The 56,730-nt window shown below is 45.4% G+C and overlaps 2 protein-coding genes across 3 annotated transcripts; one reads left to right on the top strand and one right to left on the bottom strand.

The window, feature by feature from the left end:
• Positions 1-439: 439 nt before the first annotated feature.
• Positions 440-25,482, top strand: LOC308316299 (putative cytochrome P450 120). 2 transcript variants are annotated; one of them, XM_080764826.1, is made up of 11 exons: positions 440-845; positions 5,378-5,455; positions 5,592-5,676; positions 7,322-7,357; positions 7,572-7,711; positions 12,011-12,137; positions 13,227-13,371; positions 15,183-15,293; positions 16,710-16,837; positions 21,828-21,903; positions 25,002-25,482. In XM_080764826.1, the coding sequence occupies exons 1-11, from the start codon at positions 599-601 to the stop codon at positions 25,137-25,139; spliced, it is 1,311 nt and encodes a 436-aa protein (XP_080620952.1). In that variant the 5' UTR covers positions 440-598; the 3' UTR covers positions 25,140-25,482. The 2 variants fall into 2 exon arrangements, with proteins under 2 accessions (XP_080620952.1, XP_080620951.1); XM_080764825.1 differs by having other exon boundaries at positions 21,828-21,915.
• A 13,985-nt stretch (positions 25,483-39,467) lies between these two features.
• Positions 39,468-40,763, bottom strand: LOC308315926 (equilibrative nucleoside transporter 1-like; the record flags this gene model as incomplete). The annotated part of the gene is made up of 1 exon (XM_080764199.1): positions 39,468-40,763. The coding sequence occupies one exon, from the start codon at positions 40,761-40,763 to the stop codon at positions 39,468-39,470; it is 1,296 nt and encodes a 431-aa protein (XP_080620325.1).
• Positions 40,764-56,730: the final 15,967 nt, after the last annotated feature.

Here is a 56,730-nt window from a genome sequence, read left to right as displayed (position 1 = left end):
AACATCAAAAGTGTTCCTTCCTTGTTGATAACTTCCTCGGTCGTAAAACTGACTCACCTTGTGAAGTGGTGTCTTTGTGTCTGCTTCTAACCTGGCCTGCTGAGTTTTGATAACAAGCAGGTGTTGTCACTTAATTTGCCTATATAATGAGGATGACGTCATCTGACAGTCAGCACTGACTTTATGTTTAGAAAGTTAATAATACAGCACTGAAACTGACAATAGCAATAGTCTGTGGCAAACTACATTAACAACAATAAAGAAAGAAAGAAATTATTTCGGCTAAAATCATAATTTGTTTTTATTTTGGCCGAATTCCCTCCCAGCTATTATTACTTTGCAGCACAGTTCAGTTCACCTTTGAAAGGAGGCGGTGTTTGTCAGTTTGTGCGCAACAGTGCGCAGCAGTACGGAAAGAGAAGAAGTTAATGTAGTTACGTACGACCTCCTCGGCTCCCTGCAGGAACAATGAACATCATGGATTATTTACAACGCCAGCCTCTAACTAAACCGTTTACAAACAATTACAAGGACTGTCTTTAATGCCAGTCGAGTGAGTCATTATTAGATCGCTTTGATCTTTTTGACCATCGTCCTCATGTCCAGCAGCAGATCGCCGGCGGTGGTCCCCGACCCCGGCGGTCCAGTGGTCCGCCTCCCGGTGGTCCCGGGCAGCGTGGGTGCCCCCTGGCTCGGGGACAGGTCGGTGGAGTTCTACAGAGACCCGGTGCGGTTCGTTGAGAGCCGGATCCAGAGCCACCGCGGCAGGGTGTTCTCCTCCAGGGTCCTCAACGCGCCCACCGTGTTCGTCTGCTCGGTGGAGGCGATGAAGGAGTTGCTGTGTGGTAAAGATATAATCAATGGAACAGTTATTGTATTATTATCATATGGTCCGGTTGATAGTGTACGACACGTTATTTATCAATGGAATAATTAGTGCATTAATAGCCATGAAGGACGTTAGATTGAAGTATTTTTTTTTTTACACAGTAAAGAATCTAACAGAGCTAGGCTATAGCCAGAGTAATCTAGTAAGAGAGTGGTGACACGCTTTGATCTCGCCGCAAAGCGGGTGCCTATGGGCGATATAGTTCCAAACATTGCTCCTATGGCTGGAAGTAACTATTCCATTGAGATAGAATGAGCACTTCCGCATTCCATTGTTACAATGAGAGTCAACGGGAGTGTCATTACTACTCTTACTATATTTCTCTGATATTAGCCTACTACTTGAGTGAGTCTTGTCTGACGCGTGTGTGCGTGTCGTGTGTGCAAATGTACGCGCGTGCCAGAGAGAAAAACAATTGCAAGCCTGACCTCAGGTGAACCCTCACTCACTGTGTGGGGAGTGGGGTCATTGGAACAAATAAATAATACATCTCCATCATCACTCCCTTTTATTATGACGCTGATTGGTGTAGCAGCAATAAAACTAGTTGGAAAAATGGTGAGTTGTCTTGTTACCGTTGGTACTTAGTCCCCATTTATGTGGCATGACAACAGTAGAAGAACAAATTCAACCCCATGCTTGTGTTAAAGTTGTTAATTTGTAATATCTATTTCATTTTCAGCATATTGTATTCCATTTGCAGTAGGCCTATTGGGTGTCTAGTCTTCCTTACTGACTGTTATGACTGGTCTGTCTGGTAGCTGTGAGGGGTGGCTTGAAGGTTTAATTGACTGTTATTCACAGTACAGTGAATTCAAACAAAACAAAATAGTACAGGTCAATAGGGGGAGAGGTAAGGGAGACTTTAACCTTTTTTACAGGGGCCAGTTACGAATTGCAGCCTGTAAGTGCTCTTTGAGAGCGGTTTTGAAGGAGTCTAGGGATTCAAATTTCTTAATGGCTGTTGGTATGGCGTGCCACATTTTTGTGGCGTAGGAGCCAAATTAATTTAACCTCTTTTTTTTGAGCCGAACATGAGTTGCTGTAACCTGACGCTGCCAGATGAGGGCGGTATTGCGGAAACATATTCCCCAACACAACACTCATCTGGGATCTCTGACAGAGTTGAGCCCTGAGTCAGATCTGCTTCGCACCGAACCAATCAGCGTGAGCTAAAGGCGGGATGCGGATGTGACGGTATATAGACACGTCGATATGATTGGTTGTGTTTGCACGCCCACACGGTGATAGACAGACGCTCCCATCCAATCATCTACCATGTATCTTGAAAAAAAGGAACAGCCCCGTCATCGAATTTGCTTCCGCGATCCCAGATCCAAATAAGCTGTGAAACAAATTTGTGTAGCAAGCTTTTTGGATCTGGCAGCGTCAGGTTAGAGTTGCTGTGCACTGATCTAGCAATAAATAAATTCAGACTTTACGGGGGCCAGTTTCGAATTGCAGCCGTCCGTAGGTGCCTTTTGAGAGCGGTTTTGAAGGAGTCAAGTCACACACACACACACACACACACACACACTAGGTAGGGCTTTCACTTCTAGTGATTTTTACAATTGCTATTGTTGCCTAGTTTAGTCGACTAGTAATTACTAGTCGACTAGTTGATTAACTAGCCCTACCTAATATATATATATATACCGGTATAGTTGTACAAAAACTGTATGATGACTGTAACTGTAATCTAGAGCCTACGGAAAAATAAATAAATGTTTCTTTCTTTTATTTCTTATCAACTAGTACCAACAAGGTTGACCACACACACACACACACACACACGCACACACACACACACACACACACACGCACACACACACACACTTGGTTCAGATAAGCCTGGTCTCATATTACTCAAAGGTTGACTCACAAGATCATGTGAAGCTTCAGAGTTGCCATGTCTGCTTATTAAGCAACTGTGTGGAATTGTTTTTTTTCTCCTGTAAAGTCGCTTGGACTTTAAATATTTGTACTGTAAGTTACCTATGCAACACTCTGTGAGCTTGTAGATCTTCAAATGGCAGATGTAAAGTGGTCAAACTTAGCCTATAGTCGCTTAATTCTTCTGGGCTTGTTTTCATAGACCCGGCTGCTTGTTTCTCTTGCAGAATCTGGCAACGATGGTTGGTTCTCTATTGATGTGAATGAGATTCCTATAGGGTCTGCACTGCAGGGCCTGCATTCCTGAGGCTACAATGGATCACATGCCAAGTTTTAAAGCAGTGTAGTTCTCAAACATTCTCATGCCAAGGACCCCCATTTGGCCACAGACCCCCCAATCTGAAAAGGTTTGATGATTTATGTAAAAAAAAACAAGAAGAAAGGATTCGTGTAAAAAGAATAATAATAATAAAATTAAATATTTAACATTTTCGATATTTTCTAAATCTTTCAAAACAAGCAGATGTACAAGCTCTCAGCGTGGCATGCGGTGTGAGCTTGTAGATCTGCTATGTTTTAATAGCCAACATGCATAAAGTGGCTAAAATGATTGTGATTTTGTTGAAAAAAAAACAAACTTGTTTCTGGGTGTCCCTGGAACAAAATATATTTTGAGACGTGTGTCCTTGTGCCATAGTCTGAAAACCCACCTCTTCAGACTCCATCTTAGCCCGTAGCACTTGCCCTAGCCTCGACGACGTTACAGGCGTATCCATAGGCTCAACTTATGCAACTTAGATAGCATTTTATGGAGATATAGCACTCTATAGTATATTATAATCCACCGCTCCTGAATGAAGTGCCTGGTGCTGGGAGCACCACCATTCCGAAAAATACATTTCGGAATGGCAAGGTTTCGGAATGGAGGCTGCACCTGGTGAGGGCAGGAGTGGACCTGGTGAGACGTAGGAGGGGCCCGGGCAGGAGTCAACCCACAGAGCCTAGTCCTTCCGCGCGCCAGAATCTGGTTCTCTCAGTCCTGGAAGAGTAGCTCCGGAGCAACGGATTGTGTGGCCCTGGTTTTTCCCTAATGGGACTGATCGAGGGTGTAGCTACTGGGACGTAAATCGGGACTTGATCAATCCCGGCTGGGTCACCTGATTGAGGGGTATGATGTTGCGAGACCCGAAACCTTGATGACCTTGGGATATACATCACTGAGGATACGTCCCGGGTGCATCCATGCAATCCATGTTTCTTAGTTATATACGCATAGTTTCAGAGGCGCAACACTGACCGAACGCTAGGGGGGGATATAGAGCGGCGCCGCGAAGCGGCGCCGCCGAAAAATCCGTCCCCCCCGTCCCCCCCACTACCCTAGGGGAGGGGGGGATGGGGGGGTCTAACCACCAAAACGTGGGGTTATGGTTAGGGTCGGACTACAGAGAGGTTGTTCCAGTGACTCAATCATTGAGTCACTGGAAGCTAAACTATCTGCAATTTCCCCGAAAAATAATTAGCCTATATCTATACAAGCTCCATTAGCAGGCAGCAGCATGTTTTGTCTAAATTGTCTTTGTGGCCAACAAATGTAGCTACATTTGCAAACAGTGCTGTTGACCATGTTGTTACATGGTCCATATAACATACCACCAGACCACCAACAGACAATGCCAATATGCTATATTAACATTAGAACGTTTTAAAGACAGATTAATTATTGACGACAATGCAACCTGTGGGTCCAACGTCACTGAAAACTTTCATAATGGCAATTAAATTTACTCACGAGTGAAATGGAGGATGTAAGAACACACTTTTGTTGTATTAGAGCAGGGTAAATATGAAGTTTTGCGCCAAGGTCTTGTTTATATTCCTCTTTACATAGGTTGTATGTTATTGTCGCAATTTGGTCCGTCTGAGATCTGAGTGAGGGGGCCATCCTGAGTGAGGGGGTTTCTGACGGCGTCGCTTACTCGCTTCCCCTCTGTCAGAGGTGGAAGCTACGCGCAGCCGTCGGGAACCCCCCCAAACCGACTGTCCCCCCCCCCCCTCCAGAAAAGAGGTCTTTCTGCTACAGAAACTGTCAGACGAAGACCAAAAACACTAGCGGGGTTTCTATGTTGCGTTATATTTTTCGAAAGAAGCAACAGCTGTACCTATAGTCTCGTACCAGGCCCAAACTCATCTGGGGGGGACCAATGTGACGCTGGCAGGGGACGCGTCCCCCGCGTCCCCTAGGCTATTGCGCCCCTGCATAGTTTCATTATATAGATATTCCACTGTTAGGTTCTTAGTTTACGCATGATTCATTATGACTATTTGCATTTATCTTCCGATTATTTTTCCCAGATTCCGTTTCTGGTCGAACCAGGCTTTATTCACGGCCCATAACTAAAGCGGCGAAGATTGCGGTTTAGAAAATGTATTCTTTGGGTGAATTAAAATAAGATCGCGAGGCACTTTACAGAGACGGCGTTTATACTTCCAGGTTCACGGCCCTGGACCGTTTGGCCTTCGAAATAAGATTAAGGGCATGCACTGAGGTGAAAAGGCCGGGGCCAAGAATTAATTCATTAATGTCCTGTGTTCCAGAAAAGTCCAGTGTTTTCGTGAAGGACCCAAAGGACATCATGACCAACATGTACGGAGACACTCTGGTCACCACCAACGGTAACACGTACAGCACGCACACACCAGGGATGGGATATGGTACCATTATGAAAATTACATCACCATTACGCTGGCAAAAAGTACTCCCCAAATGGCCCATCATCGTGACTTGGGACAAAATGTGTGTGTTTTCCAGGTGAGGAGGCGTGTCTTCTTCGCCTGTCACTCAGCAGTCTGTTCACGGGGTCATGTCTAGACTCATGGAATGATTACATCACCAGGTAGGACAGAAAAAAACGTCACCATCTCCAACGCATGGAAGAGAGTAAAGATCTGCATGACATAATGAATAAACGCTGGCCGATACGTCTGATGACTGGTTTAACTACATGGTCAGGCATTGTGAGCTTGTAGATCTGATATTTTCAAAATATTTTAACACATTTTATACTTTTGAAAACGTGTGAAATGGTACATTCTGCATAAGGAGTATTTTTTTTATTTTTTTATACCAATACGTTTGCACTTTTACTCAAGTAAATTTATTCTATACTTTTACTTATGTAACAGAGTATTTCTACATTGCAGTATTGATGCTTTTACTTCAGCAAAAAATATGAGTACTTTTTCCACCACTGGTGATTCTCGACCTGTAACGATTTGCAGGTTACCTCATGATTTACGTCATTATAGTGCTCTAAACAAACATAAGAAATCCCATAGAATTCAGACTTGGCTTGCCGCAATGACGCAATCTTCAAAAGCCATGTATTGCGCCTCAAAAAAAAAGATCTAAATCAAACTATACTATAAAAGAAAGAGGAACAAATTGTCTGTGGAACTGAGTCGTCGTCTGTTTCATTTAAAAACAGACGTTTGTTTCCAGAACGGTAATTTCATTTATTTATTTTAAATTTTGGACCGTGTTGCTGGGAATGACCTTCAATCCAAACTCAAACTGTCTTCTTTAACTTCACTCTGGGCCTTTATAAAAGGATGGTGATGAGAGATGCTTGCCAATAGCTTCACCTTTCATTTTACAGCGGTATTATCCTATTATTGGCATATTCCTTCATGGTTTTTATTGTATTTATTTGGTTGTGAACAGTTTTTTTTAGGACTTGAAACTTTAGGCCAGTTTAGGGGATCCCATTCGAGTGGTGTTTTGGTAGTCAAGCATGTATGTTAGATCCCTGCATAAACAGACTCCATAAAACCATGTGCAACACGCCTCCAGTGTTGGAAATGTTGACTTTCTACTCGTTCAAAGTTCAATTCACAAATTTACGTGTTGGGAATACAGTCCAAACCTTAGGAAATCCATTTTGGGACCCCCCTTTACAATTATGTCACATCCATTACCATTATTCAAATGAATTCCTTATTTATTTTTCCACATTTTGGAAAATAAATAGCCAATTTAACACCGAGGTGCCCACAATGTTTAGGTGCCCACTCTTCCTGCATCCTTTTGCAATGTGAAATGCCACCGAATCAGTAATGCTTTCCCACTTTGCTTCTGTACTCTTCCATCGGCGCGCTCCCTACCCCACCGTCTCACCCAATCACAAGCCGCGGCGCTCCTTCCAGCCACTCCCTTCGAGGGGCAGAAGAACGTGGTGGCGTGGGAGAGGCCTAGGTGTCTCCCTCCCCTGATTACATCAGTCCGCCTCCACGGACTATCAGATTTAGAAAAATGTGTTTTATCTCGCACTCTTTTCCCAGATTGTTTTTTTGTTGTTGGTCAAAACAAGCTTTATTCAACGGCCCATAACTAATTAAGAACCGATGGTCGCTGTTACAAAATGTATTTTTCTACCGGTTACAACCGGTTCACGTCTCGGGTCCCGCAACGGGCCATCAAAATAAGGGTTTTCACTGAAAAACACTGGCAAGGGGCTAAGAATGACTGTGTTCCTTTGACAGGGTGTGTGAGCGCTGCCTGAAGGACCTCTCTGTAAGGTAAGACAGTCTGTCTGTCTGTCTGTCTGTCTGTCTGTCTGTCTGTCTGTCTGTGAGTGGTTTGTACACCAGTGAAGATCATTCAACCTTACAATTACAAGTGTGTGTGTGTGTGTGTGTGTGTGTGTGTGTGTGTGTGTGTGTGTGTGTGTGTGTGTGTGTGTGTGTGTGTGTGTGTGTGTGTGTGTGTGTGTGCGCGTGTGCGTGTGTGCAGTGGGCCTCCGGATAGTGTGTACAGTATGTTTAAGGGTCTGGGCACAGAGCTGGTCCTGGGTCTGTTTCTCAACGTCCGGCCAGAACATCAACCGGAGCTGTACCAGGAGATGACTCGTCTGTGTACTCAACACTGGCACGGTAGGTCAGGTGCACACGCTGCACAGTCATTTTATCCTGAAAAGTAGCAGTTTTGGACATACCCGACAGAGTTAAGATATTACCAAGACACTTAGGCCTCTTTTAGACGGCGACCATCTCCATATAACACGTCAAAGTCCCGTTGCGTTCTCATTTTTTTGGACCATTTACATGAGAACGCACACTTGAATGAAAACGCTACAAAGTGCATGCATATATATGCCAGGTCGCTAGGTGGCGCGTGTCCTTGTGGGGTCCGTGTGACGCAGCGCATATATAAACCATAGACATAAGTCACGCATGCGTAGAACTACTTCCGTTCTTCTTCTACACAGAAAGTAAACAAACGTCGCGTCCAGCAAACCGGACTATCCGACATGGTTGTTGTTGTTCGTTTCCCCTAGCAACTGACGCATGCCTATGACACCATGTAAAAACGTAGGACACGGGTGAGCCGACCAAAGCTGACGTAAGCCATGATGTCACAATTTTTGCGTATCCACCGTTTTGCCTGTTTATATGGAGACCATAGGAAACGGCGTTCTAAAAGATTTCCACTCTGGGAGGTGGTTTCACTTCGTTGCGTTTTCACCTCCTGTGGACACGGTTCTCGTCTAAATGACAGCAGCAAACGATACTTTATTTTGCCGTTTTTTATGAACACCATCCTCATGTAAAGAGCACCTTAGACAGCCCACTGGTACGAAACGGGTACACATTTCTAAACTCCTTAAAACCCATTTAGGCCTGACGTCCAAAAAAAAAAAAAAAGGTCTTCTGAAAGAATATATTTTCAAAGATTTGTGCCTCATTCTCACGATATTTCAAAAATAGCAGATCTACAAGCTCGTAGCGCGCCACCGAGTGGCGCGCTACGAGCTTGTAGATCTGCTATTTTTCAATAGCTAAAGTATAACATATAATGCTTAGTTAAAACACCAAAAGGTTCCAGAATGGGTTAAGTGGGCCACGTCACCCTTCCACCATGTAGGCTTTGCCCTGCACTGCCCTCTAGTGTCGTTATTGGGGTACTATTGTATTACTGCACAGAATTGTTGCAGAATGGCATGCATGGAGGGGACACTGCATGGCTCCATTATGCAGTGATTATCACACTCTGGCTCCATATGCAGTGATTAAAAAAACCTGCTCAACGATCATGTCACTGGTAGGCAGGCAGAGTTAAGCAGGTTTTCTTTAATCATTTAATCCATTTTTTGAACTGTCCACAACCCTCCTCATGATGAGACACAAGGCGTGGGAGAAACGGTTTGCTACCATTTCATTAAGGAGCAATTATTGAAGTGTCCTTCAGGACAGGAAGAACACCCCTTTTGGTGTTTTACCCTTTCAGGACCTCAAAGCTGATCTACAAGATTACAACAATGTCACAGAGTTGCAGGTTGTGTGTTCAATTTATGTAAAAAAAGATAATAATAAACAAGAGATGATCACAGTGATCCCCCCCCCCCCCCCCCCCCCATATTAGTATCGTTATTATTTTAGTAACGTGTATGCAGCTGCGTTTGGTTTGCCGTGAGTGTGACTGTGAGTGATCAATGATCATGCTTGTCTGCTGCGCTGCGAGCCTGCACTGTCTCAGACAGTGTGTTAGTCTACATGGCTGCCAGGGATGTATGCCTCTCCCCTCGCGCCCTTACCCATCATCATAGACATGCTATATCTATGGCCCAATCCCAATCCACTCCCTTGCTGACTCAATGAGCCCTCACTGATTTAGCAGTTTAGCTGCGCGTTCATGTGAAGTCTGCGAGGGCTTGAGGGACGTCCCATTTGAAATCGGTAAGTCAGTGAGGGCTCAGCCCCGCCCCTTTATGTGCCCTTTGCCAAAGTCAGCATCGATGCTGACTTTGGGCTGACTTTAGCAAAGAAATTACCCACAGTTCATAGCGTTACCAGGGGAATGAGGGGGATCCTCCAAACGTCAATCATTTAAATATGCAAATTAGTTATGTATCGCGATTAGAATGTCAACAAACACAATAGTGCTTTCTCACTGTTCTCAAAAGGAGACGGAATGGAAGGATATAGGCTATATATTTAATAACAATAATAATAATAAGGGAAACATGATGAGAAATGACTAATGAGCAAAGTAAAAGAATATGGAAATGAAATGGATAATGAATATTATTATATATGAATATTACAACCCATATCACACAGGAAAGTGTATTTATGAAACTAATAATAAAACGATCAGCTTAAATACTAAAATAGACATGATAGACATGTATAAATAGGCCAAGCATGTAGGCGTAGGCACTGGCTGTGAATAAGGACAGGTTTTATAAAGTGATGCAAAGTGTCATGGACTCATGCATGGCGGACTCGTCTTCAAAGTGCTGTCCCATTTCTTTCACAACAATGTGGAGCCCTTGCAGCCTCTCACCCTCAAGCCCTTACAGCTGACGTCATTAAAGTCAATGAGGGTCCAGGGCTCAGGGCTTCAGGGAGGCAATTGGGATTGGGCCTACTATATCTATGCTTCCCATAGAGGCCGCTTTGCCGTCCCATTGGCTAGAAGCAGCCAATCGCGGGGTTGTTGCCAGTGTTGCCAGAAATAAGCCAAAAAACAAAGGCAAAGCAACTGTGGGCAAAAAACAATCCGAGTTTTGCCCGGAAATAACCCTGGAGTCGACATAGGTGGCCAAATTGTCATCTACATTTCACAAGTAGATGTCAGTCAGGTTTCCACCTGACGGGGAAAAAAACCCCCGAATTTCACGCATGCATGTGCGTGTGCGTGCCATGTTCTCCGGCACCTAATCATTTACAAATTAAGCACTGCATGAGAGGCCCATAGCCTGCTAGGGCAGGACTCGCCTATCTCCTGTTTCTGTAGCTGTGAGGCAGCTTGATGTGCATCCCCTGGACATGACGCATCACATGGCCATGGGGATTGAGGAGGACGCTGTTATGTTGCAGGCATATAGATATAAAAACCTGGATACCTCATTGGCAGTTCATTGGAGCGACCTGTATCAAGCCCAACACACACACCGGGTGCGCAGCGACGCGTCACAGGCGAAAATAGAACGGTGGCGTATCGGAGCGTATCAGGCGAGGCGTGAACGCGCGTCGGACGCTGCCGCCGGTGTGCGATAGGTTAATTGAAAATAACGGAGGAGTAGGGGCACGGTGGCACAGTTGGTAGTGCTGTCGCCTCACAGCTAGAAGGTCCTGGGTTCGATTCCCGCTCGGGGCACTGTGGGTGCTGGCGGCGTGTTTCCTCCTCCGCGTCATCGGTGCCCATATACCCGAAGGCGGGGTTGGCGAAAGGGCCTTTCTGTGTGGAGTTTGCATGTTCTCCCCGTGTCCCCTAGGGTAGGTACACTCACAAAAAACATGCAGTAATCCTGGTCTCTAAACTGCCTCCCCCTGGCCAGCCGGGGCGCCTGATGGAGGGGAAAGGAACTGGTTGGAATAACGTGTTCCTTCCACGCGCTACGTCCAACCAGGGAAACTCCCCCCCCCTGTCAGGTGTAAAGGAGCAACTTGGACACTCAGGCATGAAGGGAGCATGAGTTAAGTCCGTTGCTCTCCCCAGGTTGGCGGAGGGTGTGTAGAGCCCAGGATCACAGTAGATGATTGGCACAGGGGTGAAAAATGGGTTACAAAATCGTGGGATAAAAAATATATTAAAAAATAAATAAAAAATAAAATAACGGAGGCCGGCTGTTTTGACGCGCGGCGTTCGCCAAGACGGTGTGTGTGTGGAGGCCGCTTATTTACAGGGAAGGCGGAAGACACGCCACCGCTCCCCCCCCCCCCGGGACTTCTGAATTCAATGCTAAGGAGCTTTATTGGCACGAGGAAAACAAACGTTTTTACGTCGTTTACATTGCCAAAGCAACTATAGGTGCCTCCGTTAAAGAGGGAGTTTCCATGTTGCCTTTCCCTTTTTCACAGATGCTCCGGAGCCGCAGGCAGCCGTACAGTACATTCATTGTTGTTCTGACGTCAGAACAGATATATGGGAGTTGTTTTGGTTTCATTTTGATTTCAAACTCCGGGTGATTGTAATCTGTCTCTCTGGTGTCTTGGTACAGTGGACAGAGTAGATACTAGTAGGGAAATAGTAGCTCAGTTTCCACTTAATGTTGTGTGCAGTGCACGCAATAGTGTCTCTTCTCTAGGGAGACCCGTCTGCCTATATGACTGTGCTCGCCGACTAGCTGTGCCTGTATACTGGCTGGTCGACATTTCTCTTTGTTTTGGATTGATTAAAAAAAAAAAGCTATAAAAAAAAATAATGGATCCAAATCTCCCCTGCAGGTCTGATCTCGGCTCCAGTGAGTGTGAAGGTCCCGCTGTGGTCGTCCGGGTTCTGCACAGCCCTGGAGGCCAGGGACAAGCTGATGGACATCATCAGAGACAAGCTGCAGGACAAAGACACTCACGGGTATACATTGGGTGTTATTGTGATGTCCGTGTTGACATTTCGTTCACTTTCGTTTCACTCAGCAAAGACATCTATCTGTCTGTTTTCACAGCACATTTTGATTTTAGTTTTAGTCATAGCTTTTGAATACAATTCCATTTAGTTTTAGTCATATTTTACAATTTTAGTCATCTGAAAGGTTTCAGTCTATAGTTGCAGTCTAGGCCAGGGTGTTTTCGACAGGTCAATTATAGCAACGTAGGATTTGTTGATTTCTTTTTAGGGGCGCCTATGTCCAGCTTTGAGGGTTTGTGTGAACGCAAACATTGTCTTAACACGAACATTAAATGCCATCGACAACGGGTGGCCATTTTGAGCTTTTGTGTAAACACAAACATTGCGTAAACAGTAACACAAACATTGAAGACAAAAGGGAGGACGCACATTTTTGATTGGCCAGAATGAGATGATGTATGATGATGTACACTTTTTACAGTATGATGATAAGAGCGCCCCTCACTTCACACGGGTGTGATTTTTTTTAAATGTCTTTTGACTAGTTGAGAAACAGTGAACTGAGTTAGAGTTAGAATGTCAGGAGGGGGAAGTGCACCGGATTGTCTGGCTGAGTAATTATGATTAGGAAAAACATTAGTAGTCAATGGACCATTGGTTGAGAAACAGTGGGATACTGTATATACACAATGGGATGCATAGTAAGTGTTACAAAAGTACTATTCTTAGCCCATATCCACACCCAACACAGCAGTGGTCCCCAGGTTGATTCTATAAGTCAGGGTGGTGGTCCCCCTCGTTCACAATCAGTTGAAAATCCCTGGTCCCTGTGATTAAATCCACAGTCAATTTTTTTTATTTTTGGCAGGCTTTGATGCTGTCGCAAATGCCCGAGTTTAACTTGGTTGCATTCTGAAAATATCCGATCGACAAGCTGTCGCGATGCGACACAATTTCTTGTATCTGGGGGGTCCCTCGCACAGAATATCTTCAGGTAAAGGTCCGATGCGTTATTCATTTTGGGGGCCCGATCCTTGACGTGAAGTTTGAGATCCGCCGGTATGTCTGTCCTCATGTGCCTATGACGATGTGTAGGTTTGTGGGGTCGCTGCGGTCGCTGCCACTTCCTGGTTCCAGCTGTGCGTCTCAACATCTGCTGCTGTTCATCTCCGCTCTGATCCCCAAAGCGCTGGCCTCCCTGCTCACCTCCTTCACGCTGGCACTGAGTGGTCCCCACATGGTACAATACATGCACTGAGTGGTCCCCACATGGTACAATACATGCACTGAGTGGTCCCCACATGGTACAATACATGCACTGAGTGGTCCCCACATGGTACAATACATGCACTGAGTGGTCCCCACATGGTACAATACATGCACTGAGTGGTCCCCACATGGTACAATTAAATACATGCATGGAACATGCACACATTTTTTTTACCCCATTCTGACCTGAGATCAGATTCTATAAATGTCTTCTACATCCTGACAGTTTTCTGAAAAAGCTATGTTTCTGTGTCAGTCGCACACACCAAAAGGGGTTCCTGACAAAAATGGGTTCATTCTTTCTTTGAATCCACAAATTGCAATACATTTTGCAGGGAGACAACTGCAATGGGGTTGACACTATAGTTCATGGGCACCTATAAGGAATAAGGATACACATCTTTCTGTTATGCACCTTCGTCTAGGGTGAAGGTAAACAACATAATGTGAGAGGAACGGGGTTGAGAAAGAACTTTAGTTCATTGTTGTAGCTCTTTTTTTTCTTCCGTTAGCAGAGACAAAGTTCACATTTCCTTGTTCTTTGGTTCACAACGGTATAGTATTGGCTTCAAGGTGCAGCCGGTTCTATTCTAAGGAAAACGGCTCTAACTAGAAATTTAAAAGTTTACCCCAAAACTAAAGTCCCTAACGGAGAGTTAAACAAAAATACGATTCTAAATCCCTAGCTAACCTATAACTAACCAAAAGTACAATAAAAAAAGATTGGATCTTGCTGTTCTCTCGTGGTCAATTTATGTACAGTACATTGCCCAGGCTTCCACATATCGGTGTGCAGAATCTACATCTGTACCCAAGATTTGTTATGATTCTAAGTAATGGTTGGCATGGGGGTTTATCTTGAAATGCCTGGTCCATGTACGCTGTACAGTATACACATCAAAGACACGGGCCTGAGCCCACCTTCAGTATCGGGACCTCCTTGTGACTGGTGTCAACAAAAACAATATTGGGTGTATTCGCCTTCGGGATGCTAGCAAAGAAAATCAAAAAAAATCACATGCATAATTAAACCAATCTGGTATAACACTTTTTAATGTGTATACGTACATTGCGGCACTGGGTGGCATGCAACAACAACACACACACACACACACACACACACACACACACACACACACACACACACACACACAAACGCTTTGTTAGTATGTTTGTTTGGACGTAGCTGTGACAGTTTTCATTTTGATTTAGTTTAGTCTTTTGAATGAAATGTAATTTTGTCATTTTAGTCACCTGAAATGTTTTAGTATACCGGTAGTCTAGTTTAACGACTAAATATATATATAAATATATATATATATATATATATATATATATATATATATATATATATACTATTCACTATTCATTCCTTTACTCATAAAGTCATAATACCAAAATCCATTTCAAAAAATTGCTTTCTCACTGTTCTCGGGTCAAATAATGATATGCGATTAAAATGCGATTAATCTAGATTAATTAATCGCAAAGCCTCTGATTAATTAGATTATTTTTTTTAATCGAGTCCCAGCTCTAATATATATATATATATATATATGTATATATATATAGCGGTGCAGTGGTACAGTGGGTTGGGACTCGGCACTCTGGACCCATTTTTATGACTAAATATGAATTTATTTTTGTATTGTTGTTATTATTATTAGTTCAAGCTTGTAGATCAGCTATTTTCACTAGTTTGGGTCCCGGGGAGATGTCTCGTTGTAGTGGAACCAGAAGTCCTTATTTGGTCAGACACGATTCAGCGTCGCTTCCTTTCAGGAAGAGAGCCGACGGCGAGCCAGGGCGGAGCCTAATCACCTCCACAACATCCTGTTGGAGGTTCAGAGACTCTGGCCTCCGTTCATTGGTGGACGCAGGATAGCCAATCGGGTAAGTAAGAAAGTCTTACACACAGATCCGCCTAAACTGACGCTGCCAGATCCAAGAAGCTTGCTACACAAATTTGTTTCACAGCTTATTGGGATCTGGGATCTCTGGAGCAAATTCGATGACAGGGCTGTTCCTTTTTTTTCAAGATACTTGGTAGATGATTGGATGGGACCGTCTGTCTATCACCGTGTGGGCGTGCAAACACAACCAATCATATTGACGTGTCTATATAGCGTCACATCCGGTTTCGCACACGTCCCGCCCTTAGCTCACGCTGATTGGTTTGAACCACGAGTGGTTCGGCGTTAGCTCAACTCCCTGAGAGATCCCAGATGGAGGCTGTGTAGGGGAACATGGTTACCCAATACCGCCCCCAGCTGGCAGAGTCAGGTTAAGATCCGCCACCAAAGCGTTGATAAGCAGAACCATATAAGCAGAGACACAGAGGTTAGAGGCAGAAACCTCTTATCTTAACTTGGGTGTGCTTTTTTTCCCCCCGTAAATTAATAACCTGCTAACCTATACTTGATCCTACTGCAGTGTCACACAAAAGATTCAAAAGTGGCAGATCCACAATCTTGTAGATGTGCTACTTTTGCTTAAATTTTTTTTTATTTGAATCCTGAAAAGTTACAGAGACGATGTTCTATATTATCAATGAAACCATATTGTATACTTTATACTTATATAGCTATTTAATTGTACAATAGCAGTCACTTCAGGACTAGCTATGAGCTTGTGTGTGTGTGTGTGTGTGTGTGTGTGTGTGTGTGTGTGTATATATAAACATGTTTGCTTCTTTGTGTCCCTGGCACAACATATTTTTGAGATGGGGGTCCATGGCCAAATTCATAATCACTTTGGGGGTCCTTGGCATGAAAATGCCACAATTTTTGTATTTTTCCAGTTTTTCATGTGTCTATGAGGTGACAGTACTTCATTAGACACCCTGGAGTTGTTTTTATGTGCAATGGTGTATTGACTTTGTATTTAGGGTTTCTTCCTGGAGGCTGAACCCTTGACAGTCAAACGGGCCAATGAAGTAAACAGTAATATAGCGACACCACACTATCAGCCCCTCCCCTAACCCCTCCCCCTTTATCATACAACTACAGCTGTGGGTGCGTCCTCAGTTCAGGTGTATCACCACCCATCACCACACACCAGGCAATCCAGGCATACTTAATGAGCTGGTGGGCGTGTCCACATAAAAGCATGATTTTAACAAATACTGTACACTTTTTCGAAAAAGTTCTTCCCCCTTATATTGTAATAATACCTATAATGATCATGTTTTAGGGTGGAAAAAAATGGTGGCACTCCATCTTTAAGAATAATGTACTCGTGCGTGTGTGTGTGTGTGTGTGTGTGCGTGCGTGCGTGCGTGCGTGCGTGCGTGCGTGCGCGCGCGTGCAGGACTCTTCGTTGGCAGGCTTCCATGTACCAAAGGGCTATGCTGCCATGTACGTCAGCCACTCTGTGCACCGCGACCCGGAAGTGTTCCTCGAGGCTGACCACTTCCTGCCCGGCAGATGGAGCGGAAGGTCAGGCGTTTATGTGACATCGCAGCCACAACTATATACACTCGATCATACCACAGCGTCGCACAAACATATATATCTAAGGTTAGCAGATCTACACAAGCTCCACGCGTGGCACGAAGCCACACGTTTTGAGCTTGTAGGTCCGCTACTCTTTTGCCACTTTGCCGACGCCTATATACCGAGTGGCGAAAAAAAGCTTTTCTGGCCTCGATTGTCCCACTGTACGGAAAGCTGTCATCCTCTCGTTCTGTCCAAAGTTGTTTTTGTTTCATAAAAACGGACATGCAGAGGCTTATAGCAGCAACATGGCGCCCCTCGTTGTTGTTTTAGTAAGATTTAGTAAGGGTTTGTTTACATGGTGGGTTGGGTTGGGTTATAGGGTACTAGAGTGATGGTGATAAAAAGATTCCTTGGTGGTGAAAGTACTCTATCGTGCTAAGTAAGTGTGTGACTTGTGACGACTGATTATAAGACCACCCCCATTCTTCAAGACGCATTTGTGGAAAAATAACATTGACCGTCAAATAGTCTAGTCCCCGATGATACCGGTAATACGACCCAATTTCTTAGGATAACAGGCCAATGGGGTACTTCCCCAGAGTTATTTTGGCCAGTTGTTTGTTAAAAAACGACCTCGGAAATGAACTATATAACCTTGGAAATTGCTGTGGAAAAGGGAAATGGATTCTTCTCGGCACGGTGAAAAACCTTCCAGTGAGCACCACGCTGCATACCTTTTGCCCACACCTACTGTACATATAGCTATGGATGGGACAATGTGAAAATGCCACGTTATGATTATGACCAAAATAGTGAATTATACGATCTCTGCGATACGATTACGATATGAGTGGGGTTTTTTTTTATCACGACAAACGATAATAATGATTATCATTCCATCCCTATATCTACCTAACACCATGCCAAAGGTCATTCCCTCTGCGCAACACTGACAAACTCATATACATATACACACACACACACACACACACACACGCCATTCGTTTATTTTATTTTAATTCATTTATCTTTCCTTTTTTATTAACTCGAAAATATATCTCGGCGAGAATGTGATATGAGCATGTCAAAAAAAGTACGTTTCTAATGCATTCCCGTCAGAAGTTATGTCTATCTCCTTGTTGTCCCTCTCCAAAATCCCCTGTGCACATTAATTTGGTGATGGGCCTGCAGCCAATCGGCAACACACACACACACCAGCACGATCGCACAATTTGAGAAAAAGGTTAGCTCTCTCTCTCTGCGCTGTGTTGCGCTGCCCTCGACAGAACCCAAAGTGCTATACTTCTCCAGCACAGCAGTGCAGAACCGAGAGAGTGACACATTCTTTTGGATGTACTGTAAACTGCGCAGCTTTTAGCTTTTCTGATCGAATTTGCGGATCGATTTTTGTGTGTGTGTGTGTGTGTGTGTGTGTGTGTGTGTGTTGGGAGAGACGAGAGAGATTGATAAAGAGCGGGGGAGACGCGCTCTGATCGAGACGGTTCTTTTTAAAATTAATTAGAAACAAATGGTCCGGATGTTCGCTCGGAAATTCCTGCCGAAGTTCGAGTCCTAAAATAAGGGCTAGGGCTAGGGTACAGCCTTAACACACACACACACACACACACACACACACACAAACACACACACAAACACCGTCTTATAAAGGGTTCTCCTATACAGAGCCACAGAGTAAAAAAAAAGAACGACAAAAGACAAGATACAGATTTAAAATGAAACATCGGACTCTTCGGGTTCGTCAAACGGTGTCCTTCTTAAGTAACGTGCTAATAGACTCTTTCAATGTGCTAATGGGACCTTTCTCCTTGCCAGCGACTCCTCCTTTGACCACGCTGATCTCCAGCGGCAACATCTCCATCGGGAGAGAATTCCTGTTGACAAAGTACGGAATGAGCTTGTCTTTGAAGTTGTGCCTGTAGGTGTGCAGGTCTTTGCCGGTGTCCGGGTCGGAGAAGGTCAGCTTTCCTTTCCTCCAGTCCAGTCTGACTCTGATCCTCCGCGGCGGGCTCTTCGCCGCCGGGACGACGTGTTGGTTCCCCCGCGACGACTGCGCGCTGTACTCGCCGTTCTCCAGGCGTATCCTCCAGAAGTTCCCCGGTCCCCGGTTCCCCTTCCTCAAGAAGGACTCGTCCAGGAGGCCCAGTGACCAGCGGCTGATGTTTCCCACGTCGACGTCCCAGCTGTGAAGCCCCGAGTCGAAGCCCTCGGAGCCCAGGACGTAGCCGTAGTGGTCGAACCTCTCGGGGTTGTCGGGCAGCTTCCTCGTCTTCCCGTGTCCCACGCTGGTCAAGTCGTCGGACACGGTGTATGCGGCGTGGGCGGTGTTGGGGTCCAGGAGCACGGGGCTGTAGGAGACCATGCCCTTCATCTTGTACCACACTCCGAAGCTCAGGTTTCCCAGGTGCTTGATCTCGTCGATCAGCGCCCCCGGGACCGGCTGCGGCTCCGGCAGCGCGAGCTGGAACCGCCCCATCGTGGTCTGGAACTTGCGCAGGAACAGGACGCTCTCGGCCGCCAGCTCCTGCTGTATCATGTTGATCGTGTACAGGAGGGTCGATATGTCTCTGTTCACGTCGTCGACCTTCTCCTGCATCATCCGAGTCTTCGCGGACTCTTCCTCCAGCAGTGCGGCGACGCGACACTGCTCTTCCTCATGCAGGAACTGATGAAGCTTGTTGAACTGCCTGTTGATCTTCCTCTCCGTGCTCTGGGTCTGCGCCTTGATGTGCTCCGCCATCTGGTTGTAGTTCGCTTTGAACCTCTTGAAGACCTCCAGCTTCTCCTCCAGGACCCGGAGCGACTTCTCGACGAAGACCCTGTGATCGAGCGCCGCCTCCTCGATGGGCTTGAACCTGTGCTTGGCGTGCACATTGGAGTCCCGGCACACGGTGCACGCCGGCTGCTGGTCGTCCACGCAGTAGAGCTTGAGCACCTCGTCGTGCGAAGCGCAGAGCACGCCGAGCCTCGTCGGAGACCTCGTCGGAGACCTCGCCGTCGGGGCTGTGGTCGGGGGGGCGGCGCGCGGGAGCGCGACCGCCGGGGGCGCGAGCGGGGTCTTCACTACGTCGTGGTCGGTGCTACACTGGCTGTGGTGGCTACATGTCCGGAGGACGGGGTGTTTGAATCTGTCGCGACAGCACGCAGGACAGGACGAATTCTCTCCCATTTAGTCTGTCCTTCCCGAACGAAGGTTTGCGAAGCTCGAGACGCCCGTCAATGTTCCCTCCGGCAGCTGTGGAATGGTGTGTTCCACTTGTCTCTCGAATGTCCGTGTGTGCGCTTGCGTACGTGTGAGAGCATAATGTGAGTTTCTCCTCTTGTTCCGGTTTCAAGTCCCAATGTCCAATTTGTAGTTGACGTCACGGTTATGTCAGTGTGACGTCACCGTGTGACGTCATTGCTTTGGAGAGTGGGTTCTGGTGACCTCATGTCCTAATATGCTAATCTAACATAATTTATGTTGCTTATTGCCATCCAGTTAGGGCTAGATCAATTGAAAATGATGAATGAAATGATGAATTGAAAATGGTGGACCCTATTGAGGACCCTATTGTGAACAAGTGTAATGCTTTACGGTGTCATCCACTCACAGTGTATTGAGTTGTCCTTGAAATGTACTGTAATTCTGCAATCTGTTAATAATAACACGGAGCCCGCCAGAAGAGGGTTTAATTAGTACCCTAGCCCGCCAAACACGAGACTCTCGTATTCCAGGGCTTGTATTCTTCAATCCATGTTTTAATCCGATCGTATCGTTAGCTACTGTTTGCTAACGCAACAACACAAAGAAGTGGGACAGTGGCCATCTTTCAAGATGCTGCGCGCATCCACTTCCATTCTAAGCCCTGAATCCAAAGCCCTGTATCTCAGAAACGACATTGAGGGGGCCGTTTCTGGTGAAAACAAGGGTTTTTTTAACGGGCTGTAGCGCAGGCGCAGTAATAATCGCGAGACAACAAGAACAACCGGTCAAGAGTAGGACACCACCACACACGGCAATTTTAATGGTGGCGGATTATAAATACTTCAATGAATCAATCATTGGAATAACGTGTTCCTTCCTTCCACGCTCTATGTCCAACCGGGGGAACCCCCCCCTGTCAGGTGAAAAGACTCCTCATGCACCGACGGAAGCATGGGGTCAGTCCGTTGCTCTCCCCGGGTTGGCAGATTTGGCCCAGGATTACACTAGACTTGACATTATTGACACTGGGTTAAAAAGAAAATGGGTTACAACCATAGACTGTAAAAAATATGGACAAAGCGTTCTCCGGGTCTAACATGAACGTAAAATGAAGCCTGTCAGTCCTTGCATTGTAAGTCGCCATCTTTCTAGATCCGTTTTGGCCATTGGCTGGCCCAGACAACGAGGTGGGACTTCCCCCCTTCTTCTCCGTTGGTTTTTATTTTGACTCGAGTGGGAGGGGAATCCCGATCATAGACTGTAACGGTAGCCACGCCCCTCAGAACATGCGCGACTTTATGGTCATTTTTTTAATAAATGGGACCATAATTTTCCAAAAAGAATATTATGACATTAGAAATGAGACTTTAAACTAGTGACTGGAAACAGAAAGTATTCATGACCATGTTTATTAAGGTAATACAGTCTAGGTGAAGTTGGGCCCAAATACATGGACTTCAATGGGGGTATGGGTTTTTCTGGGTCCAATGACAGCGCCACAACAGGCCATTATATGAACTTTCAGGAAATCCCGATTTCCTCAGTGGCTTCACAAAATATCTGTCTGACTGCCCCCCTGGTTACAACAAACATCGTGGACTGAAACATTTTAGAAGGTTAGTGAAAAGCTTGAAATCGCTGGCAAGGGCTGCTACTGCATAGCCTATGTTCTAACTCTGGCAGTTTGAAATAATGAAAGTATTAATTACATCTGTGTGTGTGTGTGTGTGTGTGTGTGTGTGTGTGTGTGTGTGTGTGTGTGTGTGTGTGTGTGTGCGTGCGCAGGAACCAGGGTCAGGAACATCTCCTGTGTTGTCTGGGCAATGGACCGCGCAACTGCATTGGAACCAAACTCAATGAGGTCTTCCTCAAGGTGTCTCTCTCTCTCTCTCTCTCTCTCTCTCTCTCTGTACTAGGCATGTGGAAAATAATCGATATGTATCGATACATCGATTATGACGTGCGCGATGCGAGTGAATCGGTTCATTCACTGTGTATCGGTAAAATTGACGGGTGAAATATCGATGGATCGTTCGCGGAGTGCTTTCATCGGTACAATCCGTGGTTGCACTGTTTTTTCATGGTAAATTTCACCCTATCCTGTGTTTCCGAGGCGCATTGAACGTACCATCAGAAAATGAAGGAAAAAAAAGGTCTCTCGCAGCCAGCTCCGCACAGTGTGCGGCTGTGCGCTGCGAGCACGCAGTCAATGAACAGAGTTACAGAAGCTACCGTACGACGGTGCAGAGTAGACACGTTGAGTTGACTATAAAGAGCACCCGCGACGAACAGAAGTGAGCCCCACGCACAAAGGAAGCACAACCTTTAGCTTTATAAAATAGCTGTCCGTCGATCAGTTGACTTTTCACTGTAGCGCTGCGTGCTGCTAATGATCCACACTCCACAGCTGTTCTAGCTGATTCTCCGACGCGAATCTGCGTCGCGACTCGCGATCATCAATTTGTAATTAAAGAAAGCTTCTGCAGTCTGCACACACGTGTACAACAACAACAACGCCACAGCTGGGTGTACTGCTTGCGTTTAAAGTCGTTTACAACCGTTCCACAACTTTCCACTGTCCAGCTTTCCCCTGCTATTCTCTGAGATAGAAGCCTTATTTATATTCTGCAGCAAGACGGTGTCGCACGCCTAAAATTGCAGATCCACAAGCTCACAGCGGGGCGTGGATGAGACGCGTTGTGAGCTTGTACATCTGCTATGTATTTATAACGTTAATAATACATGGAGGCCAGGGTCTTCAATGTTTTTTAGGTCAAGCCAAGGACCACTTAGCTGAGAGTGAGAGATCAAGCAGGGACCCCCACTATACATAGGCAATTATATTATAAAACTGTGTTGCAGATTAAACTACTTGTTTGACAGCACTACGAGTGTGACCTGTCATTTTTGTTTTGTTTATTTGTTTCTTTTCTATTTATATGTTGGTAACATTAATTGAGCTATTACATAGGCTATTACATTTTAATCTCTTGAACCCTCTATACTCAACCTCAAATTGACCTTTGAGATATAATTATTATACTATAGCCTATGATTATTAGTAATCTAACAATTCCACAATAACCAGCAGAGAGCAGACCCTTTGTTTACTTACATAATTCTATAAGTTGGGTTGTTTGAGATACAGAGCTATAATACTAACCTACGGTAAAACAATAAATTGCTTTGAATTTAAATGTAATGCATTTTTACATGTTTTGGGAAATTAATAGAGCTTTAATATAAATCCTTTCTATTGTGATGAATCGCCATCAAATCGCATCGTATCGGTAGAGGGGTGAATCGCATCGTATCGCATTGATTTGAACTAAATGGTTATCGCATCGCATCGCATCGGGAAGAGGGAGAATCGTATCGCATCGTATCGCCAGGGGATTCCATGTATCTCTAATGTATCGTATCGCTGGCAGTGCATCGAGATGCGTATCGAATCGTGAGATGAGACGAGATTCACATGCCTACTCTGTACAGTATGTCACCTTTACACCACAGCTGCTTCCTTTCCTCTATCACGTTTGCAGTACACCCACCCACCATCTCCATCACTCTCACATTGACATTTTCACTCTTTATCTCAGTGATTTCTTTTTGCCCTCGTATCAACCTCATTATGTCCGGGATTTCCAAAAAAAAGAGAGAAAGGAGCCGATCTGCAAGCTCAAAATGCGTCGCTTCGGGGCTGCATTCCGAGCTTGTAGATCTGCTGCTTTTGACGCTTCTGTGTGCCGCTGCGCTATGATCGAGCGGGGGCGCTAGTTTATGAGAAGAAGATTTGTTTTATTTAACCCATTATGACCTGAGATCAGATTCATACGAGGTTTCCACTGGACACACACACACACTGGTCTGATTAACCCATTCTGACCTGAGATCAGATTCTAAAAATGTCAGTCGTTCTTCGATTTTTCAAAAAATAGCAGACCTACAAGCTCGTAGCGCGCCACTCGGTGGCGCGCTACGAGCTTGTAGATCTGCTATTTTTCAATAGCTAAAGCATAACATGATGCTAACACCAAAATGGGTTCCCGTTCAGAATGGGTTAAAGAAATATGGAGATAAGAGGACTCTGCGCCTAAAGCAATGAAATGAAGATTAGGTTGAACATTGGTGAATGGTGGCAAGGTCATTTAACTGCAGTGGTTATAATAACATAGTACATTTACTCAAGTACTGTACTTGAGTAGAATTTTGAAGTACTTTTAACTTTACTGGAGTATTTACTTCTACTTCAATACATCTTAGAGGCAAATATTGTACTTTTACTGCGCTACAACGATTTACTTTTACTCCACTACAGCTATTTACTATTTACAACTAGTCACTAAAAATGGACTTTGTCGATTTTGAATATTATTGCAAACGTACACTAACCACTTCAGCCCTATACATTTTGGCCATTTGAAAATAGCCTAGTTCTACGAGCTTGTAGATCAGCTATTTTCAAAATGTTTTTTTCTACATCTTTACATTTGAAAACGTCTGAAATGGTATATCCTCCATAATGAATACTTTTTGGTATTTTTAAGTACATTAAAAAATATATATATACTAATAATTTTGAATTCCATACTTTTAACAGAGCATTTCTATATTACAGTATCAATACCTTTACTTAAGTAAAAACATGCAAGTACTTTTCCCCCACCACTGTTTAACACCCATTTGGGGCGGGAACCCCTTTGGGTGTTAGCATTATGTTATGCTTTAGCTATTGAAAAATAGCAGACCTACAAGCTCATAGCGCGCCACCGAGTGGCGCGCTACGAGTGGCGCGCTACGAGCTTGTAGCTCTGCTATTTTTGAAAAATCGAAGAGCGACTGACATAGAAAACATGGCTTTTTCAGAAAACCTGTCAGACATTTTTAGAATCTGATCTCGGGTCAGAATGGGTTAACCATTATTGTCTACATGTGTGTTGATTGTTTGATTGCTTGCAGGCGGCCTGTGTCTATCTGTTGGAGCACTATGACTGGCACCTGGACCCTCCCTCTCAAGACCTCGGGTACAAATGGCTGCCGGTGTGTCGTCCATCCAACCACCTCACGGTCTCCTTCAGCAAACTCCCACACACATAGACTGTAAACCGGACCAGGCCGCGCTTCTCAGAGTGGGTGCGTGGCGTGGCACCTAAGGGTGCCCAGTGGCATTATCTACAATAAGCCGAGAGGACATATAGGCCTGTCCAAATCCATTTTCCGCCTGGCCAAAATCCACACACTTGAGGACAAAAACAGGACCTGAGCGCGGCCCTCAATCGCCCCATTGGAACGCAAATGCATGATTGCCTTTCAGCCTTTGTATCTGTCTGGCAGTGGCAGGTATTATCTCTTTGAAAACCTTTATAGTCCATGGGCTCAGACCAGGGTTTTCCACTAGTGAGGGACATTCAAGGTGGCAAATGCTATCATGTTTTTTTTTTTTTTTGTTAACCCATTCTGACCTAAGATCAGATTCATACGAGGTTTCCACTGGACACACACTGGTCTGATGAACCCATTCTGACCTGAGATCAGATTCTAAAAAAATGTCAGTCGTTCTTGGATTTTTCAAAAATAGCAGACCTACAAGCTCGTAGCGCGCCACTCGGTGGCGCGCTATGAGCTTGTAGATCTGCTATTTTTCAATAGCTAAAGCATAACATAGTGCTAACACCAAAATGGGTTCCCGGTCAGAATGGGTTAAAGGTCTATATCCCTATAGATAATATTTCAACACGATAGCAGTTCCCAAGTGGTGTAGCTTAGTTGAAGTTATCCGCCTTCAAAGACACCAACTATATAGATTCACAGAATGAAAAATCGCCCAACTGTTTTTTGTCAACACAGAAGGGAAAAATGAAGAACTATCTGTCTTTCACTCACTTTTAACCAATGAACATCACCATAATCATCACTGTCATATCGATATAAATGATTCGGTATTCGTCATCTTCATCATTTATCATCACATAATCGATCCGTTTCGCTTCAGGTTCGTAGCTTGCACGTTTCTGTGCACTTTAATTTGTTGGCAAGGCAGGAGCAATCTGAAAGCTTGCAGGTCCCGTACACACTTGCAGGCCTTAAGTTCCAGCACAGCCATTTGTGCTGGTGCCCCCCCCCCCCCCCCCACCCAGTCTAAAATCAGCATACCTATAAGAATAATGGATATGTCATCCATATCAGTTGGGAGCCCAAATGACTATAAATGTCAGATTGCTGGGCATGGGGTCAGATCAACATATGGAATAAATTCTGTATACTGGCCATATATGGAGCGTGTCTTGAGTGTACAGGGTTTCATTAGGTCAGATCAACATAATTTATGGAATGTCAGAACAGGTCAGCTCCATATATGTTGAGATCTAATGGTGGGCGGGGGCAGTGTATTGAATATACAGGGTTTGATGAGGGCCCAGCCGCCCAGGTATAGGCCGGGCCTTCATTTTCGGGCCTGTTGAGAACTCTAGCAGGCCCGTCTAGAGTTTAAATGGACAGGTAAGGTATCAGTCAAAATGGAGGCATCGAAGAGGAAGGACGGGTGGGGGAAGGCTCAACATAATGGAACGTTATTGGAACAGGTCAGCTCCCAGTTTTGAAGTCTCCATAATATGTAGATCTAAGGTGATAATCCAGTCTTCTCCATGTATGGCTCTCCAGGGTTTTTATGAGGGCAGTGTTCGTGATCTTGAGGGCATATATGGATCGTGTCACAAGGCGTGACGGACTGACGGCCATATATGGTGGTGGGATGTGTCACGAGGAGAAACAAAACAAAACACTACATTCCACTATAAATCTTTTGGCCTTTGTTTGGCAGGCGAAAACATTCAGTGGTATTATTCTGGTCGCTGATTTCAACATAACCCAAGTCATATAGTCCTCTTCTGGTTGGACAGCCTTTTGAGTATGACCTTTGCTCTCTCCTCCGAATAATGTCCACAAGGCCTACAGTGACCTTTCGTGATGTGAAGTGCATTACTCACCCAAAGGCACAGGGATCTGATTCTTATTGAACATGAAATGTACAGTACAAGTTCCCCGATTCCGGGATCTTCCTCCAGGATTGTATTGTAGTGTAGCATGGCCTGCTGCTCATGCTCTCCAGTCTCAACCAGCTGCGCTGACTCTGCACACGAGCCGTTCTGGTTGGGAAATAGGACTGTTTTCATGTGTGCTTCTACAGCACTATTCTTGTCCTTTGCTGCTAGTATATGCCTTATACTGTATACTGTATGTGCCTATTTCCAGGCTCCATCAAGCCAACTTTCTTCTATTCTATGGTGTTGGGTCCAAGCTTATCGGTATCCCAGTGTGTCTGCTTCAAGACTGTTATCAGTGTTTGCCATTCATAAGGTAGAGCTGCAATCAAATCACAGTACAAGTACAGTACAGCACAGCGAAAAGTATTTTTGGAGAGATGTGAAAATACTTTTCGCTGTGCTGTGCTGTGCTGTGCTGTGCTGTGCTGTGCTGTACTGTACATTGACAATGCATTGAATCTCGTCTCATCTTATCTCAAATGCAAAGCACGAAGACCTCTGTCAAAGGCTTCTCAGATGCCAGGATGATTGAGTTATATGCTGACCAGACAGGGATATTCGGGTGTGGTTTCCTCAGGTCTTTCAGAGGGCAACTGGTCATTTCAATAAGTAGTGACTGCTAAATCCTCAGGGACATCTTGCTAGGAACCCCAAGAGGGTCATCTGCTGACAGAGTTAGCCAGAACAGACATGCTTGATTCCTTCAAGGCTTGCCCCAGGATTAAAGTCATCAAGGTTACATAACTTAATTATGACAAGACATTATTTCATGGACATCAAAACAGACTTGGACTGTAAGATCCTTCTCAATAAAGGTAAAGCAAAACATAATGATAGCTATTTATGGGTTTCAGCCTAATTATTTCATAATATATGCAAATATGCTAATAATGACAAAAGGTTGAATAATTTAGTCATGGCAAGATGACTAAGAGAGACTAAGATAATCCTTGACTAAATTGTGAAAAGATTTCTAGTAAAGTATAGAAATGTCCTTATCTTGACCTCATTTCTTTCACGACTTATGCAAATTAAAAAGGTGGCATGATTGCACTATGGTAACAGATGAATTCACATTTGTTTTTTCCCATAGACGTTTCAAAATGTATTTATTTTAAGACCTTTTTAAGCCTCGGACAAAGCCAACTCGGATGGTGACAGCCCATGACAATAAATTGGGGCCGAACAAATAATTAGAAAGTATAGAAAAACTACAAAACAGTACCCTGCCCTTTTTTTTGAGGGGCGCCTCCTATATACTGTACAGCTTTTGTCCCCACACCCGTCTCATATTTGCCATTGACAATGAAAGGTCATATGTAGACGAGCAAATCAGCTAACCAATCACATAAATTCAGTTGTTCATGAGATGATGTATATTATGATGATGTACAATGATAAGAGCGCCTCTCACTTCACACAGGTGTGATTTGTCTATAAACGGCTTTTGTCCCCACACGTCTCAAGATTTGCAATTGACCACGTGGCCGCACTGTCCACGCCCGTCTCAAGTTTTGACGTAATGACGTATAGATAAAAACATCAAAACATTAAACGCAGAGCTGTCTAGCGGAGGGTCTGTACGGGTTTTTGTCCAAGGACTTTCACCATACTGCATGTGTATTTTACTTTAATTTTGTCAAATGAAGTCGGAGATCCACATCATTACTAAGTATAAGAAAGTAACTAAGGTAGGTAGGTCTCTAGGTCGTCCTCAGACGAGCCCTCCATCGTCGTTTCCAGTCATCTCGGTTCTCCATACATCCGGCCAGTTCGTTGGTACTTTGCACTCCTGCATCGCTCTTGAGTATATCCACGTATGTTAGCACGGGGCGTCCTCGTGATCGATGGCCGTGTGTTGGTTCCCAGAGCACCAGTTTGCTGGCTGGCAGTTCTTGATGTCTTTGGCAGTGTCCTGCTAGTCTCATTCTCCTGGCTGCTATTTTCTGGCTCACCCTCGGTAGTCCCTCATACAGAGTCATGTTAGTGACATGTACAGTCTTGCTGATGTTAAGTACTGCACGCAGCATTCTGGTGTAGCACCCGTCAAGGGACTTCTCCAGGGTTGGCTTCAGGGTCCAGCATTCACTGCCGTATAGGAGAACAGACTCCACTGTTGCGTAGAAGAAGCTGAGTTTGATTTGTCGGGGGAGATTGGAGTTCCAAACACTGTTCATGCCATTTAGGGACCTCCATGCAAGTGCCTTCCTCACTTTCAGATCTTGCTCGGTTGAGTTGACCCATGAGCCCAGGTACTTGAAGTCTTTGACTTCCTTCAGCACCGTGCCTCCTGCTGTTGTGAGAGGTGGATGTTCCGGTGAGATGTTGTAGGTGATAACCTCAGTTTTCTTGGCATTTAGCCTAAGGCCAACTTTGGCACACTCCAGCTCCACACTGTTCAGGAGTTCCTGAGCTTGTTCCACGCTGTCGGAGAGCAGGCCGATGTCATCCGCATAGTCCAGATCTGTCAGGACTACCTTGGGATGTCGTCTTGACCTCCTTGGGGTTAGGGTGAAGCCAAGATCCTGCTCTCGTCCACTGATAGCTTTCCTGAGCGCATAGTCCAGGACTATGATGAAGAGGAAAGGGGCTAGGGTATCCCCCTGCATTACCCCGGCCCGGATATCAAACTCCTCACTGTTACCATCTGGGGTCACCACCTTGGCCCTTGTTTTTGCATACATGGACTCTATTGCCCGGAGCAAGTTGGGAGGGACACCGTAGGCCTTAAGGATCTTCACCATTGTGCCTCTGTGAATCGAGTCAAACGCCTTTTTGAAGTCGATGAAGCAGAGTACAGCAGTCAAGTTGTCCTTCCTCACCTCCTCAATCATTCTCCTCAGTGCCAAGATCTGTGCTACGGTAGTTCTCCTCTCTCTGAAGCCATTTTGGTTCTCTCTCAGGAGAGGGTCGATGGCATGCCGTATCCTGTTTAGTATCATTCTGTTGTAAATCTTTGCAGTGATACAAGTCAGGCTGATGCCTCTGTAGTTGTCTGGCTTTGAGAGGTCCCCAGCTTTAGGCACTGGAATGATGTTGGACAGAGACCATATTTCAGGCTGTTTGTTGTTCATTAGTGACAGGTTGCAAAACTCCAGGGTGAGGTCATCAAGGTCACAGTTCTTTAGGACCTCTGGGGGTATGCCATCTGGCCCAGCACTCTTGCCCTCCCTCACTGTGGATTTCGCCTTGGAAAGCTCACTGGACGTAAAGGGACCATCTTCGATGTCCAGGCCCTGGAGGATTTCCGGCACATCCTCCTCAACTCCATCCTCTGCTGTACCCAGGAGCCCCTGGAAGTGGCCGAACCAGGTAGTCACCCTGTCCTCTGGGCTGTGTCCCTCCACCTGTCCCTCCTTAGCTCTTTTCCGCCCAGTCATCTCATTGATGACTTTCCAGGCCTCCCCATATTGCCGTTCACCATGCGCTGCCTGCACTCTCTGTACGCTCTCCATCAGTTCCACTCCTTTTATCGTGTCGTATGTACTGAAGAGAAACTGCTTGGCTTCATTCAGTACAACACGTCTCTCCACGGTTGGTTCGCGCTCAAAGTTGAGCCGTGCTTCCTCCACCCTGCTGCGTGCAGCTACAACCTCCGGATGTCTGGACCGCATGGACACTCTGGCTTTGTCCAGCATTGGCACACACAGCCTGGTCGCCTCCTCATTCGCAACAACAAATCTCTCATATTCGCTGCTGGGCTCAGCTCCCTTGTCCAGCTGCCCAAAGCGCCTCCTAACCTCCTCCGTGTACCTGGCTTGCAGGCCTGGGTCGGCTGCGAATGCCTTCCAGTCGTGCCGGATCTTGGGGCTTGGCTTGGGGACCCTGAGGCTAAGTCGCACTCTCATGGATACCACCCGGTGGTCAGAACCCACAGAGTTAAAGGTGTTGTAGGGTTCCGCGTTCAAGATGGAATTCCTCCATTTTCGTCTCACTAGTATGTAGTCTAGTTGACGTCTCATACCGGTGGGCCGGTCCTGGAAGGTCCATCTTTTGCCCATTCTTTTTCTGAACATGGTGTTTGCAGCCAGTAGTTCTTGTTCCTGGAGTAGTGTGGCAAGGTACGCTCCATTCCGGTTTGTGTCCTCATGGAAAGTGTATGTCGCGTCCGTTCGTCCGAGTCTCGCGTTAAAGTCCCCCAGAATCGCAAGAAAATTGTGTGCCGGGACGCTTCGGACTGCCGTTGCTAGGTCCCTGTAAAACTTCTCCGCTTCCTCGACTGACGCCACGTTGGTGGGTGAATACACTGCCATGATGGTTGTTACTGGACAGCTACTAAACTCGGCGATGAGGATCCGCTCTGAGAATCGGTGGGTTTTCCGCAGTGTTTTACGTGCTCTAGGGCTCAACAGCAGCCCCACACCTCCGGTTGCTGCCTGGGCTTCGTTCCTCCATGCCGAGGAGGTGACGAAGGTGTAACTCTCAACCCTGCAGTGTTTGATGGTGATCTCATTGTGCACCCTTCTGTGCTCCTGGACTCCTAGGATCTCCACTCCTCTGCTCTCTGCACAGTGTGTGAGCTCCTCCAACCTCCCATCTTCTCTGACCGTGCATGCGTTGAAGGTTCCCATTATAAATGGTTTCCTGCAACGCAAGATTGCATTAGACCGTGTGCTGTTTTCGGACTGAACCCTCCCTTGCGGGTTTAAGGTCCAATCGTCATGTTGTCCCCCCGGGGGAGGACCAGCACTACGGTCCGCTGCTAGGCTCCTGCGGACTCCCGCCGCTGGAAGTATAGGTTTTGAAATGACTAGACTTTCCATGGTTGACTTTACAATGCTATATAAGAACTGTGGGGCGCAACTCCTCACAGTCCTGGTTTTAATTCGGAGTGTCCTTCTCCTAGGTGGGTTGCCTCGGCTGTGAGCTCCACCTGCCCATGCTATTTACCCATAACTGGGGCAGTGGTTGGTAAGGTGCCAGGGCGTGTCCACACACCGGTGGGCCTGCACACCTCACCTCTGGGGCCCACTGCTGCTCCGAGATCCCCTGCATTTTAGTTTGGTGTCCGCAAGGACACATATCCGTGTGTGACCACGAGGAGGCACTGCAGGAGTCTTGGTGGTGGAGAGGCTGTGTACCGGCAGGAGGAGACTTACGCAACTCAGCTCCTCTTTTCACCCCCCGCGAGGAGGGCTAGCCGACGGCAGTAGCTGAAAGCAGAGAGTAGCAAGCAGGAGCAGCATGCAACATGCACTAACTACAAGCACTTCTACACAGTACTACTGCACTGACGCATCACACACCCTGTGCTAAAAGCACGCACACACAAGGTCGGAGAGCCTTATTCTCTGTATCATCTATCCCAGTTTCACCATGTGCTATAGCTATAGACCCCTGGGAGATGGATTGCCGAGGTGGAGCATTAACACCGACCATCAGCTCCCAGTGGAATACCGCATAACTTACTGTACCGCACTCAAGCCATGCTACTGTATTCATGCGCTGAGTTCAGGGACATGGTGGGCCCATAATTCAGCCCGGGAAGTGGAGTTGTGGAGGTCCTCTATAGAGCGCCACAGTCCTTCCCCCTTTCAGAACAACGAGTGGCCCAGGAAATGAATCGCAGTGCATTTGTCCCATATAGGCTTTTCGTGCTTCATTTATTTAAAGACCTTTTAAGTGTCGTACGAAGCCAACTCTTGTCGTGACAAATCATGACGACACACACAATATTTCGGGCCCAAACAAAGAATTAGAAAGTAGAAAAAAAACGGCATAGGTTACAACCCTTTTTTTGTTGTTTTTCTTCTTTGTGTAATTCTTTGTTTGGCCCGAAATATTGTGTATGTTGTCACGACAAGAGTTGGCTTCGTACACGACTCTTAAAAGGTCTTTAAATAAATAAAGCACGAAATGCCTATGGGACAAATAAATGCATTGGGATTAATTTCCTGGGCCACTCGTTGTTCTGAAAGGGGGAGGGACTGCGACGATCTCTAGGCGCGCAGCCGAATGCCGCGTGCCGGCGAAACGAAACACCGGCGAATCAAGGGCATGCAAGCACATTTTAGGTCACTTTAGGTCCTACAGTGACGTGCAGGATGGCTGAGAGCGGCTGCTGTGCACAACCTTATTATGTCACAAAGCAACATGATTATATATATAGGCTGTTACCTTGTTAAAAGATAACTGTGTATCTTCGAAATGATATGTGAAACCCATAAACAAAAGGTCTATACACACTACAGAATAAGCTATACCCTCTATAGACCCCGTCTTGAACTCCAAACCTATTCCAATCCAATCCACTTTATTTATAAACCACGTTTCCCCAATGTGGGCGCTATACAGCGGAAGACGACCTATAGCTATCTCCCTGCATGCGTCTTCGGGTTTGTGTGACTGCATGGTCACTACACACCTCTTGTAGACGTGGAGTTGTTGGGACAACTTGGGAGGTCGAATCTCCGATATGTGCAATGGTTGCGAACCCATTTAAAGACTTAAAAAATGACATTCGTGTGAAGTTTGGGGCGCTCTCATCCCCATACAACATCATCACATTCCGGGCCAATAACAATTGCCGTCCTCACTTTCCTGTCACTCTGGCCAATCACAATTGGCGTCTCCAATTTTCTGCCCTCACTCTTATAATCCTCAATATGTACTTTGCTCAGCCAATCAAATCATCGCTATAGGGGGTGATCAGCCAATCAAATCATCGCTAAAATTCACACAGACACACAAAGCTGGGCATAGGCTCTATAGGGGCTAGCGCCCCTCAAAAAAAGTCCATAGACTTTGCTGCCAGGGAAACAAATCTTAAATGAATCCTGCAACGGACAGGGAGCCAGTGTAGGGAGGCAACCCCCTCCCCACCCGGGGGTCCCCGGGCCCTACTTTGAGAACCACTGATCCATTGTTACCCTAGCAACATGACATCATAAAAATCACACCCGTGTGAAGTGAGGGGCGCTAATATATTAAAGTCTAACTCATGTTGAGTAGGTGATGTAATGGTGACAAAACTGTGCAAACACAAACATTAAATGCCATTAACAATAAAGAGACAACATGACGCAATGAGTTACAAAATGACGCGTACCGTTTCCCCTTTGTTGTCAATGGCGTTAAAAAAATACAACAAACCCTGACCAATCAGCACACAGCTGTGACACACTCAACTTCCACGGATATAAATATAGGCGACAGTCCTGTGCCATCTCATTAGTTTGTTTCAACTGTATCGAGAGACAGTGCCACCGAAACATAATTCCAGCCACTGACAGCTATAGGCCCCCACGTTCGTTTGGAAGATTAGCGCTGTACTACGTGTCCGCTTCTCCAGATAGACTGCTGCTGCTGTGCATGTTTAAATAAACCAAATTCATATAGGAAACTACTCGAGAGTCAGAGTCTCTTTCTCTGCATCACTTGAACTATACCTGCGAGACCTGAGGAATATACCTGGCACAGAATATACCTGGAGAGACGAGATGCAGCAGCGATGGCATCGGCGGCCAATCTTCTGTGGACGGCGACGGGACACGGAGAGGCCAGAACAAGAGGCGAGGGCTCCTGCGCTCGCTCGTGAGGAAATTCAGGAAGAACAAGACTATAGTTCAGGCAGAGTGTGGTGGTCTTCCGAAGGCAGCGGGATCTGTCCACCAGGAAAAGGACAGGAAAAAGTCTAGATCTTTTGTCGTCCGGATGGTAGACGTGCTGTCCAAACCTTTCGTGAAGAGAGAGAGGAGAACGGCGGAGAACAAGTTGGAAGAGGAGATGGAGGATATTCAACTGGAGAACAAGTGGTCAAATGAGTTCTTGAACCATAAGTGTGAACTCACGCTGGACCCGAACACGGCGAACGCACACCTGTCTCTGTTCGACAGCAACCGAAAGGTGTCACGCGTGAGGAACATCCAGTCGTATCCCGATCACCAAGACCGATTTGACTCCTGGGAACAGGTGCTGTGTAAAGAGGGTCTGACCGGAACCCGCTACTGGGAGGTGGAATGGAGCGGCTGGGTCTCTATAGCGGTGACGCACAGAGGAATCAACAGGACGGGGCGGAACGACGACGGGCTGTTCGGCTTCAACGACAAGTCCTGGAGTCTGGAATGCGGCGACCACCTCCGCGGCAACAGGTACGTCGTCCGTCACAACCGGAGGAGAACCGAACTCTCCGTCTGCCCCTCCGGCTCCAACAGAGTAGGCGTGTATCTGGACTGTCCCGCCGGAACCCTGTCCTTCTACAGGGTCTCCAACGACACGCGGACACACCTGTACACCTTCCAGGCCACGTTCACGGAAACCCTCTACCCCGGGTTCAGGTTCTGGCTGTTGAAGACCACGGGGCACAGTTATGATCTTGAGCTTCTTGAACTTCAAACAAAACGTTCTTACTGAGACCATGGTATAGAACAAACGGGTGAAGTGGCCGGGCCGTCTGGTGGTCAAGTCTGGGATGGCAACACTTCCGCTTTTAAAATTGCTACTTCTTGCGCATGCTTCTATAATCTGAAACGCTAGATGTTGCCTGTCTATTGGCCTCGACATTGAGGGCAATCCCTTATTTGGAGTACTTCCTTCTTCATTCTTTCATTGAAAGAAGAGCCCACTAGATATATTATAACTCTCCCAAGAAGTCAAATGTTGACTATAGGAGGATATGAGTTACCTTTCTGTTTATCGGGGACATTGACTTGAACGGTGTTGAGTTGAGTTGAGTTGAGTTGGCTGAAGCGGACTTTGCAACGCTTGGCACGTCGGCACACTCGCCTATAGCGGACTGGCTTGTGGTGGTGACCCTTGTGGCTCAAGTCCTCTTTAGACGTCGGCCATTTTTAACAGTTCTTTGGCTGACCCTTTTATACCGTATGGGTTTGATGCGGAGGAGTGTGCCGATGACGCCGAACTGGAAGGGTATTTCCACACGTGTGTTTGTGTGAGTGCGTTCATCCGGCAAACCGTTCAGTGCCATAAATTTCTTGTAGACACTTCCGGGAAACGTTGACACATCCTGAATGTTTTTCTTTTTACTTTCTTTGTTTTTGGGGGCGGGCGGGGGGGGGTGTGTATTTTTAAAATATTTTGTGAATTTGTCATCTCACAGAGTCCCTTGTCCCGAACCCCGAAGGCTTCAGACATGCACAGAGAAGCCATGCTATTATTGGAACCCAGTTTAGTGGGGTTTTTTTTTTCGGGTGACCACATGAAAGACAGTTATGGGTGTACAAGTGTGTGTTGTCCTTCTGTACCCAAGTATGGACACCCCCTGACATCACAATGCCGCCGTTCTAATGACGACATAGACTGTTGCTGAAACACTCTGTGTGTGTCTTATCTCCATGATACTGACATCATAGACCGCTGCTGAAACACTCTGTGTGTCTCCATGATAACCTGGGTCGATGCCGGCAGTATATCAGACACACATTACTGATTACACCGTAGACTGGTTTCCAGAGTCTTCCAGAGAGAACAGGCTATTGAAATATATATAGTCTGTTAAGCGACGTGTTATCAGCTTTGCATGGCGCGCCCCTCCAACATCTGGCTTTTGGAAATTATGGCATAATATGGAAGCAAAGTCTATGGGCTTTATAGTGTTTGTTTAGTGGACTTTAAACCGAGTAAACATAGACTTATTATTATGGTTATTTTGGGTCACCATATTTTTTAGGGGAGCCCCTCTCGGAACGTCTGGTTTTCGGAAATTAGGTCATGTGGCAGCCCAGTCTATGGACCTTTTCTAATGTTTGTTTAGAACACTTTAAACTATTTAGAACACTTTTAACTATAACAAAGTAAACAACCATGTCTATGGACTTTCTAATGTTTGTTTAGAACAATAAGTCAACAGAGGTGGCCCCTCACTTCACACAAGTGTGATTCTTTTTTTTCAAGAATGATTTTTCAATATTTCTGGTTTAAAGGAGTAGTTCACCCATCCATCAATTACACACCTGTGAAGCCTTGCATTCATGGAAATACTTCCTCTTCCCCAAGGCAGGACTTGCCTTGGGGAGTTGAATTGCATGTCACAATGTTATATGCTCATAATGTGAAAATAGAAGATCTATAAGCTCGCTATTTTCCAAATGTCTCTTTCTTATTACAGAGCGTGCAAGTAATGTTAAGTTTGTCTGATGCGTATGTCCCGTGGCTGCGTATGACGGAATGATTAATGTGTGCTTGATATGGCATTGGTTTCTGATTACATACATGTATGTATACATAGGGGCATTACCTTTAATCCACCCGACACTGAAACATATCATTATTACCATCGAGAGCCAGTTATACCCTGCCATTGGTACATATCTTCATCACGTCATACGCAGCTATGGACATATGCGCATCAAACGACCCAAGTATCCACAGTATACTGCTAATCATCTTACAAATTACATATACATATATGTAATCTGAAACCTATCTTCATTACGTCACCATTGCGAGCCAGTTATAACCACCCGTATTAATTACATCATTACTTGTTATGCTTTGTAGTGCTTAATTGGTTGTTATTAATTACATAAAACGGTCAATGTTTTTCAATCGTTTAAAATGAATTACGATCATTTACAACAGTGGTTCACCAAAGTGGGGTCTGGGGACCCCCAGGGGTACTTGAGGGAGTTCCAGGGGGGTCCCCAGCTAAATGATAGTTTGGAGGTCTGTAACTCAGAGAGTGTACAAATGGATCGTATAGAGATTCCATTTGTACGCTCTCAGAGTTAAATTAGCATATACAATATAAATTGGGGGTCCCAGAGATAGAAATGCCATTAAATGGGGGTCCGTAGACTAATGCATGTCAAACTGGGGGCCTCCTTGAAATTAAACGGGTTGAAAATCACTATAGAGCCATAAAAAGTTTCTTATTGGGGTCCCTGGCATATATTTTCAAACGGGGGTCCGTGGGCTAATTAGTGTCAATTTGGGGGTCCTTGACCCAAGGTTCAATAAAATTTCATTCAAGAGTTGTCAAATAAGGAATATTCTCTTTCAGTCTAACTGATGAAACCAAAGAAGGTACTTAAATATAATAGAATCTAATAGGAAGAACGTGTCCTGACAAGCGTCAGGAAGACAGAGGTTAAGAGACAGATCACCTTGTAAGCACCTCGTTGTGAGAGACGAAGATGATAAGAAGATTATCAACACCACCTCCCTCCCCACCATGGCCTATACAATAACATGCGCAGGACGTTCAAACAGTGCAGTGTGACTCTGATCAGCCCATATAGTGACAATGGAAGCAGATGGGGTGGGTTATTCTAGGAGCCATGGATGGACATTCGTGGACATGGACATTCGTATAGGAAAGGTGCATATACCAGGAATGTCCCCATAAGGACTATATACTGCAAGGACAAGATCGTTGTTGACCTTATATAGGAATGGAAATTACCGCTTGTGAGAAATGTAGAAGAGAATTCCCTGAGTTCTAATAAAGACTCGATATAGCAGACTTTCGTGGCGAGGAAATTGGTGTCATGCTCCGCAGGAAATAGTTGAAGTCCTCCTGGCACAACAGTATACTTGCGCGCTAGTCTACTTGTGTGCAACGCGCACGTAGGCACTTGACTCAACAGAGTGCAGTTCTATATTTTTTATAGTGTATGTATGTTTATATATATAGTCTGTTGATCACTTTTGAGGTATTAAAAAGGTTGTCCCCCGTCCCCCCCGCACACACACACACACAAAACAAAAAAAAGCACATGCTACCCCTGCTTTGCCCCCGTACAATTCTTCACAAACATTGAGACTGCACACGCAGGTGCCGGTTTCATGTAATCAATTACATGAAACCGTACCCGTCCCTGTCCCCATACCCGTTAATTGTTTTGGTGACCTCTGTTTTGTTCATGGCTGGAGAGGCACGCCTAGCGAGACTTTCTTCACGCTGCAACGGTATTGCGTGCGCCGGGAACACTGACGTACAAGCTCACATCGCATCACGGATGCAACTATTGCGGCTCTCGGACTAAAGGCTCACACATAGTCTGGATTTTCGGTGGTGAGGTGACCACCGAACTACAACATGACGTCACGAGCCGCGGTGAAGAGCAAACCACCGCCACCGCTCCAGCCCTTCTCTCTGTTTTTTACTCACCACCGCTCAATGTTATTTCAGCTCCGGTGGTCAGCTCACCACCGGAGCGGTGGTCACCTCACCACCGAAAATCCAGACTATGAATAGGCCTTTAGGTATGAGGGGATACAGCTCAGTGCTCCCTGTGCAACTGGAGGTGCAGGTTTTGGGGACAGCCGCTTTGAGAATCGCTACAATTGTTACACACAACATAAACCACCGTATTTATTTCACAGTGATCACAGTAAACACCCATCCTAAACCTTCTTCGTCCACACTGTGACATCTGGAAATGTGCCTGTTATAGCTAATAGATCCTTGAATGTATAGAATCTAGATCATGGCTCTGAAGGCGAACGAGAACGCTGCGCCCAGCGCCAGTCCCAGGGACACGAAGAAGACCATGACGGACCCTGCCGTCTCTGCTTCATGCCGTGCAACCATCTTTGGTCCAAAGCACATGCACAGGGTGGCCAGGTATCCATTGGAGAATGCGAAGAGAATGATGAAGAGGATGTACCAGGCGTCGTGGCCAAACCACACGGGTAGGTAGTGGCGAGGCTGCACGTTACACAGCATGAACAGAGGTACGAAGACCACCCGCAGGCCCACCAGGATGGGCAGCCAGATACTGTCTGCACCCGGCCACTTACAGACACCCGTCAGGCTCTTCCCGACGGTGTCCATCACGGTAAAGAGCAGGAAACATGCGACGGGGATGAAGTAGGTGTCCCAGGCACCTCCATCTGCTATTGTGGACTGGACATCCACTGTGACTGCTGGGAAGCTGGCGATGGTGACGGTGAAGATGAAACACATAGACATGGCGACCACCCAGATCTGTTTGAAGATGGCCAAAACGGAAACAACCGGCTCGTCCGCCTCTTCACTACAACTGACGACAACATCTGGCCGGTCCTGCTTCTTCTCCTGGTCAGTGCAGGGCACCCGGGGTCTGTTGCTCTCCACGTAGTACTGGAAAAACTCTATGCTGGGCAGTGCGAGGTAGGAGAGGATGGCCAGTAGGATGACGACGCATGCCATGATGAAGTAGCCAAAGGCACTGTCCTGCAGGGCTGCGCCAGTGGCCAGGGCACAGATCATGCAGACGGCAGCCACGATGCCAGACAGCCCTTGCCCGCTCACCATGGGCGTGGTGTAGGACACGGGCAGCAACCCCGCCAGTCCAAAGATGCTGCTCTGTAAAATGGCACCGAAGGAGTTGATGCAGGTGACTTTGACGATGGTGAGACAGAAGAAGGTGAACGGCGCCATCTCCACCTTCACCAGCACGGCCGTCAGCAGGAAGACCGCCAGGATGGCCGCCAGGCTGCCCGAGATGCGCAGCCTCCGAGGGATCCTCTGGTGGATGAAGGAGTTGAGGCAGCTGAAGACGAGCATGGGCACCATGGAAGACAGCGTCATCACGTTGTTGAAGATTGATTCCAGGGGACTCCTCCGCGTGTCCCCGCCAATCGTGGTCCCGTCGACGGGCGGGTCCCTCAACCTACTGGTGAAGTACATCGTTGCCGTCGTGAAGAAGTTCCACGGCAGAAGACTTCCTAGTCCCAGGATGAAGAAAATGAGCCAGACTGCATTATGTTTATCCCTCGGTGCGTTGGAGTCCATCGCGGCGGGTATAAGGGACTAGTCCTTTGCTAACGGTTTGAATGGTCTGCAAGCGGAGAGTTTGTAGTTGTACCGAGCTTAAATTTGATTCTGATGTCATCTCATCATGCGTCATCCCTTTGCCTAATCACAGATATATAAACTGTTGTGATATACAACAGTTGTGTACTGAGAATTGGTACTGGTACTTGAATAGGCAATGTACTGTATATGTACTGTATATGTATGCACTGTCTGAACTGTAACATACTTTACGGCTGTGTTAGAGCACGCTGAAGGCCGCGTGCTGCAGGCAGGGATTTGTGATGTCTAGTCTGTGACGTCATTAGGACAGGAAGTATCCAAGCTATATATGCTGCTGTGTGAGTAATAAACCTTGTGAACGTTTTAATGTGACTGTAGAGACCTTTTGTCCTTGTGGTGGTTGACTGAGAGTACCTTTTTCAAACTGACTGGCTTTGTGCAGCAAACTTAACCAAAAAAGGGAAATGAGGAATGTCCAGGCGAAGAGTTGAAGTTGAACTTAAAAGGTTTATTATATCCAGGTTGAAAACAAAAATAAAGATACTTTTAGCATATAAACTGTAACTTAGAATAGAAGGAGGTGCAGAACAAAAACCAGACGTAAAAAACTGTGAACCTCCAATCAACAACACCTGGCCCTCTGATGGCCAGGTAATTTATGTCCTCTCTGCCATGTCTGTAGGGGGTGACAAAGCACACTAACAGGGGTGTTAGACATGGCATGATGGCACATACATGATGTGATGGCCTATTAGTAGATCGGCTCCTACACACCGGCCCCAATTGTATGGCGTGTATAACTAAATACAATTATCAATACAAAATAAAGAATGGAGCCGTTTAGTTATATTCAACACATTCTTCATATTGTGTCAACAATAGAAAATGACTTAACTTAAAAATGTCTACTGGGGACAGGAGTCGTCTTCAAGCAGCAGACATAGTTTTGTGATGGGTCGTTCAAGAACACTGGTTTGGGTCTTGATCTTTACAGAACGAACTAGGCCTTTGGCATCTGGCATGGTTTCCATCACTCTTCCCAGAATCCATGACCCTCGGGGTGCTGTCGAGTCGACAATCATGACAATGTCACCCGTCTGAATATTTTTCTTCTTACTTGACCTACATTTTTGTCGCTCCTGCAACAATGGCAAGTATTCTTGGGTCCACCTTTTCCAAAACAAGTCAGCCATGTACTGAGCTTGTCTCCATCGGCGTTTGAGGTACATGTCAGACTTTTGAAAGACCCCCGGTGGTAGAATGGGTTTAGACCTCAAGGTCAGGATGTGGCTGGGTGTCAGTGCCTCCAGATCGTGTGGGTCAGATGACATGGTGGTGATGGGCCGACTGTTGAGAATAGCTTCTACCTCACACAGGATGGTAAACAGGCCTTCATCATCGAGCACTTGCTGGTGTAAAACTGATAATAGGACTTTTCTCACCATTCTGATGAGCCTTTCCCACACTCCACCGTGGTGTGATGCTGATGGGGGGTTGAAAGTCCACTTGATGCCATCTTTCAATAAAGAATTCCTCAGTTTGTCCTGGTTCAGATTCATTAGGGCTTCACGTAGTTCTTTATTTGCACCAACCAGATTAGTGCCATTGTCTGAACGGATGTGAGATACTTGACCTCTCCGACATATGAATCTCCGAATGGCATGTACACAAGAGTCTGTGTCTAAGGAGTATGCCATCTCTAAATGCACTGCCCTACTGGTCATACAGGTAAAGATCACTCCATACCGCTTGACAAGGGTTCTTGCTCTTTTTACTTGGATTGGTCCAAAGTAATCCATTCCAACATTTGTAAAGGGTGGCAGGTCAGGGATTAGTCGTTCTTGGGGCAGGTCTGCCATTTTCTGTACTTTGGTCCTTCCTGCTACACGTCTGCACACAGTGCACTTGGTGATCACCTTTCTTGCTGCTGAGTTTGCATTTGTGATCCAGTACTTCTTACGAAGCTCAGACATCATGTGATTTCTTCCACTGTGGCCTGTGCGCTCATGTATGTGACGTAGTATCAGAGTAGAGATTGGGTGATTTTTGTGCAGGATTATGGGATGTTTTACCTGTTGGGGCATGGCTGCACGGTTGAGACGTCCACCAACTCTTAATAAGCCATTATCCAACACTGGATCCAACTTGAATATGCAGCTTGCTTTTTGCACACAAGATGGCGCCATTTGCAACTTTGCCAATTCTTCAGGGAATGTTTGACTCTGGCTAATTCCAATGATGACTTTTTCGGCCTCTTCCATGTCATCTACAGTGATGTTCTGACCGTTCACAATGGAGTTGAATGGGTGCATTTTTGAAGCAACATTTTTGCTTTGGCAACGTGTAGTTACACCAATTTCCTTGAGTTCCATTTCCTTTCTCTTTCTTGCAAGTTTTCTCAGAACATCTTTAAACTTCAAGTACCAAGCCACTGCCTTCTTGAGTCTCAGCCAGTCTGAGAAGTGAGTTAGCAGCTGGTCTGTTGGGCTTTGTGTGTTTTGAACATTGGTTGTATATGAGACAACCTTTCTTTTGACCTCTTGGTCATCCACTGGGTTAAACTGTAAATCAACGTAGTTAGCTGGCCAGTCATTTTCAGAATTCATGAGAAACGTTGGACCTTGTATCCATCGTTTGCATTCGACAAACTTCTTTGCATTTAGACCTCTGGAAGCGAGATCTGCTGGGTTGAAATTTGTGCTTACATACCTCCACTGTGACGCACTGGTGTTCGCCCGGATCGCAGCTATGCGATTGGCTACAAAGGTGTGGAATCGTGTTTTTTCATTAGAAATGTATTTCAACAACGTCTGACTATCTGTCCAAAAGACAGAATCCTCGAGTTCCAGTTGTAGTTCTGACCTCAGCATTTTGTCCACTCTTACTGATAGTACTGCAGCTGTGAGCTCCATCCTGGGTACTGTGATCTGTTTCAAGGGAGCCACTCTTCCTTTTCCCATCATAAATGAAACTGACACTTCCCCTCTGCTGTTTTTCATCCGTAGGTAGCTCACGGTGCCATATCCATCATCACTGGAGTCTGAAAAGTGATGTAATTGGGAGCTGGTTGATTCGCCAAAGTCTTTTGGTTTGATGCAGCGAGGCACGCTAAAATCGGTCAGCTTTGTCAGACTAGATGTCCAGTCGGTCCATTTTTTAGATATTGCTTGTGGAATGTTTTCATCCCATCCATACTTTTCTTTGCATAGTTCTTGGAGCATATTTTTTACAGGAAGGGTTAGTGGGGCTAAAAATCCAAGTGGATCATAAACTGAACTTAATACAGAAAGCATTCCTCTTCGAGTGAGTGGCTTTTCTTTCAGTGTAATTTTGAACACAAAAGTGTCATTTTCGACATTCCACTGTAGTCCCAGTGCCCTTTCCATGGGGAGCTCCTCTTTATCCAAATCCAACGTTTTAACTTCTTTGGCTCTGTCTTCCTCGGGAATAGCGGAGAGCACAGTGCGGCTGTTACTCATCCACTTTGTGAGATGAAATCCTCCCATGTGACAGGCATTTGACAGGTTTTTAACCATTTGTATAGCATCCTGTTCTGTGGCCATTGACTTCAAGCAATCATCGACGTAAAAGTTATTATTAATGGTGCTTTCTATTTCTGGGTGGAAATGAGCCTTGTTGTCCTCTGCTGTTCTTTTCAATGCAAAGCTTGAGCAGCTGGGTGACGAAGTAGCTCCAAATAGGTGAACGAGCATGCGATGTTCGACTGGGCTTTTACTGACATCGCCATTAGGCCACCACAGAAATCTTAGAAAGTCAACGTCCTTTGCAGACACCCTCACTTGATGGAACATTGAGCGGATATCTGCCATAACAGCCACAGGCTCCTTTCTAAATTTCAGAAGCACTCCAATTAGGCTGTTTGTCAAATCAGGGCCTTGCAGCAGCTCAGAGTTGAGTGACTTTCCCTGGTAGGATGCACTGCAGTCAAATACAACTCTTAATGTTTTCTTTTTGGGGTGATACACGCCGTGATGTGGAATGTACCAAACTCTCCCGTCTGTCTTTTTGAGCTGCTCTGATGGTATCACTTCGGCATAGCCCTTTTCAATTACATCAGCTACAAAGTCAATGTACTCTTTCTTGAAGTGTTCATTCTTTTCAAATTTCCTTTTCAGCCCTAGGAGGCGCTGTTCTGCAACTGAACGATTATTTGACATGATAAGGTCGTTTCTCCTGAAAGGCAAATCTAGATAATAGTGTCCATCTTTCAGTGTTACACTATTATTTGCACATTTCATGAATTTCCTGTCTTCCATTGACATCTCAGGCTTATCCTCAGATGCCTTCTCACTGAAGTCTTGATTATATTGGCTGATCAAGAGCTGCTCTATTTTGTCAATTGAAATTCTATTGCATTGGACAGTTGGATGGCAGGTTGTGTCTGTGCCATCATGATGTCCAAGCGGTCCATTGACAATCCACCCCAAATGTGTTCTCACAGCAAACGGTCCATCTCCTTTGCTGTTAATTACCTCCAATGGTTCCATGACTTTTGGGGCGTCTGTTCCAATCAGCAACTCCACTTCAGCATCAATGACAGGGATGTGCACTTTGTTCAGATATGGCCATTTGGATAGATCCTCCTTTCTGATGATGTTGTCTCTAGTTACGGGCATTTCCTTCTGTGTGTAAATGCCTGGAAGAATATAAAAGTCATTGGTGTCCAGTCCAGCCACTTCTAGGCCTGAAACAATGCGTGTTTCGATAACTTTCTTCTGACCCATAGTTCTCAATAAGATGTTAGTTTTTCTTCCTTGGAGGTTGAGTCTAGCCATTAGCCCCTCTGTACAAAATGATGCCGTGCTGCCTGGGTCAAGGAATGCATAAGTATACACTGTTGTGTTCCCTTTCCTGGCCTTTATTTGAACCGGCACTATTGCAAGTTTGCAGTTGTCTTCACCGGCCCCAGTAAGACCGCTGGTCAGCACGGACGCCATGGCTTTGTCTTTGATGATTTCCTTCATTTCAGATGGGTCTCTGTAAATATGTAGCATTTTGGGGTGCCTTAGGCCGCAAATGCTGCAATTTAGTCTTCGTCTACATGTTGCACTGATGTGTCCTTTGCACATGCAGCCAAAACATATTCCATTCTCTTTTAGAAAAGTGAATTTTTCGTTATGTGTCCTCTTTTCCAACTCTGGGCACAATTCTAGTGCATGCTCTCCTTCGCAGAATAAGCATCTCTTTATAGAAAACTGACTTTTCTTTTCCTGGGTTCCTTTTTCTTTTGCAGCCGTCACGGTTGTTGCAAAAATACTTCCTTTTATTTTGGGGTGTGGTTGTGACTTGGACCTTCTTGTGTCTTTATTCACTGGGTCGTCTTTAATGTCACCAAAGATGGGATCTGTAATGATTCTGACTTGTTTTTCAAGAAAAAATACAATGTCCTTAAAGCTTGCTCTTCGGCTGTGGTTCTCCTGGAAGTCACATACTATATTTCTCCATTTGTCTCTTAGGCGGTAAGGCAGCTTCTTAATGATGATCAACAGATTAGAAGGCATATCAAGCTCGTGCATATAGTTGACATCTTCCATGGCATTACAACATCCTCGTAGGAAAAGACTGTAAGCTTGCAGAGCTGTAGTGTCATCAGGTTTTATTGACGGCCATAAAAGAGCCTTCTCCACATAGGCTGTTGAGATTTTATGCTCGTTGCCAAAATGCTCCTTCAGTAGAGACTTAGCCTTCCTGTATCCTCTGTCTGACATCATGTGTAAGCAACTCCTCACGAGTTCCCTTGGTTGTCCTTGGGTATACTGTTCCAGATAATATAGACAATCTGTGGGATTTGGGTTCTTAGTTTCGATGTTATGTTCAAAGGATTTTATAAAGGTATGATATTTAAGTGGGTCACCATCAAAAATGTGAATTTCCTTCTTGGGCATAGAAGACAGACATTGTTGTTGAATGAGTAGGGCTGTGATTTCGTTTTGTTTCTCCATGACGGAATAGATATTGTTGCCTTGTTCAACTGGACCTCTGTTACCCATCTGGCTTGCCACAGGTGCTGTAGTGCGAGGCCGGGCGGCCGGATCCCCAGCTCTGCCTGTGACAATGCCTGCTGGTGCTGATGCCCCAACATCTCTCTCTGGTATTGGGTTTGCTGTCAGTGAATAGACCGGAGCCACAGCGCCACCTGTGGGTGTTGCAATTAGAGCTGGTGCCTGTCTGGGTTGTGAGGGGACCTGTCCTGGAGTGGGTTGTGCATGTGATGTGGAAACAGCTGCCTGCTGTCTCTTCTCAAAATATGATCTCATCCCATCTGTCACTTTAGATGTAATAGAAACATCAGATCTCCTTGAATCTAGCACCTTTATTTTTGCCATATTAGCAGCCATGTTTGTGTCCAGCTCCAGCTGTTCTTTTTGTCTTCTTAGTTGCTCCATTTGTACCTCTAGGGCATGTTTATCCTTTATCGTTTTTTGCTGAGCAATGAGACCAGCCATTTCTGCCTGAGCTTTCAATCGTGCTGATGCTGTACTTGAAGCTCTACTAGAACCTTTTGTTTTCTTGCTTGCATTTGATACACTGTCACCAGGTTGAATCGTTTCCTGTAAGTCAACTGTTTCAGATGTTGCCTGTTGTGATTGAGTTACCTGTTGTGACTGATCAGAGTGCATTTGAGCATTAGGTGGCATTGTCTCCTGCTGCCCATCATTTATTTCCACCTCCTGTCTAGCAGGTATTTCAATATGCCGTACATGTCCAACATTGATTTCCACCTCTTCAGGTGAATACATAAATTCAGTAACTGGCCCAGTTTCATCCACATTACTCATTTCATGCATTGACATTTCATACATTGGCATTCCAAGCTTAATAAACCACTGTTTCACATCCTCCATGAAATCTTTATGGTGTTTTGAAACACGTGAAAACCACACATTCTGATTTTCAAGTTCCTCCTGTGGAATTGATAGGATTAGTGAATCGTGTACTGCTTTTGCATTTTCGTACGCATTTATCAGTTCCCCCATTGTGCTTTGCACATCCTTTGCATTTGCGTCATCTTTCATTAGCCCTTTAATTTCTCTTGTGAGCTCTTTCATTTGATTCACATGTGAGTGGCGGTCCTTCTGATTCTTTTCAATTTTATTACCCAGTGCTTTGGCTGAGAGCTTGACCCTCCTCCTTGTGTCCTCCATTAGATCCTCCTGATCCATTCTGTATGTGTCTGTGACGTTTGTGTCACTCATTTTCCATTTCCAACATGTAATTCACAGCAAGAATACACAGCAGGGGTGCACACAACACCAGCCAAAATCCAAACAATAGTCCCCAATGGACCAGCAGTAGTACTTCTTTCAACTGTGTTCAAATTCAACCAAATACACAGAAGAGAAGAACCTGCTATACGATACGATTGTATTTCTCACCAATGGCTGTGATGCTTTGCTGCTTGTTCAAACATTTTCATTGCTGTTGTCCATATGTCACTCCAAACTGAGTCACACTCTTCTCCAATCCAGAAGTCAATCCGTCCAAACTCCATGAATCCATGTTGTCCAATTAGTCCTGTACTCCAAAAAGGTAGTTTTTTACAATTGTAGAGACCTTTTGTCCTTGTGGTGGTTGACTGAGAGTACCTTTTTCAAACTGACTGGCTTTGTGCAGCAAACTTAACCAAAAAAGGGAAATGAGGAATGTCCAGGCGAAGAGTTGAAGTTGAACTTAAAAGGTTTATTATATCCAGGTTGAAAACAAAAATAAAGATACTTTTAGCATATAAACTGTAACTTAGAATAGAAGGAGGTGCAGAACAAAAACCAGACGTAAAAAACTGTGAACCTCCAATCAACAACACCTGGCCCTCTGATGGCCAGGTAATTTATGTCCTCTCTGCCATGTCTGTAGGGGGTGACAAAGCACACTAACAGGGGTGTTAGACATGGCATGATGGCACATACATGATGTGATGGCCTATTAGTAGATCGGCTCCTACAGTGACCATGTCTCCGTGTCATGTTAATCTCTTCTCCCGGGCTAGCCCATGTCTGTCTGTCTGTCCGCCGCCGAACCGTGGAAATGTCAACCGGGTCGTCACACACCAGAACCAGACGAGGGTCCAATACAGAACCGAGTTTCATAACATAAACCTACACCTCCTAGACCAATCCCTGCATGTCACTGTCCGTCTGTGTACGTATAGCTCTGGTGGAGTGAAGGGACACAGTGGCGGGGTTATCCTAGCCCAGTGATACTCAACCTCAGGCCCGCGGGCCACATCAGGCCCGCGGGACCATTATGACTGGCCCACCAATGAAAATCTAAAAAAAAGAAGAAAAAAAAATCTGGAAAATGGAAAATCTGGGGGGGGGGGGGGGAGATGCAATGCAAATGAAAGACATATACTGTGTATCCCTATTCCCTGACATAATTTTATAGCTAAACGGACAGAATTCTATTTTATTTGAATGATGAAACCCAGCTGCCATTAATAGTTTTTTTGCGGAAATGGAAATTGCGGAAATTGCGGAAATTGTAATTGCGCAAATGGTGGAAATGGATATTGCGGAAATTGCGGAAATGCGGAAATGTAAATTGCGGAAATGTAAATTGCGGAAATGTAAATTGCGGAAATTGTGGAAATGGAAATTGCGGAAATTGCGGAAATGGTAATTGCGGAAATTGCTCTTCAGTTATAGCTATCTTTTTTCAGGTAGATTGTTTTATTTTACTCAGTCAGCCATATCACTACTCATTTTTTTTCATGAAAAAGGTCATAGCTGGGTAATCTATTTTCAGGCAAATTGTGTTTATTGTATTTTATTTTACTCAGCCATAACAATTTATTTTCTGTTAACCAACTTGCTGGCTGGCAGGCAGGCAGACAGCTACTCATAGACAGGCAGACAGACAGACAGCTACTCATGGAGAATTGGACAGGCAGGCAGTCAGACAGCTACTCATAGACAGGCAGACAGACAGACAGCTACTCATGGAGAATTGGACAGGCAGGCAGACAGCTACTCATGGACAATTGGACAGGCAGGAAGGCAGACAGCTACTCATAGACAGACAGACAGCTACTCATGGACAATTGGACAGGCAGGAAGGCAGACAGCTACTCATAGACAGACAGACAGCTACTCATAGACAATTGGGCAGGCAGGCAGACAGCTACTCATAGACAGACAGACAGCTACTCATGGACAATTGGACAGGCAGGAAGGCAGACAGCTACTCATAGACAGGCAGACAGACAGCTACTCATGGACAATTAGGCAGGCAGGCAGACAGCTACTCATAGACAGGCAGACAGACAGCTACTCATGGACAATTAGGCAGGCAGGCAGACAGCTACTCAGACAGGCAGACAGACAGCTACTCATGGACAATTGGACAGGCAGGCAGGCAGACAGACAGCTACTCATAGACAGGCAGGCAGACAGCTACTCATAGACAGGCAGACAGTAAGACAGCTACTCATTGACAGACAGACAAATAACTACTCATGGACAGACAGACAGACAGACAGGCAGGCAGGCAGGCAAAGAGCTACTCATGTTATGTTATTATGTTATTATAACAGCTACTCATGTTATGTGCAATAATTTGTGCAGTTATGGAAACAGCTCTTTGTGTTTATGCAAGAAAATGTAACACATGTATTTATTTACATATTGTGTGCATGCACATTGTACTTTGATACATTTTGCGAAAATAAAGCAATTGAAAGAGAGAGGTTATCAAGTATCATTAATGTCGTAATTTTATCTACTGGCCCCTGGCCCCTTGCCATTTTTGTAATGTGGCCCACAGGTAAATCTATTTGAGTATCCCTGCCCTAGCCTATCCTGCGCTTGTGCAAGGACCAGGGACGCCTAACTTTGTGCATGCTTCAAGATGTTTTCATTCATATTTTTGGGGTTGTGCTAGGCCCTCCAATGCATGGCTTTCTGAGACAAGTTTGCCATGAATGGCCTACTTGTGCGCGAGCAGAGCGTGCAATTTACCTCTGACTCTTGTCAACGTACCGTCCCCCCTCCCCCCCTTCTGCCACCAGTTTGACACCACTGGCTCTATTTTAGACCGCCCAACGTGCGAGGATGTCTTGCCTATTCTCTTTCCCATTGTAAATTGCAAGCTTCTTTACAATGACAATTTAGGCATTGCAGACGCTCTTCTTAATCCAGAGTGATTTACATTTAAGCAAGACTTACATTAAGCAAGAACAAAAAGCCTTATTTGGCAAATGCATGGGTAAATAGAAATGGACACTATCAGCATCCATGGACTTTTTAAGTTATATTTTAAGGTCCCTATATACGAATATAGGGAATATATATGAAACTCAAATTGTTTACGTCATCCACATTATGTCCGTTTTTAAACCAAATTGAATAAAGTTTACCTTCAGAAAAAGCGTTGTTTATGGCTTCTTTTAACATGTAATGTCTATGGAGTGACGTCACGTCAACACAACTAGGTCTGGAAAGGGGTCGGGGAAGGGCTGTGAGATAGGCCGGAGGAGGAGGGGCTGACAAAATGTCACCATGGTATGTTTATTACTTGCGCAAGCAGAGCACGCAAGTAATAGTTTCGCCCAGCTCGTATGCACCGTCCCAGCCAACCCGCCACTTTTGATGCGTATGCAAATAAAACAGCAAATTGTGCCTGATTTGCTGGGACCAGATTACATGGTGTGTAGCTCTCAATGATGACGTAAGAGATATGTGGATTAAAGGACCCAATGCCAGAGTGTAATTGGTCTTCGATGGTGACGTAATGATGATATGTTTTAGTGTTGGGAGGTTTAAAGGTAATGCTCCTGTGTATACATGTATGTAATCTGGTCCCAGCAAATCAGGCACAATTTGCTGTTTTATTTGCATACGCATCAAAAGTGGTGGGTTGGCTGGGGCGGTTTTTGGCGCAAAGTAACCACAGTATACCGCTAATCAACTTACAAATGACATGTATATAGTATATGTATAACTAGCTCTCAATGATGACGTACGAAATATGTGGATTAAGTGCCAGAGTGTAATTGGTTTTCGACGTAATGTTTTAGTTTTGGGAGGATTAATAATGGCAGCCTTTAGAGCGCCGCAGTCCCTCCCCCTTTCAGAACGGCGAGTGGCCCAGGAAATGAAAAGCAATGCATTTTTCCCATAGCCGTTTCATTGTCATGGTTTGTCACGATCCGAGTTGGCTCTGTCCGCGGCGTAACCGTCTTTAAATAAATACTTTCGGAGACGGCTATATGGGAGAAATCACATTGCTTTTCATTTCCTGGGCCACTCGCCGTTCTGAAAGGGGGGAGGGACTGCGACGCTCTATAGGGCATATACGCACAGACTGGTTGTTCAGAGGGTTCCAGCAACTTGGGTTGCCCAAAAAGGGAGGCACAAAGGCTGGCAATAGTATTGTGGGTGTCTCTGCTATAATTGGCAGCCGTCATATTATATGGCGGAGACGCTTGTTACTTACTTTATACCCATAGAGTACTGATAGTGACATGCCTGTCGTGTTGTATATCATGAAAACACATGCCATGACTTTGCAGATGTAACTGTAATGCACCTATAATATTTGTGTCCTTATGTATGCATATCCTTTGTGTGGAATATAAATGAATGGTTTGTGTGTGTGTGCGTGTGTGCGTGTGTGTGTGTGTGTGCGTGTGCGTGCGTGTGCGTGCGTGTGCGTGCGGTCGAGAACAGGAACAGGGAGGGTTTGAAGTGAAATACGAGGGTTGGACTTTATTAGAAAGAGGAACCAGGAAACTTAATTGTTACTGGAAGAGGACTTCCTCTTTCTTACCACACACACACACACACACACACACACACACACACACACACACACACACACACACACACGCTAATTGACTTCAAGCAAACCATGACCGCACTTTATGGTTTTTGTTATGTTTATTTACATATCATCACTGTCGGGTGGAAACCTTTCATGTCCACAACCTTTAGTTTTGAGGAAATTAAAAAGAAGAACCTGCCGTTCCAATGGATCCAGTGTAGTTGGTGAGGCGGAATTCAGTTCCAAGTGGATTTGTGCAACCGCACTTTCAATTTCCCATAATTGCACCTATTTAGCTATTATTATTGTTATTGTTGTTGTTGTTGTTGTTGTTGTTATTGTTGTTGTTACTACTACTACTTCTACCATCATACATTACAGCAGCTTTTGCTCAGCTGTGCTTTGGCCAGCAGGGGTCACTGTTAGATAAGCAGAGGAGAGATCTGATATGGAACTCACTCTCCCCAGAAATGCAAGTCTCATACTGTGTGTGTGTGTGTGTGTGTGTGTGTGTGTGTGTGTGTGTGTGTGTGACTGTGTGTGTGTGTGTGAGATTGGGCTGTGACTCTATCTCTCTCTCTCTCTCACACACTCCCTTTCTCACACACACACACGCACACGCACACACACACACACACACACACACACACACACACACACACACACACACACACACACACACACACACACAGACACACACCGTCTTTACTACAGTGTGCGCTTTCAACCTTTAAAATGAAGCTGCAATCAATGTAGGCATTTTAGCAGACGCTCTTAATCCAGGGTGATTTACAGTAAGCAAGAGCAACACAAGGTGATACTGTACATCAAATGCATCTAATAATAGTCATCCAGGATGGGGTCGGTCAGAGAGATTGCTGCTGTGGCGTGACACCAGTCCAGAGGTGCCTCAGAATAGCCTATACACTCTGATCATATTTGGAATGGATCGACATCACTTCAGTTTAATCAATTAGACCCTCTCTAGACCTGAGACAGATTCAAAAAAAAAAAAAGTCTTCTATATCTTAAACAGTTTTCTGAAAAACCTGTTTCTGTGTCAGTGGTGCGCAAACTTTGTCATGTCGAACAAACCTGGGCTTCCGTAACACTCAACAGTGTGCCCACAGGCTGATCACCTCCATGCATGCCACGCCCCATTGATGAAATAATCTGTTCAAAAGTACACCGTGTGAATATATATATAAACAAACTTCAGTCTCAGTCAGACAACTCACGGAGAGATTTAACCAACATTTATTTAGAGTGTGCAGAATTCAAGTGTGCATATACAATATTAGACTTGGCGTTTCGGCTCTGCTGCATTTTTTAGGAGATAAAGGAGATAAATATACAATAACAAAACCCCATGGGGAGCATAAATAACAGAGCCCGCACCGGTGGTGCTGGGGTGGTGGTGGGAGCGAACATCACATAGAAGAAGAAGAAGAAGTTTACCAAGGGTAACTGGACTAAGCATCAGATACTTGTTTACAGCCAGGCCCTGTACATGGAGCATTTCATGGTAGTGGTTCAATGCCTTGTCCAAAGGGCACTTCAACGGTGGTCATTTTAACATGTCGGACCGCTGATTCGAACTGGCGACCTTCCGGTATCTAGACCGCTCCGCAATCCACTCGGCCTAACCGCTGCCTCTGACAAATACATCACATAACAACCAGGAACCATATAATTATGCAGATGGGAGGCAGGAAAGAGCATGCAGACTGCAGGTGAGCTTAAGTATATAGCCCGCCCGATTGGTCAGCTGACTGACGTCATCAGCGAATGACGCGTGGGACTTGCACACGCTGACACGCCCACATAGTAATGCAACGTTGTTATGTTAACCCCTCGAGAATATACTATATGCGCCTTTGAGCACGGCATGAACCCCCCCCCTCGAGTGTGTCTGCCTGAACTATAACTCCGCGTGGCTATACTGTATACGCATCGTTATGTTTTATATACACGAGGAAGAGGGAGAAGGGAGACAGATCTCCGATCTCAGCGGTGCTTGCTGTGCAACTTGACGCAACATGGAATAAAGATATAAGGATATAATCTGACTTTGATTATAAAGCATTTGAACCCAAGCTTCTATATATTCCGACGGGGGAACATGAGCTATATAGTTTGGTGTTTCTTTCCGAAACGTAACGTTGCAGGGGTATATGGGATTCTCATACTCACTTCTCTATATTCTTGACCAGTGTGTGTCATTCATACTGTGTATATACGCACTGTATATGGTTGGGTTATGCGGGGGATGCATTTTACAGTGTGGGCGGGGGGTTGGGGGTTGGTGATGCATATACTGTATAGCTACTGTATAGCTTTTGAAAGAAAACGAAAGCGATTTTGAAAGCGAACATGACCGCTATAATACACAGGCGGATTCGACGCACAGACGCGTGTGAGAGAGAGACCGAGGGCTCTGTGATGTGGTTTCATTGATATGCTGAGATGCCTTTCCGACGGATTGACATGTACCTCATACCGTATAACAAGGTCCATGGAGGAGGCATGGAAGAGGGGTGTGTGTGTGTGTGTGTGTGTGTGTGTGTGTGTGTGTGCGCGTGCGTGTGCGTGTGCGTGTGCGTGTGCGTGTGTGTGTGCAGCCATGTTGCCTAGGTAACAGAGGAGCTTGGCTGCCAGCCAGGGCCTGCAGTGTTGGTTGCCTGCCACTGCATGGAAGCCAACCTAAATATGCACCCATCACTCTTGCATGCTCTCTCTCTCGCTCTCTCTCTCTCTCTCTCTCTCTCTCTCTCTCTCTCTCTTTCTTCCTAAATGCGTGCTTCACACACAATGCGCGTGCGTACTGTATGTGTGTGCATGTGTGTGTGAGGGGGGGGGGGGGGGGCAAAATTGGCATAATGACAAAACAAAACAAAAAGTCAGTTGAAAGGCATGCACATATATGGGCAATAAGGGCCTGGCTATATATTTGCAGCATATATATGTGCACACACGGGCTCATGTAAAAAAACACACACACACACACACACACACACACACACACACACACACACACACGCACACACATCAATTTATTTATTTGAGTCCACATTTATAAAAATACATCGTCAAGGGCACACATATTTTCCAGTTGCTTCTGATATCCCTGGACACACTCAGAACATCATCAAGTGTCTGCAGTGCTTGAATCCGAACAAGCCCTAAATGTATACAGAATATAGGCAACGCATGAACTCATTCACAGCCAACATTGGGTCACACTTCAGTCTGTGATATTATACAAAAATCATGGGTACACAAAAAGCACCTCCTTCTCAAAGTAGAGCGACTGCCTACAATGGAGGAGATTGAACAGTATATGTTGCGAGATGCTCTGCTTATTACACTTTGACAACCCCATCATCCTCAAAGCCTATATGGATATGGCCCAATGCTGCCGAAATATAAAAAGCAATGAGCTGACACGTATATACGGTAGTTGTGTAACTTACTAACTTGTGTAACGGCTTGTACTTCAATGGTTGATATTTTTTACTTGTTTAGTAAGGAAAGCTTCCTCTCGACTTGAATCAAAAGCACAGCCAACTTCCAATAGAACAATCTCTCATTGCATTTTGAAACATTTCGGTTTCACACTTTTTTGTGAAACGCAACAGAGGAATCAAACATGAGCGACACACCTTTGGGGCAATAATGTTAACAATTCTGTCATGCCATGGCTATATATATATACAGTCCTTTGTCAAAAATGACAGACATTTAATATATAGAGGGATATATAGAGTTTGGGTTCAGTTTGGTTGGCAGCACTTGGAGGCGTGCCTTTACCGTGAAGATTCGCATATTCTCATCAATCTGCGTCTTTGAGCGGCGCCTCCGCTCCATTACGGAGCTATGTGTGTCCGTAATGTATGTCTGTCCGTATGTGTCCGTGCACGGAAAGCTGCGAGATCCTAAGGTGGCCAGTACAGTGCAGCACAGTGTAAAGTGGCACAGAGTTCCAAAGAAACAACCGGTCCAGTTAAGAGTTCCACAAGATTGTTCAGATCGGACCGGTCAGAGTTTACTTAACACGCCATGAACCCGGTTGCGTTAACTTGCAGGTATCCAATTCACCACTGCATGCGGGCTTCTTTTTTTTAACCCATTCTGACCTGAGATCAGATTCATACGAGGTTTC

Source organism: Protomyctophum bolini, assembly GCF_963924005.1.
Source record: "Protomyctophum bolini genome assembly, chromosome: 5".
In the NCBI taxonomy this organism is placed as follows: Eukaryota; Metazoa; Chordata; class Actinopteri; order Myctophiformes; family Myctophidae; genus Protomyctophum; species Protomyctophum bolini.
Note: the sequence above shows the minus strand (reverse complement) of the source record. Positions and strands in the feature narration are given on the sequence as shown.

What these genes read in the sequence shown, in the direction of transcription:
- LOC308316299 (XM_080764825.1), top strand. Translation starts at nt 599, where the DNA reads ATGTCCAGCAGCAGATCGCCGGCGGTGGTCCCCGACCCCGGCGGTCCA. An exon ending in CAGGACAAAGACACTCACGG is followed by an intron (nt 12,138 to 13,226) that starts GTATACATTGGG and finishes GACGATGTGTAG; the next exon opens with GTTTGTGGGGTCGCTGCGGT. An exon ending in CACTGAGTGGTCCCCACATG is followed by an intron (nt 13,372 to 15,182) that starts GTACAATACATG and finishes GCTTCCTTTCAG; the next exon opens with GAAGAGAGCCGACGGCGAGC.